Genomic DNA, 72,089 nt, shown 5'->3' on the forward strand with positions numbered 1-72,089 from the left:
GATGAATGTTTACTACACGGGACAGCTGGGAAACTCCTGCAGTAAGTAATGGTTAGGGTCAGGTACACAAGGCTGAGTGACTTTATTGTGCAGCCTCCTGGCATCACCTCTATCTTTGTTTCTCTCTGTGGATCTACTTTTCCCTTTTCCTTCTTTCTATCTGTCTCTTCCTCCTTCCCTTTCCATCTGTCTTTATATCATTCTGTTTGCTTCTCACTCTCTGCAGCTCTACTTCTGCCTACTTCTTTCTCTCGGTTTCTATTTGACTTCTCGAACTCTTCTTTGAATCTGTTTCTGTATTTCATTCCATCTCTCTCAGTATCTGTTTAAATATTTGTATTTCTCCTCCTCTCTCCTGTTTTCTATTTTCTCCCTGCTTTCTGTATCTCTTTTTCTCTTTCTCTTTGTCGTTTTATGTCTGACACTCTCCTGCTTTGACTCTCTCTCAGTCTCTAGTTATTTTGAATTGATTTCATCTGTCTGTTTACCTCTCCTCTCCTCTCACTTTGTAATTATTTGGCAGTGTCTCTCTCTCTCATTATGTGTGTAAATATATATAGAAATATATATATCGATATGATTTCTTTCTCTCTTTATTGTTCTCTCTTGTCTTAATAACTTACTCCTTATTTCTCTCCGTCTCTGAGTAAATCTGTCTCTGCCCCTCTATTTCTGCAGTTTTCTCAGTGGTACATTTATTTTGTCCTTGGGTTCTCTCTCTGTCTGTCCCTCTCTCTGTCTCTCGTCTCTCTCCCTCTGCCTCTCTTTCTGTCTCTTTCTCTCCCTCTCTCTGCCCTCTCTGTCTCTCCCTCTCTCTGTGTCTTCCTCCTGGTCTCTCTCTCTCTCTCTCTCGGCCTCTCTCTGTGCCATTCTCTTTGTCTCTCTCTCTCTCTGTTTCTCTCTTTCCCTCGCTTCTCTCTCTCTATATCTCCCTCTCTGTCTCTCTGCCTCTCCTTCTTTCTCTCCCTCTCTCTCTCCCACTCTCTCTCCCTCTCTCTTCACCTTGTCTCTCTTTCTCTGTCTCTCTCTCCCTGTCTCTCTCCAACTCTCTCTTTGTCTCTGCCTCTCCCTCTCTCATTCTCTCTGTCTCCCTCTCTATGTCTCTGTCTCTCTCTAATTGCCTCGCCCTTTCTCTCGCTCTTTCTCGCTCCCCCACTCCCTCTTTCTCACTCTCTCTCTCTCTCCCGTTCTCCCCCTCCCCTCTCTCTCTCTGTCCCTCTCTCTGTCTCCCCTCTCTCTCTCCCATCCTCTCTCCCTCTCTCCCACCAGTTATGTGAAGTACACACATCCTGATCAGGTCCACAGAAGTGACTTTGATTTCCAGCTTTGCCCATTTTGCCTTGCGGTCAGTTAATTAAAGTCCAGCTGAGCTGTTTAGCGCCGCTATTTTGAGCAACAATTCACGGAACATCTGCAAAGCAAATCCCGCCACAATAGGTCAGATTATCAATAAAATATAATCTCAGAATCAGATTTAAGATCATTTCAGGGCTCTGTGCTGCTAATATAAAATGTACTTTCCATCCCCCGGGAAGTGTAGGGATGGAGTATGAAATGGGATTCAGTTCTAGTGCTTGAAACCCTTCTGTTCTTTCTATGATTTCACTAATTTAACAATTAGATTGAGTGGGTATTTCACCGCGTTCTTCAGCTCCTCTCTGAATTTCGTCTGGGTCAGGACATAAATACACGTGTTTGTGCAGGAACTGAGAAGCTGCAGCATGGTCCCTGCGTGTTGAGTGATATAACGAGGGTCAGAGGAGGAGTAATAAGTCCAAATGTCTGCAATTCGGAGATAAATGGAAAAGACAACCCGTGTCAGCCACAACAGTATAAAACTGCCCGAAATACTGAAGAGTAAAATGATGGATTTCTTTCGGTTCTCCATCTCTGGATCACTCCGATTCTCTCCATTACTGCGGCCCCGGAGTCCCCTGCGGACTCGACTGGACATTAAAATACGCCTGACTGTCAGAACATTGAGCAGCAAAATCAGACAGATCGGGACACAAGGGGTTAAAATGTTGTGAAAGATGTCAAATGCGGACCATGCGGGGGAAGTACGGAAGATCGGTTTAATTTCACAAAACCAGGGAACATCATTAACTATAATGTAAGGATCATATAAAATGTTCCAGTGGACATTCACCGAACAGCCCAGCACACTCACTGTTCCCAGAACCACAGCCGCCGTTCTCTCGGTGCAATATTTAGTTTTCAGCTTCTCACAACAAATGGCCACAAATCGATCAAAGGTGAAAGCGACTGTGAGCCAGACAGAAACATCCGTGGCTGCACCACTCAAGAATATAATAAAACTACACACGGGAGTAATGAGCAGGAATGAAACTCCGAAATATATCCAATTTATCGCCGTCAATATCACCTCAGTGATAATGAGCATGAGATCGGTCACTGCCATTCCCAGCAGGTAGACACTGATACATCTGGAGAGACCGCACTTTCCTCGGGACACGATCACAATCGTCACCAAGTTAGCTGCAAGAGAGAGAAAAGGAATCAGAGAAATTACTGATCAGACCTGGAGCCAAAGCAGCAGATTGAGAGGATCTGGGGTGAAATTTCCAGCTTTGTTGCTGCATCGAAGGGTGGAAAGTGATTGATTGACCTGGGCAGCGCTTTCGGGCAGAGAGATGTTTTTAAACACAATGATCAATAATGAATTGGGAGATGGATACAGAAAGTGAATAAAGTGAGCACCGTATCCACTGGAAGGGCTGAGTGAGAGCTCAGTTCCGGTGGGGAAGGGAGAAGGGGTTTTACACACCGGGAGCCCAGTGGATTAAAGACGGATTTGGGCTCCAGATGGACGGGAGAGGGAAGGGTCAGGAAGGTGAGGAGACGGGGAGGTGCAGCTTGTGTGTTGCTCTGGGTTAAGAGAGTCGACAGTGATTGAGAATTGGAGGGAGTCAAGGAAAAGAGTAGTGGACATGAACGTGTCGGAGCTTGAGAGGAGTCAGGAGTAGATGGTTTGGGAGAACGGACAAACTGAAGGAACCGACGAGACAGAGGATTCATTGTAGTGTGAGCAGAGGCTGGGATTCACAGGGAGAGACTGTACACAATCCAACTATTACATTTAACAGTTCATTTCTGTAGTTATTGGTGTCAGGGAACCTGTGTTTGGTACAAAATGTGTTTAATAAATTTAATTTGCAAATTCAATGAAACTTAAAATGAAAAGTATTAATAAAATTAATCATGTTGTTATTGAACTGATCCGAGCTTGAAAAATACAGTTTCCGAATAATTGATTACAATCAAGAAATTTCTGATTCTATTCTTGAAGTAAATTTTAATTATGTTTACTGTTAAGTTGGAAAACAAGGAACATTCACAAAAACAGACTGAGGACCTGACAGGGATATAAACATGAGGAGCGAGTCCCACAATAAAAACTCACCCAATCTGACCACATCATAATAACACCTTCAAATCACATTTTCTATGTTTAATTGTACTGGAAGTTTCAGCAGTTCATTCTGATGAATTATTCACACCACAGCCTCTCGCTTTCCCTCTCAGTCGCCCTCTCTATCACTCACTCTACTCTCTTTCTCAAGTCCATTTTCATATCCGATTAAATCCTATCATCCTGTGCCTGCATTCTGTTCACCAGCCCCGTGTTTCACCGATCCTATTCTCAGTGTTAGTTTGTCAAATAGTGAAGCCTCTGTGGAATAGTTTAATGTTTCTACAGATCACCCAATCCTCCACCTGTTCACCAACACTGTTCACTTCATCTACAAATCATGGAATGAACAGAATCGAATCCCTCTCCCAGGCAGATCTCACAATAATTGAGATTCCTTCTCCAGTAATTATAGGGTACAGGGATAGATGGCGGGACTGTTCAATTATCAAAACGCCAACATCATACTTATAACCTACAGGTACATAGAAGGGCTGCTGATTCCAACAGGGACAGTGCAAATTGAGACCACAAAACATTAAAACATTTCATTTAACAGTGAAGTCCAGTGACAGTCAGTGAATTCATCCACAGTGAAGCAGAGAAGGAGATGTGAAAGAATCAGCAGCAAACCCAGTTCAGTAACCAGACATCTGAAGCGGCGTCACATACACACATAATGAAATAATATTTCATAACAGTGATCACCAATAAATACATTGAAATCCCAGTTAAACTGAAGCATGTTATTGAGGAGGGAGGACATTCCACTGCCTCCTTGTGACACTGAGACCGTGAGCTGTCTCATTATCAATCACTGAAAACACATTGATGAAAACATATTCCAGGACAGGTTATTTCCACAACAAGAAACTGTTATCATCTCCTGATGGTCTGATACCAACTCTTAGCCCAATACATTCAGTACAGAGAATAATCCAGTAACAATGCCAGGGTTGGATAGACAAATTCATGACAGATATAATGCAGCGCCTCAATACCGAAAGAGCAGAGACTTAACACATTCCATCATTCAACCAATAGAACAGAACAAGTGACTGTGTAAAATATGGAGGGACAAAAAACAATTTGCCAAGTACAGCAGCAGAGTTAACACCGATTTACACCATTAACAGATGAGATAACGGCTTACCTGGAACTCCAATGGCTGCAAGAACTGGATAATAAATGTCTTCTACCTGATGGATTACTGGATATCCCATTTCTGTGAGAAGCACTGACTTCTGTTACCCTGGAAACCACAGCTCCAGCAGACACTCTGAGCTGATCCATTCCAACAAGCCCTGATTTATACAGGGGATAAGTCTCCACTGACACGGTTATACTCCTGATCATAGCTATTAGTTACAGTCAGTTTAACAAACACATTATATCAGCAGCTTTGACTCCGCTGTAAATAATGTGGTGAATAAAACACAAACATCTCAAAGTCCAGGTTATTACTTAATCAGACCTCTCTCAGGAATAAAGTTTAAACCTGATCTCATACAGGACTGATCCAACAATAATAAACGGCTTCATTTACAGCTTTTATAGAACTATATTGACCATGTTCACTCCTGGTGTTTCATTTATAATTTGAACAGATGTCTCCGCAGTGTGCACTGAATCCAGGGACACGAGCAGACCCGTTTCACTCTGTTCCTGCAGTTTCCCAGTTAAAATATGAATTGTGAGTCTCTGACACGAGGACAGTTAAAGGGCAGGTTGAGGATTGCAGCCTAGAAATGACTGTGGGTGATATTAGGGGACGGACACTGAACGTGTCCCATTGTCATTCCTCTCTCCGCTATTTTACTGCAGATGTTTACCCGTTTATTCTACATTGGTTCACGGTTCCAGTAAAATTGGTCCCGTGTAACACCGAGCTGAGCTCATGACCCTTTTTCACCTCCATCACAAAGGCCCGGTGATTCCCTCACCCGCCTCCATTCCTTCCTCAGCCCATTGCCATTCAAACCCTCATCAATGTCTCTGTCCCCTCCAGACTCCATTCCTCCAATGCACTCCTGACCGGCCACACAACCTCCACCTTCTATAAACGTGAGCTCGTCCAAAACTCTTGTCCGTGTCCAACCAGCACCAGGTCCTGCTCGGACTCACTGACCCTCACTGGCTCCCAGTAACATATCCATTAAATTTAAAATTCTCATCCTTGGGTTTAAAACACTCCCCATTTCCAGACCTGCAGACAACCCACCCGTCAGCATCTCATTCATCGGACACTGGCCTCTTTTGCTGGGAGTCCCCTCACTTGGTTCCACTCACCTATCTGATCAGAGCCAGGAGAAGCTTCTCTTCCCACCCTATCACCGTTATCTCTGATGTTTCTAAAGATTCAATCCTTGGCTCCCTCCTCTTCCTCATCCACATGCTGCCCTTTGGTGACACAGTCCACAGACATGGACCAGCTTTCAGATGGACGCTGACAAAACCACCGCCTCTCTTGACCCTTCCAATATCTTTGTGTTGTCAGGTCCACATTCTGTTTTAGATGAGCCACCAGTTCCTCCAGTTAAAAATTGGGAAGTCATGATCTTTGGCCCCAAAATCTCCACATCCTGGCCAGGGATTCCATCCTCACCACTGGTTTTTTGATTGGTGAGTCACTCACCAATCACTCAAGCTCTGACTGACTTGTGTTTATAATATAGATATATTACCTGTATATTTATGATGTATTTGTATATTTGGAAGTGTATTTGCACAGGGGCAGCACGGCAGCAGGTACGGCAGCCGGGCTTGGACCGAATGGAGGCCAGCGGGGAGTCCGTCCCGGACAAAATGGAGGCGAGCGCGACCAACATTTTTTTAAAAGTCGCCGCTCACGCGGCTCCCATGCCGGACAAAATGAGGCCCGCGTCGCCACCACCTTGGACAAAATGGAGGCCAGCTTGGCTTCCTCATTGGACAAAATGGAGGACAGACAGGCCAACATTATGGAAAAATGGCGGCTGCGCCAGCCGCCATCTTGGTCAGATGGCGGCAAGTAGCCAACCGAGTGTCCCCAGTGATCCCGCAGTCAACCCAGAATGATGCCAGGGTGCAGCCAGGGTTCCCAGCTTGCACCCAGTCAGCCCAGAGTGATGCCAGAGTGGCGGTCTTGATGTTCAGACCACCACCACAACAATAAGAACTACCACAACAATGTCCCAGTGACCACCCCCCCAGTGTCCCCTGAATGTCCCAGTGACCCCCCCAGTGTCCCCTGAATATCCCAGTGATCCCCCCCCCAGTGTCCCCTGAATATCCCAGTGATTCCAGTGTGCACCCAGTGACCCCAGAGTAACCCAGACATTACTCACGTGCTCCCCATCGGGTCCAGGCTGTGGTGAAGGTCTCAGTCAGTCCGTCCCCAGCGGAGAGAACGATGCTTGGCCCAGGATTTCTCCCACTCCTCCTCCTCCTCACAAAATGTCTCTTTCTGGATCATCTCCTTGCAGCATTTCATCAAAAAGATTCCTGAGGGGAGAGAGAGGGAATTGATTAAAATACAAAAGCAAGGGATTAAAAAGGCACAGCAAGAGGCAAGAACTCCCTCCCTCCCACTCCCTCTCTCACTCTCTCTCACTCTCCCTCCCTCCCACTCTCCCTCCCCCTCTCTCTCTCCCTCTCCCTCTCTCTACCCCTCTCCCTCTCCCTCTCTCACACTCCCCCAGTTGCACAGAATCTCTCCCTAATCCAAGTCTGCAGCTTGTTTCTCCCCTGCCTTTCCTCTGAATGCCTCTAACCGGTGCCGCACTGCCTGTCTGAGCTGCTCAGTGTTTGCTGCAGGGTCCAACACTCCCCCTGGGTGTGTTTTCTCTTCTGTCCCTGGGCCCCTCCCACACCTGCTCTGGACATTGTTGCAACTTTAATTCTGTCAGTTGCTGTCAGCGAAAGGTCAACAGCTTTTCCCTCAACTGTTATCTCCTGTTTGAATTAGAAACTCGCCCCTCCCTGTTCAATCTCTACCTTGTATTGTCCAGAATGTAATATAAGATATGGACTGAGTCCACCTCACCTTGTAATATACAGAATGTAATGTAAGATATTTACTGGGTCCACCCAACCTTGTAATGTGCAGAATGTAATATAAGATATGGAGTGAGTCCAACCCATCTTTTATTGTACAGACTGTAATATAAGATAGGGACTGAGTCCAACCCACTGTGTATTGTACAGAATGTAATATAAGATATGGACTGAGTCCACCCCACTGTGTATTGTACAGAATGTAATATAAGATATGGGCTGAGTCCACCCCACTGTGTATTGTACAGAATGCAATATAAGATATGGGCTGAGTCCACCCCACTGTGTATTGTACAGAATGTAATATATGATATGGACTGAGTCCAACCCACTGTGTATTGTACAGAATGTAATATAAGATATGGGCTGAGTCCACCCCACTGTGTATTGTACAGAATGTAATGTAAGATATGGACTGAGTCCAACCCACTGTGTATTGTACAGAATATGACATAAGATATGGACTGAGTCCAACCCACTGTGCATTGTACAGAATATGACATAAGATATGTGCTGAGTCCACCCCACTGTGTAATGTGCAGAATGTTATATAAGATATGGACTGAGTCCAACCCACTGTGTATTGCACAGAATGTAATATAAGATATGGACTGAGTCCAACCCACTGTGTAATGTGCAGAATGCAATATAAGATATGGACTGAGTCCAACCCACTGTGTAATGTACAGAATGCAATATAAGATATGGACTGAGTCCAACCCACTGTGTAATGTACAGAATGTAATATAAGATATGGACTGAGTCCAACCCACTGTGTATTGTACAGAATGTAATATAAGATATGGACTAAGTCCAACCCACTGTGTATTGTACAGAATGTAATATAAGATATGGACTGAGTCCAACCCACTGTGTAATGTGCAGAATGCAATATAAGATATGGACTGAGTCCAACCCACTGTGTAATGTACAGAATGCAATATAAGATATGGACTGAGTCCAACCCACTGTGTATTGTACAGAATGTAATATAAGATATGGACTGAGTCCAACCCACTGTGTAATGTACAGAATGTAATATAAGATATGGACTGAGTCCAACCCACTGTGTATTGTACAGAATGTAATATAAGATATGGACTGAGTCCAACCCACTGTGTGTTGTACAGAATGTAATATAAGATATGGACTGAGTACAACCCATGGTGTATTGTACAGAATGTAATATAACATATGGGCTGAGTCCAACCCACTGTGTAATGCACAGAATGTAATATAAGATATGGACTGAGTCCAACCCAATGTGTAATGTGCAGAATGCAATATAAGATATGGACTGAGACCAACCCACTGTGTAATGTACAGAATGTAATATAAGATATGGACTGAGTCCAACCCACTGTGTATTGTACAGAATGTAATATAAGATTTGGGCTGAGTCCAACCCATTGTGTATTGTACCAACTGCAATATAAGATATGGACTGGGTCCACCCCACTGTGTATTGTACAGAATGTAATATTAGATATGGACTGAGTCCAACCCACTGTGTAATGTGCAGAATGTAATATAAGATATGGACTGAGTACAACCCATTGCGTATTGTACAGAATGTAATATAAGATATGGACTGAGTCCAACCCACTCTGTATTGTCCAGAATGTAATATCAGATATGGACTGAGTCCACCCCACTGTGTATTGTACAGAATGTAATATAAGATATGTACTGGGTCCACCCAAGCTTGTAATGTGCAGAATGTAATTTAAGATATGGAGTGAGTCCAACCCATCTTGTATTGTACATATTGTAATGTAAGATATGGACTGAGTCCAACCCACTGTGTATTGTACAGAATGTAATATAAGATATGGACTGAGTCCAACCCACTGTGTATTGCACAGAATGTAATATATGATATGGGCTGAGTCCACCCCACTGTGTGATGTGCAGAATGTAATATAAGATATGGACTGAGTCCAACCCACTGTGTATTGTGCAGAATATGACATAAGATATGGACTGAGTCCAACCCACTGTGCATTGTACAGAATATGACATAAGATATGGGCTGAGTCCACCCCACTGTGTAATGTGCAGAATGTAATATAAGATATGGACTGAGTCCAACCCACTGTGTATTGTACAGAATGTAATATAAGATATGGACTAAGTCCAACCCACTGTGTATTGTACAGAATGTAATATAAGATATGGACTGAGTCCAACCCACTGTGTAATGTGCAGAATGCAATATAAGATATGGACTGAGTCCAACCCACTGTGTAATGTACAGAATGCAATATAAGATATGGACTGAGTCCAACCCACTGTGTATTGTACAGAATGTAATATAAGATATGGACTGAGTCCAACCCACTGTGTATTGTACAGAATGTAATATAAGATATGGACTGAGTCCAACCCACTGTGTGTTGCACAGAATGTAATATAAGATATGGACTGAGTACAACCCATGGTGTATTGTACAGAATGTAATACAACATATGGGCTGAGTCCAACCCACTGTGTAATGCACAGAATGTAATATAAGATATGGACTGAGTCCAACCCACTGTGTAATGTACAGAATATGACATAAGATATGGACTGAGTCCAACCCCCTGTGTATTGTACAGAATGTAATATAAGATATGGACTGAGTCCAACCCACTGTGTATTGTACAGAATGTAATAGAAGATATGGACTGAGTCCCCCCACTGTGTAATGCACAGAATGTAATATAAGATATGTACTGGGTCCACCCAACCTTGTAATGTGCAGAATGTAATATAAGATATGGACTGAGTCCAACCCATCTTGTATTGTACAGACTGTAATATAAGATAGGGACTGAGTCCAACCCACTGTGTATTGTACAGAATGTAATATAAGATATGGACTGAGTCCACCCCACTGTGTATTGTACAGAATGTAATATAAGATATGGGCTGAGTCCACCCCACTGTGTATTGCACAGAATGCAATGTAAGATATGGGCTGAGTCCACCCCACTGTGTATTGTACAGAATGTAATATATGATATGGACTGAGTCCAACCCACTGTGTATTGTACAGAATGTAATATAAGATATGGACTGAGTCCAACCCACTGTGTATTGTACAGAATATGACATAAGATATGGACTGAGTCCAACCCACTGTGCATTGTACAGAATATGACATAAGATATGGACTGAGTCCAACCCACTGTATATTGTACAGAATGTAATATAAGATATGGGCTGAGTCCACCCCACTGTGTAATGTGCAGAATGTAATATAAGATATGGACTGAGTCCAACCCACTGTGTAATGTACAGAATGTAATATAAGATACGGACTAAGTCCAACCCACTGTGTATTGTACAGAATGTAATATAAGATATGGACTGAGTCCAACCCACTGTGTAATGTGCAGAATGCAATATAAGATATGGATTGAGTCCAACCCACTGTGTAATGTACAGAATGCAATATAAGATATGGACTGAGTCCAACCCACTGTGTATTGTACAGAATGTAATATCAGATATGGACTGAGTCCAACCCACTGTGTAATGTACAGAATGTAACATAAGATATGGACTGAGTCCAACCCACTGTGTATTGTACAGAATGTAATATAAGATATGGACTGAGTCCAACCCACTGTGTGTTGTACAGAATGTAATATAAGATATGGACTGAGTACAACCCATGGTGTATTGTACAGAATATAATATAACATATGGGCTGAGTCCAACCCACTGTGTAATGCACAGAATGTAATATAAGATATGGACTGAGTCCAACCCACTGTGTAATGTGCAGAATGCAATATAAGATATGGACTGAGTCCAACCCACTGTGTGATGTACAGAATGTAATATAAGATATGGACTGAGTCCAACCCACTGTGTATTGTACAGAATGTAATATAAGATTTGGGCTGAGTCCATCCCATTTCTGTATTGTACCAACTGCAATATAAGATATGGACTGAGTCCAACCCACTGTGTAATGTACAGAATGCAATGTAAGATATGGGCTGAGTCCACCCCACTGTGCATTGTACAGAATATAATATATGATAGGGACTGAGTCCAACCCACTGTGTATTGTACAGAATGTAATATAAGATATGGGCTGAGTCCACCCCACTGTGTATTGTACAGAATGTAATATAAGATATGGACTGAGTCCAACCCACTGTGTATTGTACAGAATATGACATAAGATATGGACTGAGTCCAACCCACTGTGCATTGTACAGAATATGACATAAGATATGGACTGAGTCCAACCCACTGTATATTGTACAGAATGTAATATAAGATATGGGCTGAGTCCACCCCACTGTGTAATGTGCAGAATGTAATATAAGATATGGACTGAGTCCAACCCACTGTGTATTGCACAGAATGTAATATAAGATATGGAATGAGTCCAACCCACTGTGTAATGTGCAGAATGCAATATAAGATATGGACTGAGTCCAACCCACTGTGTAATGTACAAAATGCAACATAAGATATGGACTGAGTCCAACCCACTGTGTAATGTACAGAATGTAATATAAGATATGGACTGAGTCCAACCCACTGTGTATTGTACAGAATGTAATATAAGATATGGACTAAGTCCAACCCACTGTGTATTGTACAGAATGTAATATAAGATATGGACTGAGTCCAACCCACTGTGTAATGTACAGAATGCAATATAAGATATGGACTGAGTCCAACCCACTGTGTATTGTACAGAATGTAATATAAGATATGGACTGAGTCCAACCCACTGTGTAATGTACAGAATGTAATATAAGATATGGACTGAGTCCAACCCACTGTGTATTGTACAGAATGTAATATAAGATATGGACTGAGTCCAACCCACTGTGTGTTGTACAGAATGTAATATAAGATATGGACTGAGTACAACCCATGGTGTATTGTACAGAATGTAATATAACATATGGGCTGAGTCCAACCCACTGTGTAATGCACAGAATGTAATATAAGATATGGACTGAGTCCAACCCACTGTGTAATGTGCAGAATGCAATATAAGATATGGACTGAGTCCAACCCACTGTGTAATGTACAGAATGTAATATAAGATATGGACTGAGTCCAACCCACTGTGTATTGTACAGAATGTAATATAAGATATGGACTGAGTCCAACCCATTGTGTATTGTACCAACTGCAATATAAGAAATGGACTGAGTCCAACCCACTGTGAAATGTACAGAATGTAATATAAGATATGGACTGAGTCCAACCCACTCTGTATTGTCCAGAATGTAATATCAGATATGGACTGAGTCCACCCCACTGTGTATTGTACAGAATGCAATATAAGATATGGACTGAGTCCAACCCACTGTGTAATGTACAGAATGTAATATAAGATACGGACTAAGTCCAACCCACTGTGTATTGTACAGAATGTAATATAAGATATGGACTGAGTCCAACCCACTGTGTAATGTGCAGAATGCAATATAAGATATGGATTGAGTCCAACCCACTGTGTAATGTACAGAATGCAATATAAGATATGGACTGAGTCCAACCCACTGTGTATTGTACAGAATGTAATATCAGATATGGACTGAGTCCAACCCACTGTGTAATGTACAGAATGGAATATAAGATATGGACTGAGTCCAACCCACTGTGTATTGTACAGAATGTAATATAAGATATGGACTGAGTCCAACCCACTGTGTGTTGTACAGAATGTAATATAAGATATGGACTGAGTACAACCCATGGTGTATTGTACAGAATATAATATAACATATGGGCTGAGTCCAACCCACTGTGTAATGCACAGAATGTAATATAAGATATGGACTGAGTCCAACCCACTGTGTAATGTGCAGAATGCAATATAAGATATGGACTGAGTCCAACCCACTGTGTGATGTACAGAATGTAATATAAGATATGGACTGAGTCCAACCCACTGTGTATTGTACAGAATGTAATATAAGATTTGGTCTGAGTCCATCCCATTTCTGTATTGTACCAACTGCAATATAAGATATGGACTGAGTCCAACCCACTGTGTAATGTACAGAATGCAATGTAAGATATGGGCTGAGTCCACCCCACTGTGTATTGTACAGAATGTAATATATGATAGGGACTGAGTCCAACCCACTGTGTATTGTACAGAATGTAATATAAGATATGGGCTGAGTCCACCCCACTGTGTATTGTACAGAATGTAATATAAGATATGGACTGAGTCCAACCCACTGTGTATTGTACAGAATATGACATAAGATATGGACTGAGTCCAACCCACTGTGTATTGCACAGAATGTAATATAAGATATGGAATGAGTCCAACCCACTGTGCAATGTGCAGAATGCAATATCAGATATGGACTGAGTCCAACCCACTGTGTAATGTACAAAATGCAACATAAGATATGGACTGAGTCCAACCCACTGTGTAATGTACAGAATGTAATATAAGATATGGACTGAGTCCAACCCACTGTGTATTGTACAGAATGTAATATAAGATATGGACTAAGTCCAACCGACTGTGTATTGTACAGAATGTAATATAAGATATGGACTGAGTCCAACCCACTGTGTAATGTACAGAATGCAATATAAGATATGGACTGAGTCCAACCCACTGTGTATTGTACAGAATGTAATATAAGATATGGACTGAGTCCAACCCACTGTGTAATGTACAGAATGTAATATAAGATATGGACTGAGTCCAACCCACTGTGTATTGTACAGAATGTAATATAAGATATGGACTGAGTCCAACCCACTGTGAAATGTACAGAATGTAATATAAGATATGGACTGAGTCCAACCCACTCTGTATTGTCCAGAATGTAATATCAGATATGGACTGAGTCCACCCCACTGTGTATTGTACAGAATGCAATATAAGATATGGACTGAGTCCAACCCACTGTGTAATGTACAGAATGTAATATAAGATACGGACTAAGTCCAACCCACTGTGTATTGTACAGAATGTAATATAAGATATGGACTGAGTCCAACCCACTGTGTAATGTGCAGAATGCAATATAAGATATGGATTGAGTCCAACCCACTGTGTAATGTACAGAATGCAATATAAGATATGGACTGAGTCCAACCCACTGTGTATTGTACAGAATGTAATATCAGATATGGACTGAGTCCAACCCACTGTGTAATGTACAGAATGGAATATAAGATATGGACTGAGTCCACCCCACTGTGTATTGTACAGAATGTAATATATGATATGGACTGAGTCCAACCCACTGTGTGTTGTACAGAATGTAATATAAGATATGGACTGAGTACAACCCATGGTGTATTGTACAGAATATAATATAACATATGGGCTGAGTCCAACCCACTGTGTAATGCACAGAATGTAATATAAGATATGGACTGAGTCCAACCCACTGTGTAATGTGCAGAATGCAATATAAGATATGGACTGAGTCCAACCCACTGTGTGATGTACAGAATGTAATATAAGATATGGACTGAGTCCAACCCACTGTGTATTGTACAGAATGTAATATAAGATTTGGGCTGAGTCCATCCCATTTCTGTATTGTACCAACTGCAATATAAGATATGGACTGAGTCCAACCCACTGTGTAATGTACAGAATGCAATGTAAGATATGGGCTGAGTCCACCCCACTGTGTATTGTACAGAATGTAATATATGATAGGGACTGAGTCCAACCCACTGTGTATTGTACAGAATGTAATATAAGATATGGGCTGAGTCCACCCCACTGTGTATTGTACAGAATGTAATATAAGATATGGACTGAGTCCAACCCACTGTGTATTGTACAGAATATGACATAAGATATGGACTGAGTCCAACCCACTGTGTATTGCACAGAATGTAATATAAGATATGGAATGAGTCCAACCCACTGTGCAATGTGCAGAATGCAATATAAGATATGGACTGAGTCCAACCCACTGTGTAATGTACAAAATGCAACATAAGATATGGACTGAGTCCAACCCACTGTGTAATGTACAGAATGTAATATAAGATATGGACTGAGTCCAACCCACTGTGTATTGTACAGAATGTAATATAAGATATGGACTAAGTCCAACCCACTGTGTATTGTACATAATGTAATATAAGATATGGACTGAGTCCAACCCACTGTGTAATGTACAGAATGCAATATAAGATATGGACTGAGTCCAACCCACTGTGTATTGTACAGAATGTAATATAAGATATGGACTGAGTCCAACCCACTGTGTAATGTACAGAATGTAATATAAGATATGGACTGAGTCCAACCCACTGTGTATTGTACAGAATGTAATATAAGATATGGACTGAGTCCAACCCACTGTGTGTTGTACAGAATGTAATATAAGATATGGACTGAGTACAACCCATGGTGTATTGTACAGAATGTAATATAACATATGGGCTGAGTCCAACCCACTGTGTAATGCACAGAATGTAATATAAGATATGGACTGAGTCCAACCCACTGTGTAATGTGCAGAATGCAATATAAGATATGGACTGAGTCCAACCCACTGTGTAATGTACAGAATGTAATATAAGATATGGACTGAGTCCAACCCACTGTGTATTGTACAGAATGTAATATAAGATTTGGGCTGAGTCCAACCCATTGTGTATTGTACCAACTGCAATATAAGATATGGACTGAGTCCAACCCACTGTGAAATGTACAGAATGTAATATAAGATATGGACTGAGTCCAACCCACTCTGTATTGTCCAGAATGTAATATCAGATATGGACTGAGTCCACCCCACTGTGTATTGTACAGAATGTAATATAAGATATGTACTGGGTCCACCCAGCTTGTAATGTGCAGAATGTAATATAAGATATGGAGTGAGTCCAACCCATCTTGTATTGTACATACTGTAATGTAAGATATGGACTGAGTCCAACCCACTGTATATTGTACAGAATGTAATGTAAGATATGGACTGAGTCCACCCCACTGTGTATTGTGCAGAATGTAATATAAGATATGGGCTGAGTCCACCCCACTGTGTATTGTACAGAATGTAATGTAAGAGATGGACTGAGTCCAACCCACTGTGTAATGTACAGAATATGACATGAGATATGGACTGAGTCCAACCAACTGTGTATTGTACAGAATGTAATATAAGATATGGACTGAGTCAAAACCACTGTGTATTGCACAGAATGTAATATATGATATGGACTGAGTCCAACCCACTGTGTATTGCACAGAATGTAATATAAGATATGGAATGAGTCCAACCCACTGTGCAATGTGCAGAATGCAATATAAGATATGGACTGAGTCCAACCCACTGTGTAATGTACAAAATGCAACATAAGATATGGACTGAGTCCAACCCACTGTGTAATGTACAGAATGTAATATAAGATATGGACTGAGTCCAACCCACTGTGTATTGTACAGAATGTAATATAAGATATGGACTAAGTCCAACCCACTGTGTATTGTACATAATGTAATATAAGATATGGACTGAGTCCAACCCACTGTGTAATGTACAGAATGCAATATAAGATATGGACTGAGTCCAACCCACTGTGTATTGTACAGAATGTAATATAAGATATGGACTGAGTCCAACCCACTGTGTAATGTACAGAATGTAATATAAGATATGGACTGAGTCCAACCCACTGTGTATTGTACAGAATGTAATATAAGATATGGACTGAGTCCAACCCACTGTGTGTTGTACAGAATGTAATATAAGATATGGACTGAGTACAACCCATGGTGTATTGTACAGAATGTAATATAACATATGGGCTGAGTCCAACCCACTGTGTAATGCACAGAATGTAATATAAGATATGGACTGAGTCCAACCCACTGTGTAATGTGCAGAATGCAATATAAGATATGGACTGAGTCCAACCCACTGTGTAATGTACAGAATGTAATATAAGATATGGACTGAGTCCAACCCACTGTGTATTGTACAGAATGTAATATAAGATTTGGGCTGAGTCCAACCCATTGTGTATTGTACCAACTGCAATATAAGATATGGACTGAGTCCAACCCACTGTGAAATGTACAGAATGTAATATAAGATATGGACTGAGTCCAACCCACTCTGTATTGTCCAGAATGTAATATCAGATATGGACTGAGTCCACCCCACTGTGTATTGTACAGAATGTAATATAAGATATGTACTGGGTCCACCCAGCTTGTAATGTGCAGAATGTAATATAAGATATGGAGTGAGTCCAACCCATCTTGTATTGTACATACTGTAATGTAAGATATGGACTGAGTCCAACCCACTGTATATTGTACAGAATGTAATGTAAGATATGGACTGAGTCCACCCCACTGTGTATTGTGCAGAATGTAATATAAGATATGGGCTGAGTCCACCCCACTGTGTATTGTACAGAATGTAATGTAAGAGATGGACTGAGTCCAACCCACTGTGTAATGTACAGAATATGACATGAGATATGGACTGAGTCCAACCAACTGTGTATTGTACAGAATGTAATATAAGATATGGACTGAGTCAAAACCACTGTGTATTGCACAGAATGTAATATATGATATGGGCTGAGTCCACCCCACTGTGTGATGTGCAGAATGTAATATAAGATATGGACTGAGTCCAACCCACTGTGTAATGTACAGAATGTAATATAAGATATGGACTGAGTCCAACCCACTCTGTATTGTCCAGAGTGGTGTGTTGTACAGAATGTAATATAAGATATTACATTCTGTACAACAGAATGTAATATAAGATATGGACTGAGTACAACTCATGGTGTATTGTACAGAATGTAATACAACATATGGGCTGAGTCCAACCCACTGTGTAATGCACAGAATGTAATATAAGATATGGACTGAGTCCAACCCAATGTGTAATGTGCAGAATGCAATATAAGATATGGACTGAGTCCAACCCACTGTGTAATGTACAGAATGTAATATAAGATATGGACTGAGTCCAACCCACTGTGTATTGTACAGAATGTAATATAAGATTTGGGCTGAGTCCAACCCATTGTGTATTGTACCAACTGCAATATAAGATATGGACTGGGTCCACCCCACTGTGTATTGTACAGAATGTAATATTAGATATGGACTGAGTCCAACCCACTGTGTAATGTGCAGAATGTAATATAAGATATGGACTGAGTACAACCCATTGTGTATTGTACAGAATGTAATATAAGATATGGACTGAGTCCAACCCACTCTGTATTGTCCAGAATGTAATATCAGATATGGACTGAGTCCACCCCACTGTGTATTGTACAGAATGTAATATAAGATATGTACTGGGTCCACCCAAGCTTGTAATGTGCAGAATGTAATATAAGATATGGAGTGAGTCCAACCCATCTTGTATTGTACATATTGTAATGTAAGATATGGACTGAGTCCAACCCACTGTATATTGTACAGAATGTAATGTAAGATATGGACTGAGTCCACCCCACTGTGTATTGTACAGAATGTAATATAAGATACGGGCTGAGTCCACCCCACTGTGTATTGTACAGAATGTAATATAAGATATGGACTGAGTCCAACCCACTGTGTAATGTCCAGAATATGACATAAGATATGGACTGAGTCCAACCCACTGTGTATTGCACAGAATGTAATATATGATATGGGCTGAGTCCACCCCACTGTGTGATGTGCAGAATGTAATATAAGATATGGACTGAGTCCAACCCACTGTGTATTGTACAGAATATAACATAAGATATGGACTGAGTCCAACCCACTGTATATTGTACAGAATGTAATATAAGATATGGACTGAGTCCAACCCACTGTGTATTGTACAGAATGTAATATAAGATATGGACTGAGTCCAACCCACTGTGTGTTGTACAGAATGTAATATAAGATATGGACTGAGTACAACCCATGGTGTATTGTACAGAATGTAATATAACATATGGGCTGAGTCCAACCCACTGTGTAATGCACAGAATGTAATATAAGATATGGACTGAGTCCAACCCACTGTGTAATGTGCAGAATGCAATATAAGATATGGACTGAGTCCAACCCACTGTGTAATGTACAGAATGTAATATAAGATATGGACTGAGTCCAACCCACTGTGTATTGTACAGAATGTAATGTAAGATTTGGGCTGAGTCCAACCCATTGTGTATTGTACCAACTGCAATATAAGATATGGACTGAGTCCAACCCACTGTGAAATGTACAGAATGTAATATAAGATATGGACTGAGTCCAACCCACTCTGTAATGTCCAGAATGTAATATCAGATATGGACTGAGTCCACCCCACTGTGTATTGTACAGAATGTAATATAAGATATGTACTGGGTCCACCCAGCTTGTAATGTGCAGAATGTAATATAAGATATGGAGTGAGTCCAACCCATCTTGTATTGTACATACTGTAATGTAAGATATGGACTGAGTCCAACCCACTGTATATTGTAGAGAATGTAATGTAAGATATGGACTGACTCCACCCCACTGTGTATTGTACAGAATGTAATATAGGATATGGGCTGAGTCCACCCCACTGTGTATTGTACAGAATGTAATATAAGAGATGGACTGAGTCCAACCCACTGTGTAATGTACAGAATATGACATAAGATATGGACTGAGTCCAACCAACTGTGTATTGTACAGAATGTAATATAAGATATGGACTGAGTCAAAACCACTGTGTATTGCACAGAATGTAATATATGATATGGGCTGAGTCCACCCCACTGTGTGATGTGCAGAATGTAATATCAGATATGGACTGAGTCCAACCCACTGTGTATTGTACAGAATATGACATAAGATATGGACTGAGTCCAACCCACTGTATATTGTACAGAATATGACATAAGATATGGACTGAGTCCAACCCACTGTGTAATGTACAGAATGTGATATAAGATATGGACTGAGTCCAACCCACTGTGTAATGTACAGAATGTAATATAAGATATGGACTGAGTCCAACCCACTCTGTATTGTCCAGAGTGGTGTGTTGTACAGAATGTAATATAAGATATTACATTCTGTACAACAGAATGTAATATAAGATATGGACTGAGTACAACCCATGGTGTATTGTACAGAATGTAATACAACATATGGGCTGAGTCCAACCCACTGTGTAATGCACAGAATGTAATATAAGATATGGACTGAGTCCAACCCAATGTGTAATGTGCAGAATGCAATATAAGATATGGACTGAGTCCAACCCACTGTGTAATGTACAGAATGTAATATAAGATATGGACTGAGTCCAACCCACTGTGTATTGTACAGAATGTAATATAAGATTTGGGCTGAGTCCAACCCATTGTGTATTGTACCAACTGCAATATAAGATATGGACTGGGTCCACCCCACTGTGTATTGTACAGAATGTAATATTAGATATGGACTGAGTCCAACCCACTGTGTAATGTGCAGAATGTAATATAAGATATGGACTGAGTACAACCCATTGTGTATTGTACAGAATGTAATATAAGATATGGACTGAGTCCAACCCACTCTGTATTGTCCAGAATGTAATATCAGATATGGACTGAGTCCACCCCACTGTGTATTGTACAGAATGTAATATAAGATATGTACTGGGTCCACCCAAGCTTGTAATGTGCAGAATGTAATATAAGATATGGAATGAGTCCAACCCATCTTGTATTGTACATATTGTAATGTAAGATATGGACTGAGTCCAACCCACTGTATATTGTACAGAATGTAATGTAAGATATGGACTGAGTCCACCCCACTGTGTATTGTACAGAATGTAATATAAGATATGGGCTGAGTCCACCCCACTGTGTATTGTACAGAATGTAATATAAGATATGGACTGAGTCCAACCCACTGTGTAATGTACAGAATATGACATAAGATATGGACTGAGTCCAACCCACTGTGTATTGTACAGAATGTAATATAAGATATGGACTGAGTCCAACCCACTGTGTATTGCACAGAATGTAATATATGATATGGGCTGAGTCCACCCCACTGTGTGATGTGCAGAATGTAATATAAGATATGGACTGAGTCCAACCCACTGTGTATTGTACAGAATATGACATAAGATATGGACTGAGTCCAACCCACTGTGTATTGTACAGAATGTAATATAAGATATGGACTGAGTCCACCCCACTGTGTATTGTACAGAATGTAATATAAGATATGGACTGAGTCCAACCCACTGTGTAATGTACAGAATATGACATAAGATATGGACTGAGTCCAACCCACTGTGTATTGTACAGAATGTAATATAAGATATGGACTGAGTCCAACCCACTGTGTATTGTACAGAATGTAATATAAGATATGGGCTGAGTCCACCCCACTGTGTTTTGTACAGAATGCAATGTAAGATATGGGCTGAGTCCACCCCACTGTGTATTGTACAGAATGTAATATATGATATGGACTGAGTCCACCCCACTGTGTATTGTACAGAATGTAATATAAGATATGGACTGAGTCCAACCCACTGTGTATTGTACCGAATATGACATAAGATATGGACTGAGTCCAACCCACTGTGCATTGTACAGAATATGACATAAGATATGGACTGAGTCCAACCCACTGTGTATTGTACAGAATGTAATATAAGATATGGGCTGAGTCCACCCCACTGTGTAATGTGCAGAATGTAATATAAGATATGGACTGAGTCCAACCCACTGTGTAATGTGCAGAATGCAATATAAGATATGGACTGAGTCCAACCCACTGTGTAATGTACAGAATGTAATATAAGATATGGAATGAGTCCAAAACACTGTGTATTGTACAGAATGTAATATAAGATTTGGGCTGAGTCCAACCCATTGTGTATTGTACCAACTGCAATATAAGATATGGACTGAGTCCAACCCACTGTGTAATGTACAGAATGTAATATAAGTTATGGACTGAGTCCAACCCACTCTGTATTGTCCAGAATGTAATATCAGATATGGGCTGAGTCCACCCCACTGTGTATTGTACAGAATGTAATATAAGAGATGGACTGAGTCCAACCCACTGTGTAATGTACAGAATATGACATAAGATATGGACTGAGTCCAACCCACTGTGTATTGTACAGAATGTAATATAAGATATGGACTGAGTCCAAACCACTGTGTATTGCACAGAATGTAATATATGATATGGGCTGAGTCCACCCCACTGTGTGATGTGCAGAATGTAATATAAGATATGGACTGAGTCCAACCCACTGTGTATTGTACAGAATATGACATAAGATATGGACTGAGTCCAACCCACTGTATATTGTACAGAATATGACATAAGATATGGACTGAGTCCAACCCACTGTGTATTGTACAGAATGTAATATAAGATATGGACTGAGTCCACCCCACTGTGTATTGTAAAGAATGTAATATAAGATATGTACGGGATCAAACAACCTTGTAATGTGCACAATGTAATATAAGATATGGAGTGAGTCCAACCCATCTTGTATTGTACAGACTGTAATATAAGATATGGACTGTGTCCAACCCACTGTATATTGTACAGAATGCAATATAAGATATGGACTGAGTCCACCCCACTGTGTATTGTACAGAATGTAATATAAGATATGGGCTGAGTCCACCCCAACGTGTATTGCACAGAATGTAATATAAGATATGGACTGAGTCCAACCCACTGTGCATTGTACAGAATGTAATATAACATGTGGACTGAGTCCAACCCACTGTGAATTGTACAGAATATGACATAAGATATGGACTGAGTCCAACCCACCATGTAATGTGCAGAATGTAATATAAGATATGGACTGAGTCCAACCCAATGTGTATTGTACAGAATGTAATATAAGATTTGGGCTGCATCCAACCCATTGTGTATTGTACAGAATGTAATATAACATGTGGACTGAGTCCAACCCACTGTGTAATGTACAGAATGTAATATAAGATATGGACTGAGTCCACCCCACTGTGTATTGTACAGAATGTAATATAAGATATTTACTGGGTCCACCCAACCTTGTAATGTGCAGAATGTATGATAAGATATGGAGTGAGTCCAACCCAGCTTGTATTGTACATAATGTAATATAAGATATGGACTGAGTCCAACCCACTGTGCATTGTACAGAATATGACATAAGATATGGACTGAGTCCAACCCACTGTGTATTGTACAGAATGTAATATAAGATATGGGCTGAGTCCACCCCACTGTGTGATGTGCAGAATGTAATATAAGATATGGACTCAGTCCAACCAACCGTATAATGTACAGAATGTAATATAAGATATGGACTGAGTCCACCCAAGCTTGTAATGTGCAGAATGTAATATAAGATATGGAGTGATTCCAACCCATCTTGTATTGTACAGACTGTAATATAAGATATGGACTGAGTCCAACCCACTGTATATTGTACAGAATGTAATATATGATATGGACTGAGTCCACCCCACTGTGTATTGTACAGAATGTAATATAAGATATGGGCTGAGTCCACCCCACTGTGTATTGTACAGAATGTAATATAAGATATGGACTGAGTCCACCCCACTGTGTATTGTACAGAATGTAATATAAGATATGGGCTGAGTCCACCCCACTGTGTATTGTACAGAATGTAATATAAGATATGGACTGAGTCCAACCCACTGTGCATTGTACAGAATATGACATAAGATATGGACTGAGTCCAACCCACCATGTAATGTGCAGAATGTAATATATGATATGGACTGAGTCCAACCAACCTTGGAATGTGCAGAATGTAATTTCAGATATGGACTGAGTCCACCCCACTGTGTATTGTACGGAATGTAATATAAGATATGGACTGAGTCCACCCCACCGTGTATTGTACAGAATGTAATGTAAGATATGGACTGAGTCCACCCCACTGTGTATTGTCCAGAATGTAATATAAGATATGTAATGAGAACACCAGATATTTAATGAGTAGCCAACAGAGTGTCACCAGTGATCCCGCAGTCAACCCGGAATGATGCCAGGGTGCAGCCAGGGTTCCAAGCTTGCACCCAGTCATGCCAGAGTGGTGGTCTTGATGTTCAGACCACCACCACAACAATAAGAACGACCACAACAATGTCCCAGTGACCCCCCCAGTGTCCCCTGAATGTCCCAGTGACCCCCCCCCCCACAGTGTCCCCTGAATATCCCAGTGATGCCAGTGTGCACCCAGTGACCCCAGAGTAACCCAGACATTACTCACGTGCTCCCCATCGGGTCCAGGCTGTGGTGAAGGTCTCAGTCAGTCCGTCCCCAGCGGAGAGAACGATGCTTGGCCCAGGATTTCTCCCACTCCTCCTCCTCCTCACAAAATGTCTCTTTCTGGATCATCTCCTTGCAGCATTTCATCAAAAAGATTCCTGAGGGGAGAGAGAGGGAATTGATTAAAATACAAAAGCAAGGGATTAAAAAGGCACAGCAAGAGCCCAGAACTCCCTTCCTCTCACACTCTCTCTTTTTCCCTCCCTCACTCTCTCTTTTTCCCTCCCTCAATCTCCCTCACTCTCTCTCACTCTCCCTCCCTCCCACTCTCCCTCTCTCTCTCCCTCCCTCTCCCTCTCATTCTCTCTCTCTCTCCCTCTCTCTACCCCTCTCTCTCTCCCTCTCTCACACTCCCCCAGTTGCACAGAATCTCTCCCTAATCCAAGTCTGCAGCTTGTTTCTCCCCTGCCTTTCCTCTGAATGCCTCTAACCGGTGCCGCACTGCCTGTCTGAGCTGCTCAGTGTTTGCTGCAGGGTCCAACCCTCCCCCTGGGTATGTTTTCTCTTCTGTCCCTGGGCCTCGCCCACACCTGCTCTGGACATTGTTGCAACTTTAATTCTGGCAGTTGCTGTCAGCGAAAGGTCAACAGCTTTTCCCTCAACTGTTTTCTCCTGTTTGAATTAGAAACTCGCCCCTCCCTGTTCAATCTCGACCTCCACCTCACCTTGTATTGTCCAGAATGTAATGTAAGATATGGACTGAGTCCACCTCACCTTGTAATTGTAAACAATTTTACAACACCAAGTTGTAGTCCAGCAATTTTATTTTAAATTCACAAGCTTTCGGAGATTTTCTCCTTCCTCAGGCAAATGTTTCAAGATCTCCTTGAAGCCTACGCATTTATACATATTGAACAATAATACATGGTGTTTACAGACTGCCCCTGCAACTGCCCGTTGCCAAGGCAATCACCGTGTTCAGACAGAGAGGTGTTACCTGCAGAACCTCCGAATACACATTCAACAAAAAAACAAACAGGGAAAAAAAACAGAGAAAAAAAAAACACAGAGAGAGGCAGAAACATCCGGAAGGCAGAGAGAGCCAGCAAATGACACATTATATTAAAAACAGATAACATTTGTTCGCTGGTGGGGTAACGTGTAGCGTGACATGAACCCATTCGGAGGTTCTGCAGGTAACACCTCTCTGTCTGAACACGGTGATTGCCTTGGCAACGCGCAGTTGCAGGGGCAGTCTGTAAACACCATGTATTATTGTTCAATATGTATAAATGCGTAGGCTTCAAGGAGATCTTGAAACATTTGCCTGAGGAAGGAGAAAATCTCCGAAAGCTTGTGAATTTAAAATAAAATTGCTGGACTATAACTTGGTGTTGTAAAATTGTTTACAATTGTCAACCCCAGTCCATCACCGGCATCTCCACATCACCTTGTAATGTACAGAATGTAATGTAAGATATTTACTGGGTCCACCCAACCTTGTAATGTGCAGAATGTAATATAAGATATGGAGTGAGTACAACCCATCTTGTATTGTACAGACTGTAATATAAGATATGGACTGAGTCCAACCCACTGTGTATTGTCCAGAATGTAATATAAGATATGGGCTGAGTCCAACCCACTGTGTGTTGTACAGAATGTAATATAAGATCTGGACTGAGTCCAACCCACTGTGTATTGTCCAGAATGTAATATAAGATATGTACAGAGTCCAACCCAGTGTGTTGCACAGAATGTAATATAAGATATGGACTGAGTCCAACCCACCGTGTAATGTGCAGAATGTAATATAAGATATGGACTGAGTCCACCGCACTGTGTATTGTACAGAATGTGATATAAGATATGGACTGAGTCCAACCCACTGTGTATTGTACAGAATATGACATAAGATATGGACTGAGTCCACCCCACCGTGTAATGTACAGAATGTAATATAAGATATGTACAGAGTCCAACCCAGTGTGTATTGCACAGAATGTAATATAAGATATGGACTGAGTCCACCCCACTGTGTATTGCACAGAATGTAATATAAGATATGGACTGAGTCCAATCCACTGTGGATTGTACAGAATATAACATAAGATATGGACTGAGTCCAATCCACTGTGGATTGTACAGAACGTAATATAAGATATGGACTGAGTCCACCCCACCGTGTAATGTACAGAATATGACATAAGATATGGACTGAGTCCAACCCACTGTATATTGTACAGAATATGACATAAGATATGGACTGAGTCCAACCCACTTTGTATTGTACAGAATGTAACATAAGATATGGACTGAGTCCACCCCACTGTGTATTGTACAGAATGTAATATAAGATATGTCCGGGATCAAACAACCTTGTAATGTGCAGAATGTAATATAAGATATGGAGTGAGTCCAACCCATCTTGTATTGTACAGACTGTAATATAAGATATGGACTGTGTCCAACCCACTGTATATTGTACAGAATGCAATATAAGATATGGACTGAGTCCACCCCACTGTGTATTGTACAGAATGTAATATAAGATATGGGCTGAGTCCACCCCACTGTGTATTGCACAGAATGTAATATAAGATATGGACTGAGTCCAACCCACTGTGTATTGTACAGAATATGACATAAGATATGGACTGTGTCCAACCCACTGTATATTGTACAGAATATGACATAAGATATGGACTGAGTCCAACCCACTGTGTATTGTACAGAATGTAATGTAAGATATGGATTGAGTCCACCCCACTGTGTATTGTACAGAATGTAATATAAGATATGTACTGGGTCCACCCAACCTTGTAATGTGCAGAATGTAACATAAGATATGGGCTGAGTCCACCCCACTGTATATTGCACAGAATGTAATATAAGATATGGACTGAGTCCAACCCACTGTGAATTGTACAGAATATGACATAAGATATGGACTGAGTCCAACCCACCATGTAATGTGCAGAATGTAATATAAGATATGGACTGAGTCCAACCCACTGTGTATTGTACAGAATGTAATATAAGATTTGTGCTGAATCCAACCCATTGTGTATTGTACAGAATGTAATATAACATATGGACTGAGTCCAACCCACTGTGTAATGTACAGAATGTAATATAAGATATGGACTGAGTCCACCCCACTGTGTATTGTACAGAATGTAATATAAGATATGTACTGGATCCACCCAACCTTGTAATGTGCAGAATGTATTATAAGATATGGAGTGAGTCCAACCCATCTTGTATTGTACATACTGCAATATAAGATATGGACTGAGTCCAACCCACTGTGCATTGTACAGAATATGACATAAGATATGGACTGAGTCCAACCCACTGTGTATTGTACAGAATGTAATATAAGATATGGGCTGAGTCCACCCCACTGTGTGATGTGCAGAATGTAATATCAGATATGGACTTAGTCCAACCCACTGTGTATTGTATAGAATGTAACATAAGATATGGACTGAGTACAACCCATTGTGTATTGTACAGAATGTAATATAACATATGGGCTGAGTCCAACCCACTGTGTAACGTACAGAATGTAATATAAGATATGGACTCAGTCCAACCCACTGTGTAATGTACAGAATGTAATATAAGATATGGACTGAGTCCACCCCACTGTGTATTGTACAGAATGTAATATAAGATATGTACTGGGTCCACCCAAGCTTGTAATGTGCAGAATATAATATAAGATATGGAGTGAGTCCAACCCATCTTGTATTGTACAGACTGTAATATAAGATATGGACTGAGTCCAACCCACTGTGTATTGTCCAGAATGTAATATAAGATATGGACTGAGTCCACCCCACTGTGTATTGTACATAATGTAATATAAGATATGTACTGGGTCCACCAAGCTTGTAATGTGCAGAATGTAATATAAGATATGGAGTGAGTCCAACCCATCTTGTATTGTACAGACTGTAATATAAGATATGGACTGAGTCCAACCCACTGTATATTGTACAAAATGTAATATAAGATATGGACTGAGTCCACCCCACTGTCTATTGTACAGAATGTAATATAAGATATGGGCTGAGTCCACCCCACTGTGTATTGTACAGAATGTAATATAAGATATGGACTGAGTCCACCCCACTGTGTATTGTACAGAATGTAATATAAGATATGGACTGAGTCCACCCCACTGTGTATTGTACAGAATGTAATATTAGATATGGACTGAGTCCACCCCACTGTGTATTGTCCAGAATGTAATATACGATATGTAATGAGAACACCAGATATTTAATGAGTAGCCAACAGAGTGTCACCAGTGATCCCGCAGTCAACCCGGAATGATGCCAGGGTGCAGCCAGGGTTCCAAGCTTGCAACCATTCATGCCAGAGTGATGCCAGAGTGGCGGTCTTGATGTTCAGACCACCACCACAACAATAAGAACGACCACAACAATGTCCCAGTGACCCCCCCCCTGTGTCCCCTGAATGTCCCAGTGACCCCCCACAGTGTCCCCTGAATATCCCAGTGATCCCAGTGTGCACCCAGTGACCCCAGAGTAACCCAGACATTACTCACGTGCTCCCCATCGGGTCCAGGCTGTGGTGAAGGTCTCAGTCAGTCCGTCCCCAGCGGAGAGAACGATGCTTGGCCCAGGATTTCTCCCACTCCTCCTCCTCCTCACAAAATGTCTCTTTCTGGATCATCTCCTTGCAGCATTTCATCAAAAAGATTCCTGAGGGGAGAGAGAGGGAATTGATTAAAATACAAAAGCAAGGGATTAAAAAGGCACAGCAAGAGCCCAGAACTCCCTCCCTCTCACACTCTCTCTTTTTCCCTCCCTCACTCTCTCTTTTTCCCTCCCTCAATCTCCCTCACTCTCTCTCACTCTCCCTCCCTCCCACTCTCCCTCTCTCTCTCCCTCCCTCTCCCTCTCATTCTCTCTCTCTCTCCCTCTCTCTACCCCTCTCTCTCTCCCTCTCTCACACTCCCCCAGTTGCACAGAATCTCTCCCTAATCCAAGTCTGCAGCTTGTTTCTCCCCTGCCTTTCCTCTGAATGCCTCTAACCGGTGCCGCACTGCCTGTCTGAGCTGCTCAGTGTTTGCTGCAGCGTCCAAACCTCCCCCTGGGTGTGTTTTCTCTTCTGTCCCTGGGCCTCGCCCACACCTGCTCTGGACATTGTTGCAACTTTAATTCTGTCAGTTGCTGTCAGCGAAAGGTCAACAGCTTTTCCCTCAACTGTTTTCTCCTGTTTGAATTAGAAACTCGCCCCTCCCTGTTCAATCTCGACCTCTACCTCACCTTGTATTGTCCAGAATGTAATATAAGATATGGACTGAGTCCACCTCACCTTGTAATGTACAGAATGTAATGTAAGATATTTACTGGGTCCACCCAACCTTGTAATGTGCAGAATGTAATATAAGATATGGAGTGAGTACAACCCATCTTGTATTGTACAGACTGTAATATAAGATATGGACTGAGTCCAACCCACTGTGTATTGTCCAGAATGTAATATAAGATATGGGCTGAGTCCAACCCACTGTGTATTGTCCAGAATGTAATATAAGATATGTACAGAGTCCAACCCAGTGTGTTGCACAGAATGTAATATAAGATATGGACTGAGTCCAACCCACCGTGTAATGTGCAGAATGTAATATAAGATATGGACTGAGTCCACCGCACTGTGTATTGTACAGAATGTGATATAAGATATAGACTGAGTCCAACCCACTGTGTATTGTACAGAATATGACATAAGATATGGACTGAGTCCACCCCACCGTGTAATGTACAGAATGTAATATAAGATATGTACAGAGTCCAACCCAGTGTGTATTGCACAGAATGTAATATAAGATATGGACTGAGTCCACCCCACTGTGTATTGCACAGAATGTAATATAAGATATGGACTGAGTCCAATCCACTGTGGATTGTACAGAATGTAATATAAGATATGGACTGAGTCCACCCCAACGTGTAATGTACAGAATGTAACATAAGATATGGACTGAGTCCAACCCAGTGTGTATTGCACAGAATATAATATAAGATATGTCCTGACTCCAGCCCACTGTGTATTGTACAGAATGTCACATAAGATATGGACTGAGTCCAACCCACCTTGTAATGAGCAGAATGCAATACAAGATATGGACTGAGTCCAACCCACTGCGTAATGTACAGAATGTAATATAAGATATGGACTGAGTCCAAACCCACTGTGTATTGTACAGAATGTAATATAAGATATGGACTGAGTCCAACCAACTGTGTAATGTGCAGAATGTAATATAAGGTATGTACTGAGTCCAACCCACTGTGTATTGTACAGTGCCGCATTAAAGAGTAATTCATTATTGTAAATAATCGCCGCACGTTTCATCTCCAAAATTGCTGCTATCCTGTGACTGGATCGCGTTCAGTCCGGCTTCAGGTAACCAGGGGCTGATTTTCCAAGTTCCCCGGCAGAGTTCGATAATCAGACAGTGCGAATGTGTGAACCCTTTACTGAGCTGAACTGTGTGTTCGGTCTGAACAGCTGGTCCCGCCTTTGATCAGTTGAATAAAAGTGTACCGGACACCAAACGGTTCAGTGAGTAAAAAGAGCCAGTGTTACAGGAAAAATCCTTACGGAGTTTGAACGACCCAGGTTCAACTTCTGTTTACTGAACTACAAATTCTAAAATGGGGAGGATGGTAAATCCCCAGAGTTCATGTTCCTGCTTTCTCTCCCGTAACCGCTCTTTTCATGTTGTGTCTGTGGGGAGACTAGTGGAGATCAGGAGAGGGTCTCACAGCGACACAACACTGACTGACTTAGCCCCACACCCCACTGAACCCTTCCCACGACCACACCCCACTGACACAGTCCCACACCCACACCCTACTGACCCAATCCCACAACGAGCCACTGACTGAAATCCCCGGTGTAAAATGGCCCGCCTTCAGTCACTGTCCGAGCGAACACTTAGTGAATTGTTACACCCGTGAGGAATACAGAGCTCCCCAATCCGGTGAACATATCTGACCGTGGCAAATCGGCTTTAGAAACAAAGAGGAAGGGGTGAAAACGATAGCAAAATAACAAAATGAAGCTGAGAAGCTACATTAACTTACCTTGATCCCGCAAGGATTTTCTCTCTCTCAATGTCCGTGTCGATTTTGCAACTTATATCCTTATTATTTCATTACAACCAATCAGGTAGAAATTGCTTGCTTTATGTTAACAAATCACTAATTGTGAATTTGATCTGAACCTTGTGATGTGAGATTCTGAACTCCGCTCTCTGTGTGAAAGCTGTTGTCAAACTTCAGGATGGATTTCAACTCAAACATTCCTCGTTTGTTTCAGAACAGGGAGCGGCCTTTCTGGTGAAATCTTATCAAACCGGTTTGACAGTTCGCTGACACTTCAACTGTGAACACAGTTAGTTCTACATTTAACTTCATCTCTTGTTCCAGGGAAGCTCAGTGAAACAGATACTTGGTTATAAAGAAATCGTTACATTTCCATCTGGGACATTGTTTGCTGAAAGTTGCTGATGTTTTTGCCCTTTCAACCCGGGACCCAAGAGCCAGTGTGTGTCAGTGAGCTGAGGGGGAGGCTATGTCTGTAAGTGAGGACATTAACCATTTAATCGCCGAATTAAACAATCCCTGAGCATCAATCACCTCAGTTACTGGGGGAATGAGCACTGACTTTCCACAGTTACATTTATCATGGTAAATATTCAGCAGATACACCCGTTACATTGTTAAATCCAGAAGGGACTGTGCTGTGGCCGGTAAAAATATTGGATTATCCTCATTTTCAGGGAGGTTATCAGACAGTTATAAATATCCCTTTGCCCTGGCTCTGTACTTGCTCAAAAACTTTAACTCTTTAAACACCTTTCAGTTCCAATGAAATGTCTTCGACCTGAAGCGTTAACTGTGTTTCTTTCTCCACAGATGCTGCCTGACTTGCTGAGCTTCTCCAGCATATTCTGTTTTCATTTCAGATTTCCAGCATCCACAGTATTTTGATTTTGTATAAATATCCCTTCCCCGGGATCGAAGTGACCGCAGTGAGAAAGTGTTTGAGGACAGATTGTGGTGATAATTCCGAGGGACGGATTGTTGTGATCAATCCCAGGGACAAATTGCGATATTTTCCCTTTCTCTATCTCTAATTTCTCCTTTGTTTTTGACGAGGATTAAGGATTCTTTCGGGCCGGATGCACAGTCTGAAGCGACGGTACCAAAATCCCCCAATATTTGTCTTCATGTGAACTCTCCCTCCCCAGGCCTTCTCTTTCTTTCTTGTTTCAATCTACCGTTGTTTCAAGCGGAGAGTTATTCATTCTAACGAAAACAATCAAACGACCAAGACCATCTCTTTAAATTCACTATTACCTGAACAGTACGGCTATTTTGAGATTTGCATGCAGTCGAGGTGCATTGATTGATGTGTTTAGAATTATATAACGACTCGATTCAGTAAATACTGAAAAGTTATTTCCAATGATGGGAAAATCCAGAAGAAGGGGGCCAATCTTAAAATTAGAGCCAGGCCAATCATTAGTGAAATCAGGAAGCATTTTTTTTACACAGGGTAGTGGAAATGTGGAATTCTCTCCCCCAAAAGGCCGTGGATTCTGGTCACTTGGAGCTTTCAAGACTGATATCGACACATTTTTATCGGATAAGTGTATCAGTGGATATGGTTCAAAAGCAGGAATAAAATAGGGTTGAGGTACAGATCAGCCCTGATCAAATTAAATGGAGGAACAGGCTCGAGGGTTTGAATGGCCTACTCCTATCCCAATGTTCTTAAATTTAATCAGCACCCGAATAATGAATTCCGACATTTGGTAAATGTGAAGGCGAGTCAGAGTTTCAGGACATTGAATTCAGCTCTGGAGGGTTTGATCATTCCCTTTAAACGGATGTGTTTGGCTCTTTATTTTTAAGGCTGAGCTCCATCTTTTTTTTATTCGTTCATGGGATGTGGGTGTCGCTGGCGAGGCCGGCATTTATTGCCCATCGCTAGTTGCCCTTGAGAAGGTGGTGGTGAGCCGCATTCTTGAACCGCTGCAGTCCGTGTGGTGACGGTTCTCCCACAGTGCTGTAAGGAAGGGAGTTCCAGGATTTTGAACCAGCGACGATGAAGGAGCGGCGATATATTTCCAAGTCGGGATGGTGTGTGACTTGGAGGGGAACGTGCAGGTGGTGTTGTTCCCATGTGCCTGCTGATCTTGTGCTTCCAGGTGGTAGAGGTCACGGGTCTGGGAGGTGCTGTCGAAGAAGCCATGGCGAGTTGCAGCAGTGCATCCTGTGGATGGTACACACTGCAGCCACAGTGCGCCGGTGGTGAAGGGAGTGAATGTTTAGGGTGGTGGATGGGCTGCCAATCAAGCGGGCTGCTTTGTCCTGGTTGGTTTCGAGCTTCTTGAGTGTCGTTGGAGCTGCATTCATCCAGGCAAGTGGAGAGTATTCCATCACACTCCTGACTTGTGCCTTGCAAATAGTGGAAAGACTTTCGGGAGTCAGGAGGTGAGTCACTCGCCGCAGAATACCCAGCCTCTGACCTGCTCTTGTAGCCACAGTATTTATATGGCTGGTCCACTTCGGTTTCTGGTCAATGGTGACCCTCAGGATGTTGATGGTGGGGGATTCGGCGATGGTAATGCCGTTGAATGTCAAGGGGAGGTTGTTAGACTCTCTTTTCTTGGAGATGGTCATTGCCTGACAATTGTCTGGTGCGAATGTTATTTGCCACTCATGAGCCCAAGGCTGGATGTTGTCCAGGTCTTGCTGCATGCGGGCTCGGACTGCTTCATTATTTGAGGGGTTGCGAATGGAACTGAACACTGTGCAATCTTCAGCGAACATCCCCATTTCTGACTTTATGATGGAGGGAAGGTCATTGATGAAGTAGCTGAAGATGGTTGGGCCTAGTACAGTGCCGTAAGGAACTCCTGCTGCAATGCCCTGGGGCTGAGATGTTTGGCCTCCAACAAACATTCGGCTCCAGACCTCATTACAGCCCTGGTCCAAACATGGACAAAAGAGCAGAATTCCAGAGGTGAGGTGAGAGTTACTGCCCTTGACATCAAGTCAACATTTGACCGAGTGTGGCACCAAGGAGTCCAAGTAAAATTGAAGTCAATGGGAATCAGGGGGAAAACTCTCCAGTGGCTGGAGTCATACCTAGCACAAAGGAAGATGGTAGTGGTTGTTGGAGGCCAATCATCTCAGCCCCAGGACATTGCTGCAGGAGTTCCTCAGGGCAGTGTCCTGGGCCCAAACATCTTCAGCTGCTTCATCAATGACCTTCCCTGATCATAATCTCAGAAATGGGGATGCTCGCTGATTATTGCATAGTGTTCAGTTCTATTCGCAACCCCTCAAGTAATGAAGCAACCCGAACCCGCATGCAGCAAAGCCTGGGCAACATCCAGGCTTGGGCTCGTGAGTGGCAAGTAACATTCGGGCCAGACAAGTGCCAGGAAATGAACATCTCCAACAAGAGAGAGTCTAACCACCTTCCCTTGATATTCAACGGCATTACTATCGCTGAATCCACCACCATCAACATCCTGGGGGTCACCATTGACCAGAAACTTAACTGGACCAGACATATAAATACTGTGGCTACGAGAGCAGGTCAGAGGCTGGCTATTCTGCGGCGAGTGACTCACCTCCTGACTCCACAAATTCTTTCCAACATCTACAAGGCACAAGTCAGGAGTGTGATGGAATACTCTCCACTTGCCTGAATGAGTGCAGCTCCAACAACACTCACGAAGCTCGACACCATCCACGACAAAGTAGCCCGCTTGATTGGCAGCCCATCCACCACCCGAAACATTCACTCCCTTCACCACCGGCGCACTGTGGCTGCAGTGTGCACCATCCACAGGATGCACTGCAGCAACTCGACAATGCGTCTTCGACACCATTTCCATAACCTGCAACCTCTACCACCTAGAAGGACAAGGGCAGCAGGCACATGGGAACAACACCACCTGCACGTTCCCCTCCAAGTCACACACCATCCCGACTTGGAAATATATCATCGGTTCTTCATCGTCGCTGGGTCAAAATCCTGGAACTCCCTCCGTAACAGCACTGTTGGAGAACCTTCACCACACGGACTGCCGCGGTTCAAGAAGGAGACTCACTATCACCTTCTCAAGGGCAATTATGGATGAGCAAGAAATGATGGCCTTGCCAGCTACAGCCACATCCCATGAACGAATAAAAACAAAGTACAGAATCAGGCCATTCAGCCAAACAGGTCTATGCCAGGATTCATGCTCCTCGTGAGGCTTCTTCCACACGACTTCATCTCACACTATCAATATGTCCTTTCAATGCTTTCCCCCTCATTTATTTATCCACCTTCCTCTAAAATGCTTCTATGGTTTGCCCCTGAACCATTCCTTTTGTTGGTGAGTTCCATATTCTCATCACTCAGAGGAAATAATTTTCTCCTCAATTCCTCATTGGATTTATTCGTAACTATCTTCTATTCGTGGCCTCTAGTTTTGGACTGCCCTCGAGCGGAAACTTCCTCTCTACATCAATCCTAGCGAACCACTTCATAATATGAAAGACAGGTCACCTCTCAGTCTTCTCTTTAGCAGAGAAAAGAGCCTCAGCCTGTTCAGTCTTTCCTGATAATTATTGAATAAATAATGGATTGACGAAGGGACACCAGAAATGATAGGAAGGTAATGCCAAGAAGAACACCCAGGCCATAATATTCTCCCCCAGGATCGGATGAATGCCGATAATCTCGGCACAATCCAGAGCACGGTCGGAATGATTACAACTGCACAATAAAATGCCCGGAGCCGACAGGCCCTGTTTGCACATTGCTGCGCTTAAAGCAGATCAGTTGGTGGATTGCACTGTGAAACTCACATGTTAAAAAACAACGCCAGAGACAGTGCGATGTTCCGACCTGTGTCACAGTTTAAGTTTATCGAATGAAGGTTATTATTAAAACGTGGGTTACGGTGACGGAGGGCGGGGGGGTGGGGGTGAGGGTGGGGCGGGTGGGTGGTTGATGGTGAATTGCGATCCACAATCCTGGAAACATCAGGTTCGCAGCTGGCCAGATACAAAAACATCAATTTGAGGACCTTAACAATTAAAATCTGGATAGAGAACCTACTGGATAGAACTTTGAACCGTCTCCGAAATAAAATCACAGGTGAAGTTTCAGGGGGTCACTGTTTAATTCTGACACTGGGCGGAACAGTGGGTGTTTTTACTAAAGGATATTTAACAAAGTTTGTCCTCCATTCTCTCGCAACTATTATCTGATCTTTTCTCTCCTGGAATTCTGTGAAGTTCAGACCAGATGGAGCTCAGTCTTAAATAAAAAGAGCCAAACACGTCCGTTTAAAGGGATTGATCAAACCCCTCAGCGCTGAATTCAATGTCCTGAAACTCTGACTAACCTTCACATTTACCAAATGTCGGAATTCATTGTTCAGCTGGTTATTAAATATAGGAACATTGGGACAGGAGTAGGCCATTCAAACCCTCGAGCCTGTTCCTCCATTTAATTTGATCAGGGCTGATCTGTACCTCAACTCTATTTTATTCCTGCTTTTGATCCTTACCGCTTGATACACTTATCTCATAAAAATCTGTCGATATCAGTCTTGAAAGTTCCAAGTGACCCAAAATCCACAGCCTTTTGGGGGAGAGAATTCCACATTTCCACTACCCTGTGTGAAAAAATGCTTCCTGATTTCACTACTGAATGGCTTAGCTCTACTTTTAAGATTGCCCCCCTTGTTCTGGATTTTCGCATAAAAGGAAATAGTTTCTCTGCATCTACCGCATCGAGTCATTTTATAATTATAAACACATCAATTAATGCACCACGACTGCATGCAAAACCCCCAAAATAGCCGTTCTGCCCATTGAACATTGAATTTAAGGAGATGTTCTTGGTCCTTTGATTGTTTTTGTCAGAATGAATCACTCTCCGATTAAAACAACGGTAGATTGAAACAAGCAAGAAAGAGAAGGTCTGTGAAGGGAGAGTTTACACGAAGACAAATACTGGGGGATTTTTGGGACCGCCCTTCAGACTGTGCCTCTGGCCCGAATGAACCCTTAATCCTGGTCAAAAAACAAAGGGGAAATTAGAGAGAAAAGGGAAATATCGCAATCTGTCCCTGGGATTGATCACAACAATCCGTCCCTCGGAATTATCACCACAATCTGTCCCTGGGATTGATCACAACAACCCGTCCCTCGGAATTATCACCACAATCTGTCCCTGGGATTGATCACAACAATCCGTCCCTCGGAATTATCACCACAATCTGTCCCTGGGATTGATCACAACAATCCGTCCCTCGGAATTATCACCACAATCTGTCCCTGGAATTGATCACAACAATCCCTCCCTTGGAATTATCACCACAATCTGTCCCCGGGATTGATCACAACAATCCGTCCCTCGGAATTATCACCACAATCCGTCCTCAAACACTTTCTCACTGCGGACACTTCCATCCCAGGGAAGGGATATTTATTCAAAAGCAAAACACTGCGGATGCTGGAAATCTGAATTAAAAACAGAAAATGCTGGAGAAGCTCAGCAAGTCATAGAGTCATAGAGTCATAGAGTTATACAGCACGGATAGAGGCCCTTCGGCCCATCGTGTCCGCGCCGGCCATCAAGCCCTGTCAGTCCGTATCTGAGGAGAAAGAAACAGAGTTAACGCTTAAGGTCGAAGACATTTCTTTAGAACTGGAAGGTGTGCAATGAGTTAAAGTTTTGAGCAAGTACAGAGCCAGGGCAAAGGGATATTTATAACTGTCTGAGAAACCCCCTGAAAATGAGGATAATCCAATCTTTTTACCGGCCACATCACAGGAATAGTCCTTTCTGGATTTAACAATGTAACGGGTGTATCTGCTGAATATTTACCATGATAAATGTAATTGTGGAAAGTCAGTGCTCATTCCCCCAGTAACGGAGGTGATTGATGCTCAAGGATAGTTTAATTCGGCGGTTAAATGGTTAATGTCCTCACTTACAGAAACAGCCTCCCCCTCAGCTCACTGACAAGACACTGGCTCTTGGGTCCTGGGTTGAAAGCATAAAAACATCAGGGATTTTAGCAAACAATGTCCCAGATGGAAATGTAACAATTTCTTTCGAACCAAGTGTCTGTTTTACTGAACTTCCCTGAAACAAGAAGAGATAAATTTAAATGTACAACTGAATTTGTTCACAGTTGAAGTGGCAACGAACTGTCAAACCGGTTCGATTAGATTTCACCAGAAAGGCCGCTCCCTGTTCTCAAACAAACGAGGAATGTTTGAGTTGAAATCCATCCTGAGGTTTGACAGCAGCTTTCACACAGAGGGCGGAGTTCAGAATCTCACATCACAAGGTTCAGATCAAATTCACAATTCGTGATTTGCTAAAATAAAACAAGGAACTTCTACCTGATTAGTTGTAATGAAATAACAAGGATATAAGTTGCAAAATCTACACGGACATTGAGAGAGAGAAAATCCTTGCGGGATCAAGGTAAGTTAACGTAGCTTCTCAGAGTCATTTTGTGATTTTATTATCGTTTTCTCCCCTTCCTCTTTTTTTCTAAAGCCGATTTCCCGCTGTCAGATATGTTCCCCGGCGTGGGGAGCTCTGTATTCCTCGCGGGTGTAACAATTCACTAAGTTTTCGCTCGGACAGTGACTGAAGGCGGGTTATTTTACACCGGAGATTTCAGTCAGTGGCTCGTTGTGCGACTGGGTCAGTGGGGTGTGGGTGCGGGACTGTGTCAGTAGGGTGTGGGTGTGGGACTGTGTCAGTGGGGTGTGGGTGTGGGACTGTGTCAGTGGGGTGTCGGTGTGGGGCTGTGTCAGTGGGGTGTGGGTGTGGGACTGTGTCAGTGGGGTGTGGGTGTGGGACTGGGTCAGTGGGGTGTCGGTGTGAGACAGTGTCAGTGGGGTGTGGGACTGTGTCAGTGGGGTGTGGGTGTGGGACTGGGTCAGTGGGGTGTCGGTGTGGGACTGTGTCAGTGGGGTGTGGGTGTGGGACTGGGACAGTGGGGTGTCGGTGTGGGACTGTGTCAGTGGGGTGTGGGTGTGGGAAGGGTTCAGTGGGGTGTGGGACTGGGTCTGTTGGGTGCCGGTGTGGGGCAGAGTCAGTTGTGTTGTGTCGCTGTGGGACCCTCTTCTGGTCTCCACTAGTCTCCCCACAGACACAACATTATAAGAGCGGTTACAGGACAGAAAGTAGGAACGTGAACACTGGGGATTTACCATCCTGCCCATTTTAGAATTTGCAATTCAGTAAACAGAAGTTGAACCTGGGTCCGTCTAACTCCGGACGGATTTTTCCTGTAACACTGGCTCTTTTTACTCACTGGACCGTTTGGTGCCCGGTACACTTTCATTTAGCTGATCAAAGGCGGGACCAGCTGTTCAGACTGAACACACAGTTCAGCTCAGTGAAGGGTTCACACATTCGCACTGTCCGATTATTGATCTCTGCCCAGCACTTGGAAAATCAGCCTCTGGTTACATGAAGCCGGACTGAACGCGAACCAGTCACAGGATAGGAGCAATTTCGGAGATAAAACGTGCCGGCGATTAATTACAACAATGAATTACTGTTTAATGCGGCAGGTAGCAACGGACGCGCATTCGGTGGGAAAATGGAGCAGGGACTTTTGTTTTTGCTAAAATAAGTTCATGTTAATGAGGAAGTTATTTGCCAAACTGACTCAACTGAAAAAAACAAAGGCCGCTCCCTTTAGACAGAAATAAACTTCAGGAATGTTTTCAATCGAAACTGGTTCAGGGCTGAAACGATCTTTCAGACACATAGGAGGTTCCTGATCGTTAATCTTGGTAATTAGTGCAGTTACTTTTTATATCTACAGGTAGGAGGGTCCATCACTAATCTATATATAAAAAGTAACTCCACAAATTACCAACAGGGAGGAGAGTCCATCACTAATCATTATATAATAAGTAGCTCCTCAAATTACCAACAGCTCGGAGGGTCTATCACTAATCTATACATAAAAAGTAACGACACAAATTACCAACAGGTATTAGAGTCCAACAGATAGGAGGTTCCATCACTAAACTTTACATGAAAAGTAACGACACAAATTACCAACAGGTCGGAGGAAAAATCACTAATCTTTATATAAAAAGTAACTACACCAACTATGGACAGGTAGAATCGTCCATCACTAATCTTTATACAAAATGTAACGACATTAATCACCAACAGGAAAAAATCTTTCGATAAGATATAACTACTCTAATTACCAACAGGTTGGATGATGTCCGTGTGGCTGGGTCATTGGGCTATTGGTGTGGTACTGCCTCAGTGGGGTTTGGGCCTGGTCCAGTAGGGTGTCGGTGTGGGTCTGCATCGGTGGGTGTTGGTGTAGGTCTGGGTCAGTGGTGTGTGGGTGTGGGACTGGGTCAGTGGGGTGTCTGTTTGGGACTGGGACAGTGGGGTTTGGTGTGGGACTGGGTCAGTGGGGTGTGGGTGTGGGACTGGGTCAGTCTGGTGTCGGTGTGGAACTTGGTCATTGGACTATTGGTGTGGTACTGCCTCAGTGGGAATTGGGACTTGGTCAGTGGGGTGTCGGTGTGGGTCTGCATCGGTGGGTGTTGGTGTGGGTCTGGGTCAGTGGGGTGTGGGTGTGGGACTGGGTCAGTGGGGTGAGGGTGTGGGACTGGGTCAGTGGAGTGTGGGTGTGGGACTGGGTCAGTGTGGTGTGGGTATGGGACTGGGTCAGTGGGGTGTGGGTATGGGACTGGGTCAGTGGAGTGTGGGTGTGGGACTGGGTCAATGGGGTGTGGGTGTGGGACTGGGTCAGTGGGATGTGGGTGTAGGACTGGGTCAATGAGGTGTCGGTGTGGGACTGGGTCAGTGTGGTGTCGGTGTGGGACTGGGTCAGTGGGATTTCGGTGTAAGACTGGGTCAGTGGGGTGCCTGTCCAGTCGTAGCCGGAGAACCTCCTTACATGGCTTCTCTGCTTCCGTACTGTGAACTCTGGGAGACCCCATGGATCTCACCTCACCCCTTCCTATTTCTCATCCACATGCTGCCCCTTGGAGACATTATATGAAGACAAGGGTTCAGCTTTCACATGTGCACTGGCAACACTCTGCTCGACATCTCCACCATCTCTCGGCCGATCCACTGCCTCTGCTTTTTCGCGCTGCTCGTCCAACATCCAGTCTTGGACGAGGGACACATTTCTCCAATTAAACATTGGGAAAAACGAAGACACCATCTTCAGACCCCGCCATGAATTCTGTTACTTCGCAAAACACACATACTAGTGGAGAATTCTGTTGTCGAACAGCAGTCATGCCGACCACTGAAATTCATGGTTTTATCGGAGATTCTAAAATCCCCAATGAGATTCCAAACATAAATTTTGTGAATTAGCTCACGGTTTAAAGTTATCGATTGATAACATTATAGCTTAGAGTTAATATTAGAACAGTGCTAAATTTCCTCACCTCCGAGAGTGCTCATTAGTGTTCATATTAGAACAGTGGTGAATCTCCTGACCTCCTACAGTGCTCATTAGTGTTAATATTAGAACAGTGGTAAATCTCCTGACCTCCTACAGTGCTCATTAGTGTTAGTATTAGAACAGGGGTAAATCACCAAAACTCCGACAGTGCTCATTAATGTTAATATTAGAACAGTGGTAAATCTCCTCACATTCTACATTGCTCATTGTGTTAATATTGGAGCAGAAGTAAATCTCCTCACCTCCTACGGTGCTCATTAGTGTTAATATTCGAACAGTGATAAATCTCCTCACATTCTACATTGCTCATTGTGTTAATATTGGAGCAGAAGTAAATCTCCTCACCTCCTACAGTGCTCATTCGTGTTAATATTAGAACAGTGTTAAATCTCCTCCCCTCGTACAGTGCTCATTGGTGTTAATATTAGAACAATGGTAAATCACCTCACCTCAGACATTGTTCATTTCTGTTAATATTAGAACAATGGTAAATCTCCTCACCTCCGACATTGTTCATTTGTGTTAATATTGGAACAATGGTAAATCACCTCACCTCAGACATTGTTCATTTCTGTTAATATTAGAACAATGGTAAATCTCCTCACCTCCGACATTGTTCATTTGTGTTAATATTAGAACAGTGGAAAATCTCCTAACCTCCTACAGAGGTCATTAGTGTTAATATCAGAACAGTGGTAAAACTCCGCACATTCTGCAGTACTCATTAGTGTTCATATTAGAACAGTGGTGAATCTCCTCACCTCCTATCGTGGTCATTAGTGTTAATATTGGAACAATGGTAAATCTCCTCACCTGCTACAGTGCTCATTAGTGTTAATATTTGAACAGTGGTAAATCCCCTCACCTCCTACAGTGCTAATTAGTGTTAATTTTACAACAGTAGTAAATCTCCTCACCTCCGACATTGTTGATTTGTGTTAATATTCGAAAAATGGTAAATCTCCTCACCTCCGACATTGTTCATTTGTGTTACTATTAGAACAGTGGTAAATCTCCTCACCTCCTACAGTGCTCATTAGTGTTAATAATGGAACAGTGGTAAATCTCCTCACCTCCTACTGTGCACATTAGTGTTAATATTGGAACAGTGGTAAATCTCCTCACCTCCTACAAATGTCATTAGTGTTAATATTGGAACAGTGGGAAATCTCCTCACCTCCTACAGTGCTCATTAGTGTTAATATTAGAACAGTGGTAAATCTCCTCACCTCCTACAGAGCTCATTAGTGTTAATATTAGAACATTGGTAAAACTCCGCACATTCTGCAGTGCTCATTGGTGTTCATCTTAGAACAGTGGTAAATCTCCTCACCTCCTACAGTGCTCATTAGTGTTAATATTAGAACAGTGGTAAATCTCCTCACCTCCTACAGTGTTCATTAGTGTTAATATTAGAACAGTGGTAAATATCCTCACCTCCAACAGTATTCGTTAGTGTCAATATTGGAACAATGGTAAATCTCCTCACCAGCTCCAGTGCTCATTAGTGTTAATGTTAGAACACTGGTAAATCTCCTCACCTCCTACAGTGCTCTTTCTTGTTAATATTTGAACAGTGGTAAATCTCCTCACCTGCTCCAGTACTTATTTGCGTTAATATTAGAACAGTGGTAAATCTCCTCACCTCCTACAGTGCTCGTTCGTGTTAATATTGGAACAGTGGTAAATCTGCTCATCTCCTGCAGTGCTCATTAGAGTTAACATTGGAACAATGATAAATCTCCTCACCTCCTACAGTGCTCATTAGCGTTAATATTTTTATTTTTTTATTTTTTTTATTCGTTCACGGGATGTGGGCGTCGCTGGCGAGGCCGGCATTTATTGCCCATCCCTAATTGCCCTCGAGAAGGTGGTGGTGAGCCGCCTTCTTGAACCGCTGCAGTCCGTGTGGTGACGGTTCTCCAACAGTGCTGTTAGGAAGGGAGTTCCAGGATTTTGACCCAGCGACAATGAAGGAACGGCGATATATTTCCAAGTCGGGATGGTGTGTGACTTGGAGGGGAACGTGCAGGTGGTGTTGTTCCCATGCGCCTGCTGCCCTTGTCCTTCTCGGTGGTAGAGGTCGCGGGTTTGGGAGGTGCTGTCGAAGAAGCCTTGGCGAGTTGCTGCAGTGCATCCTGTGGATGGTACACACTGCAGCCACAGTGCGCCGGTGGTGAAGGGAGTGAATGTTTAGGGTTTTGGATGGGGTGCCAATCAAGTGGGCTGCTTTATCTTGGATGGTGTCGAGCTTCTTGAGTGTTGTTGGAGCTGCACTCATCCAGGCAAGTGGAGAGTATTCCATCACACTCCTGACTTGTGCCTTGTAGATGGTGAACAGTGGTAAATCTCCTCACCTCCCACAGTGCTCATTAGTGTTAATATTAGAACAGTGGTAAATCTCCTCACCTCCCACAGTGCTCATTAATGTTAATATTAGAACAGTGGTACATCTCCTCACCTCCCACAGTGCTCATTAGTGTTAATATTCGAACAGTGGTAAATCTCCTCACCTCCTACAGAGCTCATTAGTGTTAATATTAGAACAGTGGTAAATCTCCTCACCTCCTACAGTCTCATTAGTGTTAATATTAGAACAGTGGTAAATCTCCTCACCTCCTACATGCTCATTTGTCAGGTACTGACTCCATGAGAAATATGTTTAATATATATATCCAATAGACGCACCAACCAGGACCCATCTCCATGAATTCACGGAGACTGTCACTGCCTATAGACACCAGAGGAATCACACCCAGCTGTATTTTGTGTATGTCGATAGATATCATATTCATCAAGTACCAGGATTTAATATCAAAACACAACCAGTCAAAAATATAAAACACTTCTGTGAATAAAATAATAAAACAGCGCCAGAAGTTAAAACCGAGTGAAGGGTCATTTAAATCATCAATGATCACCCCGCTCCATATTTCCCTCCAGAATATTCACTGCCTCAGGAATAAAGCTTTTCTGGCCTGCACTATGATTAAACCTAACGAATGGGCGCTCCGAGTGCAGAGTCTCTGCCGATGGGAGCCAGTCTGGAACTTGGATATTGTGATCAACGGGACTCACTGGATTTCACTGGGCAGCTGTCTGTGTCACACCTGATGTGGAGTGTTGTTCATCACACTCGGGAAATGCTCCATCCCAGAGCTAAAAGCTGTTGAACTGATGGCGGAGGAGAGACTTGGTATCATGTTTAACAAGGGAACGTTCTCCTGCTCATTTTAATATTGCTGCCTAACCTCCTATTAATATTGTATTGATTACAGTTCATCAGAACCTGGGAACGTCTGTCACAGCCTTGGCTGAAGCTTCAAACAGGGGAGAAAATCCAACACCCTCAACAAGAATGACAATGGACACAGGTAGGTTCACAGAATTCTTTAAAATTTCAATTGTGTCCTGACAAAAGCTCCAGATCACAAACAAGAAACTGCAGCTCACACAGGAAGAGGTAACAGCACAGATACTGTGTCGATAGCGGGAAGTGAGTGACCATCTAGAAGGACAGTGCAGTCACAGGTGGAGGGATCTCCTGAGTATTGTAACTGTCCAATAGATACCTGGTGTTGGGGACTGTAAGGTGGAGAGAGACAGTGAATCAGAGAATGGGCTTTCCGAGTAACAGTGTGAGACCGGGGAGCAGGGGGACACCCCGAGAAGGGCAGGTGGTTAGAGGCAAGTACGACACAGGAATAGGAGAACGATAATAGTGGAAGATTCTATTGTCACGGAACAGACAGACTCTTCTGCAGCCCTGAGCACGGCCCCAAATGGTAAGTTACCTCCCTGGTGTCAGAGGGAAGAACATCCTGGAACAGGTGGGACCATCTCTGGGAAGTAATGGAGAGCAGAAAATCGCCATGGTCGGAAACAATAACACGGATAGAAATACGTTTATCGAGGGAATATTGAGACTTAGCACTCGACTAAAAAACAAGGCTTAGAGTTGGCGATCTCTGGATTGTTTTCACTGGGCCGCTTAAAGGGGGAAATATGAGGCCGGTCAATGTGTGGCTGCAGGGCTGGAGCAGGAGGGAAGGGTTCACGGTCTTGGGGACTAGCGTGAGTTCAGGGAGAAGGGAAGGGACGGTCACGGTCTGAACCGACCAACAATGGTTTTACCGACTGGGTGAATGGAGCAGGAGGGCAGGGTTCACGGTCATGAGGACTGGAATGAGTTCAGGGAGAAGGGAAGGGACGGTCACGGTCTGAACCGACCAACAATGGTTTTACAGACTGGGTGAATGGAGCAGTGGGAGGGTTTCAGCTCATATGACTGGAGGGTGGGAAATCTCAGGTTCTGAGATTAGAGATTGGAATTAATAAAACTGTTGGACCAGTACAGAAGATTTATAAAATAGTGAAAAGTTATTAGCAGGAAAAAAGCAAGGTGGTGTTGAGAGATAAAGTCACTTGGTATTTTAAAAAAGCAAAGAAACGGAAACGGGTCAACATTCCAAAAAATCGGAGTTAGGTTTGTGTGTTATGTCTGTGAATATACAGATCATTCCAAAAACATTCGGAAAATCAGAAGCATCAGAGATGTGATCGAGTATCTGTAAGACAGGGCCTGAGGTTTCACAGGGTTCAGAGCGAAATGTTTCTGATTAAAACATTTTGAGGGGAGAGAAAAATAGTTCTGGACGCCAGTATTAATAAAAGTTTATAAGACAGAGTTAGAACAATAAAAAAACTTGCATTTATAGCGCCTTTAATATTGAAAGACGATACAGGTTGCGTCAAGGTGCGATTATCAAACAAAATTTGACACCGAGACAAATAAGGAGATTTTCGGACGAATGACCAAAAGCTTGGGTAAAGTTGTCGGTTTTAAGGAGCGTCTTAAAGGAGAAGAGAGAGAAGGAGAGGTTTCGAAAATAAGGATGTTCCAGTGAACAATATTAAGATAGAATCCATATGAATGCAGTTAAGCAATAGGAAGGGAAATAGCACAATACTCGGTCGGTTTTGCAGGCCAGCAAGAAGTTGAGCTGAGATAGAGGGAGAACTGGGAGAAATTAGTTGTGGATGAAGGTTTGGGGAGATCAAAAAATATTTCCTTCAGTTTCTAAAAATGATGGTGGAATTGAAAATGTTGGTGTACGAGAGGACGATGTGGGACCATAGTTAGAGATAACTGTAGAGTAGGATTTGGATCTGAGAAACATCGCCGAGGTGGATAAATCACTGGGCCCAGAGATAACACACCCGAGGCTAATAAAGGAAGTCAGAGCGGAGATAGGATGGACTCTGATCACAATTTCTCAATCCTCGTTTGTTATCAAAAATATCCAGGTGGAATGAAGGAGCCCAAGTAATGTCTCTTTTAAAATAGGGAGAGAGGGCCAACGGGTAACTGGAGACCAACTAGTTTCCGTCAGTCGTCGGCAAACTCCTTAAATCTGTAATTCCAGGTCGAATTACTGAACATTTAGAGACACAGGGAATGATCAGGGGAGGCTGGAACGGATTCGCTGCAGACAAGTCGTATTTGACAAATCTGATACAGCTTTGTTGAGAGGTGACCATATAGATCGATGGAATGCAGCACATGCGGTGTATATGAGGGGCATAGATAAGGTCGATAGTCAAAATCTTTTCCCAAAGGTAGGGGAGTCTATAACGAGGGGGCACAGATTTAAGGTGAGAGGGGAGAGATACAAAAGGATCCAGAGGGGCAATTTTTTCACTCAAAGGGTGGTGAGTGTCTGGAACGAGCTGCCAGAGGCAGTAGTAGAGGCGGGTACAATTTTGTCTTTTAAAAAGCATTTGGACAGTTACATGGGGAAGATTGGTATCGAGGGATATGGGCCAAGTGCAGGCAATTGGGACTAGCTTAGTGGTATAAACTGGGCGACATGGACATGTTGGGCCGAAGGGCCTGTTTCCATGTTGTAACTTCTATGATTCTATGATTCTATGATTCTATATGGGTTTTCAGAAGGTGTTTGATAATGTGGCTCACAGGAGGCTTCAGCCATTTGGTATAAGAGGAAATGTAGCCGCCCGGAGAGAAAGTCGATAATGTGTTTAGTTTTCTCCATTTTTTTTCACAGATCCGAACACTGCAATCACTGAGTTCCTGACAAATTGCGACGATTACCAGCTGTTCCAGTTGACGAAATTCTACCGGGACAGACTGGAACAGGCGATTGAAGAAGTGGTGGACGGAGTCAGCTCGTTGTTAACGTACGAGAGGCATTTCAGTGGACAGGAACATCGGGTAAGTGGGAGGGACACAGAATGAGTTTGGATTGTTTCAACATCACAGAACGAAAAGGATATCAGATCTTAGAATCATAGAATGTGACAGAACAGAAACAGGCCAAATAGGAAAGAAATTGATCAAACTGAAAATACAGTGAATCTGAAGCAATGATACGAAGACGTGAAAATACCCAGTGGATCGGTCAGTGTCTGTGCAAAGGATAGGGGAACGGTTCGGGTGTAACTCTTGTGTGGACTGAAAACAAAAGGGAATCAGTTTTACTGGGACTGGGAAAAGGAGAGACCAATATATTCATTGTTATTCTTTACAGAAAGTCATTGATCTCGTGGAGAAGGGAAACAGGGCGGACAGTTCCAAACTTGTCCTAAATCTGGTGATGGAGAAAGGCTCTCGGGCCCGAAGGGTGATGTGGGAATCCTTTGTGAAAATGCACCATGTGGTACCAAAGTTGGACAAAATACTGAAAGAGATGCAGGAACTTGGTACAGTAAAATCAGACACTGAATTCAATTTCAGATTGAAACACTGCAGAATTTACGATAACATTACACAGATCTGATTTCATGAAAGCTCAATGATTTAAACAGGTCCTGATCCATTTGATTATATGAACATCGGACGAGGTTTATCTGAAATACCCAGTCACCTGAAAGGTAAGTGATGAAATGGAAATTTTAAACCGTTTATTTCACTTCTGAGAATCAGAATGTTTGACTGTAGACTTTTGTTTAGAGATTGTCGGAATCTGGGAATCCGAAATTGAAAGGCTGGAGGGAATAGAAATGAACCTCGTTTGAACTTGTCATCAACACCCAACTTTTCAAGTTCTAATTCATGCGGTTTCTGACATATTTTCTAAATATACAGAAGTTCCACTGTTGCACTTAATCCAGATGCTGATCACTATCACTTCTTAATTCTTATACTCAACTGACATTGTCCTGATACACTGTGAAATCCCATGGACACCTGGCAGGATCCTGATACACTGTGAATCCCCATACACATCTGGCAGGATCCCGATACACTGTGAATCCCCATACACACCTGGCAGCGACCCGGTACACTGTGAATCCCCATACACACCTGGCAGGATCCCGATACACTGTGACTCCCCATGCACACCTGGTAGCGACCCGATACACTGTGAAACCCCAAACACACCTGACCGGATCCTGATACACTGCAAAACCCCAAACACACCTGGCAGGATCCTGATACACTCTGAAACTACATATACATCTGGCAGGATCCTGATACACTGTGAATCCCCATACACATCTGGCAGAATCCTGATACCCTGTCAAACCCCATACACACCTGTAAGGATCCCAACACTGTGAAACCCAATACACACCTGGCAGGATCTTGATACACCGTGGATCCCCATACACACCTGTCAGGATCCTGATACAATGTGAATCCCAATGCACACCTGTCAGGATCCTGATACACTGTGAATCCCAATGCACACCTGTCAGGATCCTGATACACTGTGAATCCCAATACGCACCTCCTTCGTGCTGCCCAGACATTCTGGTTTTCATAATTGAAGAGCAGTGCCTTGAGCCAGATGTTACTGCCCCCCCCCCCTTGGAATCTCCCCACCACCAACTGGAAGGAAAGAGGTGGAGAAAAGCGAAACTTTAAAATGTTATCATTTCACAGCACAGAGCGAGACGCCAAAATGTTCGATCTGATCTGAGAAGTTCACACTTCCGAGATGTTCACACAAGGAAGTTATGGGCTGGCTCCCTAATGGCAGTGGAAGAGAGAACCTTATTTTACTCAAAGAATAGCCCTTTAACTCAGGGTCTTTTAAGACCTAATGTAATGACTAATGGAAACAGATTTAATTTCCCAAACCTTCATTGGAGGAATATCAGACCAAAATGAAACAACGGAGTATAATTACTGGGGAACAGTTGAAATGAACTGTGAATGTTTTCTGCTCTAACATTACACTGAGTGAAGTGAGCAACAGTTGTATTATTAATAATAATCGGTGATATGACAGGACTGTTATAAAAACACATTCAATTAATATACATAATAATTGCTGAAAAAGTGTTCACTATTTCTGAAACACAATACAACAGGAGAATGATTAGAGACAGGAAAAGACCATTTGGCCCAAATAAGCCTGTCCCTGTTAGAGAGATGACCCCACTTTTGCTTCCTCTCAGTGAATCCACAGAAACACGTTCAATTATCACTTCACCCCACTTACACTGTCCCTTTAGTGTCCTTCCCCGGTATCTGGTGCCTGCTTTCCAAAGCTTTGGGTGATTTCCCTTCGTATTTCTGACTTTCAATTTTCTCTGTTATTAATTATTTTGTTGATTGTGAGCCTGTTTCCTGCACTCATGTTCTGAATTCCATTAAAACATTTCAGAACCGAAGTTTCTCAGCCAAACAAAATACATTAATGCGCCACCCTTCCCTCAACGCAAACTCCGATATCTTAAATCATCTTTCTGATTCCCCACTGTACATTAAGAATGGCATCAAGATTTACTTGCTATCACGTGATATAGAACAACAGGTAATACCCCAGATAACTTATCCGAGTCCCGTTTCTGAAAGCTTCCCCTCCATCGAGGTTAAACAGTGGAACTTCTGTCCATTCACAGTCTGTCCCTCTCCCAGTGCCCACAATATCCCAGATAACCTGCCTGAGGTCTGATACAATAACAGTGGAACTTCTGTCCATTCATCGTCTGTCTCTGTCCCACTGATACGCAAAACCCTATTTACCATTTCCGCAGAAGGACAGCACCACTGACAGTTTCATAGATTGATCAAATGGAACCTCCACTGTCGTATAACCAGGATCATGTTAAGGTTTCTATCAGATGTCTCCAGTGCAGTTCAGGGCTGATAGGATTAATTATCAGAGCGAAAATATCACCTTCATCGAAATCTCCATGTTCAGTAAATATTAGAATCAAGTGAGGATTTGAAACTTTTCACAGCCCTTGTTCACTTTCAAGCGAGGTTTTCAGCAACTGAGTTTAATTTCCTGCTCGCACCTCAATTGAAGCTATGAATTCAATCTCGGAACATTTCACTGAATAGTAAAGTGATATTGAGAATTTGTTTTTATATCAATACAACTAACATTGAGAACCACTTTCTGTCTGTTCTCATTGAAGATGTTCAACAGAAACACAAGGAAACACTCCGGGTCCAAACTGAAACACTGAGAGTGAACACGATCCTAACAAAGGAGAAGGTTAAGATTTTCCAGCTGGTCACTCTATACACTGAACTAACGGTCATTTCCACTGTTCGTGATCGGACACTTGTAGAACATGAACTGCTGGCAAGAGGCCGAGACCATGAAGAGTGGAGAAAGAAACATCTCCGGAGAGAACTGGAAAAAATCCGAACTGATCAACTGTTCCAGAGCAGTTTTTCCCGGAGAAAATCCAAATCTGGGAGTTCAGCAGCAGTGAGCGGAGTCGCGGGGATTGGAAAAACAACAATGGTACAAAAGATTGTTCATGACTGGGCCACTGGGAAAGTATACCCACACTTTCAATTTGTTTTCAGCTTTAGGTTCCGGGATTTGAATGCTATTATCTGTAGAATAAACCTGAGGAATCTGATACTGGATCTGTATCCTTACTTTGGAAATATTCTGGGAGAACTCTGGAAGAACCCAGAGGGATTACTGTTTACATTCGATGGTTTAGATGAATTCAAGGACAGTATCAATTTTGCTGACAATCGGAGAAATACAGAACCTCAGTACATGTGCACAGATCCTGAAGACTGGTGTGAAGTGTCTGACATTGTGTACAGTTTATTACAGCACAAGCTGCTCCCAGGATGTTCAGTGCTAGTGACCAGCCGCCCCACTGCATTACATTTATTGGAAAAGGCTGAGATCAGTGTCTGGGCTGAAATCCTTGGATTTGTTGGTGAGGAACGGAAGGAATATTTCAACAAGTTTTTTGAAGATCAGTCGGTGGCAGCAGCTGTTTTCAATCATGTGGAGGAGAACGAGATCCTGTACACCATGTGTTACAACCCTTCCTACTGCTGGATCCTCGGTCTGTCACTGGGTCCCTTCTTCACACAAAGGGAAAGGAAACAGCAGCGTGTTCCCAAGACCATCACCCAACTATATTCCTACTATATTTACAACATTCTGAAAAACCATGGCCGAGAGATTGAATCCCCCCGTGATGTGTTACTGAAGATCGGTGAGATGGCTTTCACTGGGGTCTCCAAGAAGAAGATTGTGTTCAGAAATGGAGATTTGATCAAGTACAATCTGCAACCTTCCCAGTTCCTGTCTGGGTTCATGATGGAACTTTTGGAGAGAGATGATTCTGCCCAGAGTGTGGTTTACACATTCCCCCACCTCACCATCCAAGAGTTTGTAGCCGCACTCGCACAATTCCTGTCTCCATATCCAGGGAACATCCGGAAACTCCTCAGTGAAGCCCACAACAAGGAAGATGGGAGATTTGAGATATTTCTCCGTTTTGTTGTTGGTCTCTCCTCCTCACAGTCAGCTCGGCCCCTGGAGGAGTTTCTGGGTCCATTTCTTCATCAAACGATCTGCGGAGTGATTGACTGGGTGAAGGAGAAGGTTGAAGGACAGATTGGAAAGACAGAGCGTGAAACTGGGAAAAGGAACCTCCTGAACACATTCCACTACCTGTTTGAGTCTCAGAATAAAACACTGGCTCGGGTCACAGTGGGATCTGTGGAAACACTTACATTTCATGGATTGGGACTGACCCCGATTGACTGTGCGGTGCTGTCTCATGTCATTGGACTCTGTGATACAATAAAACACCTCAATCTGGGGGGCTGCTCCATTCGGTGTGAAGGACTCCAGCGGCTGAGATCCGCACTGCACAAATGCCAGGTGTTGAGGTGAATGATTATTTGTCTCTAACTGTCAGGCCAATTGTAGAACAGTCACGGATTGTATTGCTGATCCGAAATGAAGGGAAACAAACAGTTCAGTTAAACCAGAGAGAAACAGATTCAACACAAATATGACAAATGATAAGAGGATCGGTTAGTAATTCCCTCAGGACTGGAGAATCTAAAATGGATCCTTGTGAACAATTCGGGATTTCACAATTTTTATCCGATCAGTAAATACAGGTCACTGAAAGAGTCTGATAATTTAATTGTAATAAATGATATTTATTGTTGTTTTTCTCACTGACTGAGATGCGTCCATTGAAGAGGCTCCTTCTCACTGTTACTTACAAGTAGATCGACACTAATTGCAGCAGTCTGTGTGTCGGAGCATCCCACCCTCTTACCGAGGTGTGGGGGCAAGTGACAGTCACCGGACTGTCAACGTGTGTTGGAGAGGGAAGCAGAAACACCAAACATTCAGTAACAAACAGCAAAACACAGCTTTCGGGCAGTCAACCGTCAGTGGGCGAGCTGAGCTTTCCCCGCAGGACGACGGTCCGTTATCTTAACTCATCAATGACACAGCCCTTCACACTCTCCAATACATCCATCATCTCTTCACCCAGCTGGCAGCACTCGTGCCTCTGAGTCAGAAGGTCGTGGATTCAGGCCCCTCGCTCATTAATCCAGGCCGACACTTCAGTGAGATTTGGGAACTAAAATCTGCCTTTGAAAAGGTTCCAATCTAACAGGTTGTGGGGTATTAGCCCAGGAGTACAGACACACACCGGCCAGCGGTGGGGCCTCACACACAGCGGGAGGCTCCTGGGTTAACCAGGGGGCAGTGAACCCGGGAATTTCCCATAATCTGCCCCCTGTGTGTGAGGCCCCGCTCGGGGAGGGAACTTCAGAAAAATCCCCATAAACTGTCGGGAACGTTGCGCCTGAAATAAATGTGGAGAGAATTTAATGGGAATAAAGTGAGAGACTCCCCTCCCCGATAAACTAGAAGTACAGGGACATTTAAAACTAGTAACAGGACAGAATAAACTCTCCTTGTTACATAAAATCCTGGGGGATGGATTTTACAGCAGCCTTTAGTGCCGTTTCACAATATAACTCACCCCGAGGTATGAAACAGATTAATATAATACTGCATAAAGTACAGGTAATCACCACTTTATTATTTAATTCAGGAAAATTGCCCCATTCCCATAAAATCTGGGATTTAAGAATCAGCAGAAATGAGACAATTTCCCCAAACATGACGGGACCTCCAGGAGGGTGATTCTGATCATCAGGGAATGAGACCGGACTGAGGGACATTTGAAGGCTTCACACAGACAGCACTTTATTTAATAAATACATTTACTGACAGTCCCTGAATATATGGGGCGTTGGACAGAGTAAGATTCATTGTCAGCGACAGGGAAATCTAGTTATTAATTTCCTGAAGATACTACAGGAAACACTGAAAAATCAGAGAGAAATTGTGTCAGATCGGGGATTGGATTCAGTTTGTTTCTCACTCTCTGTATGTTTGTGTTTAGACTGGCAGGAAATCAACTGGAAGATTCAGGAGTGAAACTATTGTCTGCGGCTCTGAGGAACCCGGACTGTAAAATACAGACACTGGAGTAAGTATCAGACTGTGTGAGATTGTGTTTGTAATAACTGGATGTCTAACACTGTACATTAATGTCAGTATAAGGAACAGTAATACAAATAAATACTGGGAATTTACTCTGATTCCTGTTATCTCTGCTCGTCTCTCTCCTCACTCTGATCTCTGGGTTATGGTACAACGGTCTCACAGCTTCTTGTGCCAATGATCTCTCCTCCGCTCTCAGTACAAACCGGTCACTGACGGTTCTGAACCTGGGTAATAATAAACTGGGAGATTCAGGAATGAAACTACTGTTTACGGCTCTGAGGAACCCGGACTGTAAAATACAGGAACTGCGGTAAGTATCAGATTGTGTGAGATGGTGTTTATAATAACTGGCTGTCTAACATTAAACATTATTATTAGTAAAATTAATAGTGTTACTAATAATGTACATTATTATTATTATTATCAGTAACAGTGTTATTAATAAACACTGGGGAATTACCCTGATTGCTGTTAATTCTCTCTCTCTGATCCCCAGTCTGGATGATGTCGGTCTCACAGATTCTTGTACCGAGGATCTCGTCTCCGCTCTCAGTACAAACCGGTCACTGACGGATCTGAACCTGGGATCAAACTCCTTCACAGACCGATCTGTCCCCGCTCTCCGCTCCCTCATACTGACCCGCAGGAGTCTGGAGCGGATCTGCTGAGTGTTTGTGTTAATGTTTAATGTAATAAATAAAATATCAGTGGGATTCAGTCCCTTTTATGGGTAATATTTCTCTGTAATTATTATTGAAATATTAACCCCAGTCTCCCCGTTATTTCCACTGTTGTTCAATCTGTTTATTTCCTGTTTAATCTTTAATCTGTTTCAGTCTGAGGGAGAATCAGTTCAGTCCAAACGGAAAGAGACACCTGGAGTCACTGCGGGAATCCAGACCCGGAATGAGAGTGGAAATGTGAACATTTCAATTGAAACCATTCCTGGTCTCATTATATGAACATTTCAATTGAAACCATTCCTGGTCTCATTATATGAACATTTCAATTTATAACCATTCCTGGTCTCATTATATGAACATTTTTGGCCGATTCTCTGTCCCTCCCCTTTAACCGGCCGCGCTCCAGGTTGAAATCCGAACGGCCCTTTAACGGTTTCCAGCTCGAGCTGAGCGAGCGTCGTCTCCCATTGTGACGTCAGAGGCCCAGCGACAGGGTCACGAGACTCAGTCACCCGGTCCCCCAGCGCTGATTCTGCCGGATATCCGGGGCTGGATGGTCCCCAATGGGGCACTGGGTCAATGTACAGACAGGAAGGGCCCAGGGTGGGGCTCAGTCTGGGCTGCAGTGGGCCACTGGGTCAATGGACAGATAGGAAGGGCCCAGGGTGGGGCTCAGTCTGGGCTGCAGTGGGAAACTGGGTCAATGTACAGAGAGGAAGGGCCCAGGGTGGGGCTCAGTCTGGGCTGCAGTGGGACACTGGGTCAATGTACAGACAGGAAGGGCCCAGGGTGGGGCTCAGTCTGGGCTGCAGTGGGACACTGGGTCAATGTACAGACAGGAAGGGCCCAGGGTGGGGCTCAGTCTGGGCTGCAGTGGGAAACTGGGTCAATGTACAGACAGGAAGGGCCCAGGGTGGGGCTCAGTCTGGGCTGCAGTGGGACACTGGGTCAATGTACAGACAGGAAGGGCCCAGGGTGGGGCTCAGTCTGGGCTGCAGTGGGACACTGGGTCAATGTACAGACAGGAAGGGCCCAGGGTGGGGCTCAGTCTGGGCTGCAGTGGGACACTGGGTCAATGTACAGACAGGAAGGGCCCAGGGTGGGGCTCAGTCTGGGCTGCAGTGGGACACTGGGTCAATGTACAGACAGGAAGGGCCCAGGGTGGGGCTTAGTCTGGGCTGCAGTGGGACACTGGGTCAATGTACAGAGAGGAAGGGCCCAGGGTGGGGATCAGTCTGGGCTGCAGTGGGACACTGGGTCAATGTACAGACAGGAAGGGCCCAGAGTGGGACTCAGTCTGGGCTGCAGTGGGACACTGGGTCAATGTACAGACAGGAAGGGCCCAGGGTGGGGCTCAGTCTGGGCTGCAGTGGGGCACTGGGTCAATGTACAGACAGGAAGGGCCCAGAGTGGGACTCAGTCTGGGCTGCAGTGGGACACTGGGTCAATGTACAGACAGGAAGGGCCCAGGGTGGGGCTCAGTCTGGGCTGCAGTGGGACACTGGGTCAATGTACAGACAGGAAGTGTGCAGGGTAAGATGTGTCCTTATGTGCAGTATGTGTCCCTCCCAGTGAGGAGTCAGACTCTGTAACAAGTGTCCCTTCAACCCTGCAAAATCTCTGCCCTCCTCCAATTCCGGTCGCTTGCACATCCCCCACTGTCATTGCTCCACCATTGGGGGCCGTGCCTTCAGCTGTCTGGGCCCTAAGCTCTGGAATTCCCTCCCCATACCTCTCCGCCTCTCTCTCCTCCTTTTAAAACTCTTCTGAAAACCTACCTTTTTGCCCAAGTTTTTGATCACTTATCCTAATACCTCATTGTGTGGCTCGGTGTCACATGAATATCTCCTGTGAAGCGCCCTGTGTCGTTTTATTACTATAAAGGTGCAATATAAATGTAAGTTGTTGTCTGTGTGCTGTGTTAATAAAACTCCACCGTTTACTTCACCTCAGGCCTGGTCCCTTTATTTGATGGTGTTCGTGTTCTAAAATATTGAATAAAGGATCCTGGAAATTCCATCCCTCTTCCTCCAAGCGGCATCGCAGACCTGACTGTTTGGTCCAGTGAACAGTGTGTGTGTGTGTGTGTGTGTGTGTCGGGGGGAGGGCTCTTACTCGGGAGGCTGGATGTGCAGTTTACACAAAACGGTGAGACGGACTGTGAGCAAAAGAGCTCAGCTGGGACCCCACAATCTGGCCTCCCGACATGCAACGCAAAATGGCCGCCGTGAACCCGCTGCAAAATCACAGAATGGTCCATCACAAAAGGAAGCCATTCAGCCCATCGTGCCGGTGTCGGCTCTTTTAAAAAGCTAACCAGATAGTCCCATTACCCTGATCTTTCCCCGTGGCCAAAACATTTTTCCTTTTCTAGTAATTATCTAATTCCCTTTTGAAAGTTACTATTGAATCTGCTTCCACCTCCCTTTCAGGCAGTGAATTGCAGATCATTGCATCTCGCTGCATAAAATATAATCCTTCCTCATGTCACCTCTGTATCTTTTGACAATTATTTTGAATCTGTGTCCTCTGGTTACTGACCCCCTGCCACTGGAAACAGTTTCTCCTTATTTACTCCATCAAAACCCCTCAAATGACCGCTTTGTCCCCTCAGAGTTGTCCCATCTCTCCGAAACACAAGCATCTTTTTGAAATTATAACAAACCCTATCAGCCTGTCCAGTTGTTCACGTTTCCGACGTTAATCTCCTCTCGGCCCCTGTTTGTCTCACACTGGGTTAACGTGTTTCTGTAACATTGCAGGCCGGGCTACTTTAACCCCAGGCTTTAACCTGATTAAATCACAACGGTCACAATCGAACAGGAACATGTTAAACCGAGGCCCCAAAAACCAGGGCCCAGAGAGGAAATTAAACCCCAGGGCAATAAACAGACCGAACTCTCGTGGGCCCTGTTTGGGTGCAGCCTGTTGAGGAGGCCACGGTCGGTCTCCACTGGGGGAGGCCTCCATAAGTCCCCTTTCGGGAAGAAGGTCTCGGTCGGTCTCCTCTGGGGGAGGCACAGGTCTCCCTAGAGGGATCCCAAACTGGCAGTCTTTATATTTAGACCACCATCACAACAACTACCACTACTTCTACAACAACAACTTGCATTCGTCGGATAGCTACCTTGGATAAAATAGCGGCAAGTACCGCGCAGAGTGTCCCCAGTGATATCGCAGTGAACCCAGAGTGCACCCAGTGATCCCAGAGTGCACCCAGTCACCCCAGAGTGAACCTAGGGTGCACTCAGGGATTCCAGAATGCACCCAGTCAACCCAGAGTGATCCCAGAGTGCTGCCAGGGATTCCTGATTGCACCCAGGGACCCCAGATTGCACCCAGTGATCCCAGAGTGCACCCAGTCACCCCAGAGTGAACCTAGGGTGCACTCAGGGATTCCAGAATGCACCCAGTCAACCCAGAGTGATCCCAGAGTGCTGCCAGGGATTCCTGAGTGCACCCAGGGACCCCAGATTGCACCCAGTGATCCCAGAGTGCACCCAGTCACCCCAGAGTGAACCTAGGGTGCACTCAGGGATTCCAGAATGCACCCAGTCAACCCAGAGTGATCCCAGAGTGCTGCCAGGGATTCCTGAGTGCACCCAGGGACCCCAGATTGCACCCAGTGATCCCAGAGTGCACCCAGTCACCCCAGAGTGAACCTAGGGTGCACTCAGGGATTCCAGAATGCACCCAGTCAACCCAGAGTGATCCCAGAGTGCTGCCAGGGATTCCTGAGTGCACCCAGGGACCCCAGATTGCACCCAGTGATCCCAGAGTGCGCCCAGTCACACCAGAGTGATCCCAGAGTGGCAGTCTTTATATTTAGACCACCACGACAATAATTACTACTACAACAAAAACTTGTATTTTTGATATATATATATATATATATATCATATATCTGTATATATGACATATGTATATGTATTTACACACGGTCAGCATGGCGGCAAGTCCGGTCGCCATCTTGGACAAATTGGCCACAAGTTTGGCGGCCATCTTGGACAAAACGGCGGCAAGCATGGTGACTAACTTGGACAAAATGGCCTCACATACGACGGCATTCTTGAACAAAATGTGGGCAAGTTAGCAGCAGAGAGTCCCAAGTGATCCCACAGTGACACCAGAATGTCCCAGTGACCCCCTCAGTACACCAGAATGCACCCAGTCACCTCAGAGTCATCGCTATTTTCACACAGGGATACCGGAGTGCACCCAATCACCCCATAGTGATCCCAGATTGCACGCAGGGAGCCCAGAGTGCAACCAGTCACTCCTGAGTGATCCTAGAACGCACGCAGGCAGCCCAGCGTGCACCCAGTCACCCCAGATTGATCCCAGAGTGATCCCAGAGTTCTCCCAGGCATCTTAGAGTGCACCCAGTCACCCCAGATTTATTCCAGAGTGGTCCCAGTGATCCCAGAATTCAGCCTATTACCATGGAGTCATCCCAAAGTTCGCCCAGGGATTCCAGAGTGCATCCAATCAATCCAGAGTGATCCCAGAATGCACCCAGTCACCGCAAAGTAATCCTAGAGTGCTCCCAGTGATCCCAGCTTACACCCAGTCAACTCAGACTCCACCCAGTCAGCCCAGAGTGATCCCAGAATGAACCCAGTAACTGCAAAGTAATCCGAGAGTGCTCCCAGTGATCCCAGCTTACACCCAGTCAACTCAGACTCCACCCAGTCAGCCCAGAGTGATCCCAGAATGAACCCAGTAACTGCAAAGTAATCCGAGAGTGCTCCCAGTGATCCCAGCTTACACCCAGTCAACTCAGACTCCACCCAGTCAGCCCAGAGTGATCCCAGAATGAACCCAGTAACTGCAAAGTAATCCGAGAGTGCTCCCAGTGATCCCAGCTTACACCCAGTCAACTCAGACTCCACCCAGTCAGCCCAGAGTGATCCCAGAATGAACCCAGTAACTGCAAAGTAATCCGAGAGTGCTCCCAGTGATCCCAGCTTACACCCAGTCAACTCAGACTCCACCCAGTCAGCCCAGAGTGATCCCAGAATGAACCCAGTAACTGCAAAGTAATCCGAGAGTGCTCCCAGTGATCCCAGCTTACACCCAGTCAACTCAGACTCCACCCAGTCAGCCCAGAGTGATCCCAGAATGAACCCAGTAACCTCAGAGTCTATCGAAAGTGCACCCAGGGATCTCGAATTAAACCAAGTCACCCCAGAGTGATCCCAGAGTTGAACCAAGGATCCCAGAATGAACCCATGGATCCCAGAATGCACCCAGTCACCCCCGAGTGATGCCGGAGTGGACACAGGGATCCCAGATTGCGTGCAATGACCCCAGAGTGATCCCAGAGTACACCCAGGGATCACAGACCATCCAAGGATCCGAGAGTGGGAGGCTTCATATTTAGACCACCAACACAACAACTACTATTAATACAACAACTTGTATTTGTAATATATATATCATATATATATGCATCTATTCACACATGGCAGCATGTATGGTAGCCTTCATGGACGAAATGGCGGCAAGTACGGGGGCAATCTTGGACAAAATGGCAGCAAGTTGTGTGGGCATTTTGGATAAAATGGCGGCAGGTTCGGTGGCCACCTTGGACAAAATTGCGGCAGAGTGTCCGCGGTGATACCACTTTGACCCCAGAATGTCCCAGTGACTCTTGACTGAACCCACAGTGCACCCAGTCATCCCAAAGTGAACCCAGGGATCGCAGAGTGCACCCAGATCCCCAGAGTGCTCCCAGGGTGGCAGTCTTAATGTTTAGACCACCACCACAACAACTAATACAACAACAACAATTTGTATTCAAGTACGGCGGCAATCTTGGAAAAAATGGCGGCGATTACGGCAGCCATCTTGGACGAAAAAGCGGCAAGTACCTCAAGGCTGTTCGACAGGAACAGGAGAAGGCCATTCAGCCCCTCGAGTTTGTTACACAGTTACAAGAGCAGGTCATTCAGCCCCTGAAGGCAGTTACACAGGAACAGGAGGAGGCCATTCAGCCCCTCGAGCCCGTTACACTGTTACTAGAGGCCGATCAGTCCCTCAAACCTGTTACATTGAAAAAGCTGGAGGCTATTCAGCCGTTCAAGACTGTTCTGTAGGAACTGGAGGCCAATCAACTTCTCAAACTTGTCAGATAGCAACAGGAGGAGGCAATTCATGCCCTCGAGCATGTTATATGGGAACTGAAGACCATTCAGCACGTCGAGCGTATTACCCTGGAAAAGGACGAGGCCATTAAACCCCTCGAGCCTGTTGCACTGGCAGAGGAGGAGGCTATTCAGCCCTTCGAGACTGTTATACAGGATCTGGACGCCATTCAGCCTCTCGCGCATATTACATTGGAAGAAGAGGAGTTCATTCAGCCACACGAGCCTGTTACATAGGAACAGGAGGAGACAATTCAGCACATCAACCTGTTCCGCCATTCAATTAGATCATGGCTGATCTGTATCTTAACTCCATCTCCCCACCTTGGTTCCAGAATCCTTCATACCCTTGACTAACAAAAGTCTATCAATCTCCGTTTTGAAATTTCGGATTGACCCCCCGCCTCAACAGACTTTTGTGGGAGAGAGTTCCAGATTCCCACTACGCTTTTGTGAAGAATTGCGTCCTGACATCACCCCTGGACGGCCGAGTTCTCATTTTAAGGTTATGCCGCCTTGTTCGGGATTCCCCCAACAGAGGAAGTAGTTTCTCTCTATCTACCCTTCAACTCCTTTCATCATCTTAAACACCTCAATTCAATCACGCCTTAATCTTCTATATTCAGGGGAATACAAGGCTAGTCTATTCAACCTGTCCTCATAATTTAACCCTTTTAGCCCCGATATCATTCTGGTGAATCTGCGCTGCAGCCCTTCCAAGGCCAATATATCCTTCCTGAGGGTCAGTGCCCAGAACTGAATGCAGCCCTCCAGTTGGGCTCCAACCAGAGCTCTGTACAGCTGGAACATAACTTCCACCCCTTTATATTCCAGCCCTCGAGAAATAAAGGCCGACATTCTATTAGCCTTTTTAATTATTTTTTTAACTGTCCACTAGCTTTTAATGATTTCTGTACTTGGACCCCTAAATCTCTCTGCTCCTCCACAGTTCCGAGCTCCTCACCATTTAGAAAACTCTCTGATCTATCTTTCTTCGATCCGAATTGGATGACCTCACTTTTCCCCACATTGAACTCCATTTGCTACAGTTTTGCCCACTCACATAATCTCTCAATGTCCTGGGAATGCTTGGTGCTTTTGTTTGGTTGGAGAATGCTTCATGTCAGATCGTTATTTCAAAAAGATTAGAATTGATTGTTATTTTGTACAGTTTGAACAAGATCATTATTCTCCGATCAGTAAAATATCTGTGTTTTTCAGATAGTGGCGACAGTTCAGAGATAGTTGCCTTTTTGTCCACTTTAATGAAGTGAAATTTTGCTGATTTAAAATCAGCTGTATTTCTCAGCTTGAAAAAGCAGCTCCTCTGTTAGGTGAGGCTTCACTCCCAATGTCTCAGTGTTTCCACTTGTCCTGATATCAATGTAACATTTGAAGGGCTCCAGGTAATGAACAGTGAAACCCCTTCAGATTATCTCAGCCCACTCGTTCTATCCAGTGCTTTCCAGAGGGTGACAGAGTCACAATGCACTAGATCTTGTTTTAGACTTTAACTGCCAAACAAATTGATGAAACAATAAGAGAACAAACAGAATAGTAGCAGTAAGACAACAGTTTTACTGTAAAGCTCAACCAGATCGTTATTGGAAAAGAAAATAATCAATAATTCACAAATACTGTACGAAACTGTGACCGAACTTTCGAACATCCTGGTTCTTTGTTGTCTTTTTCTCACAAACTATGGAAACTGTCGACTTGATTAACATTCTCAGAGATTCCAAACAGACTCACCAGTTTGAAAAAGACCAGCTGATAAATGCCTTCAAAACAGTGACTGGGAGCCAGTCATTTAAAGCAATGGTCTGTTTAATTCAAAAGAAGCTGCCAATCAAAACTGTACGAGATGAAATGACCCCGGAGGTTTGGATCTGAATCAAATGTTTGACTCGTCCGCCTGGCAACTGCCCGGAAACAAGCTGGTAATTGGTGCAGTGCGTGTATTAAATTGACCTGGGACATTATTTCTGTGTGAAGCTAGTTTGTAATCCCTTATGTACCATGTGCTCCTTATCTACTCCTTTGAACGAACTATCAAGTAAGTCCCTTAAAGAAGCCAATACCATGTTCAAAATTTAACACCCTTTCTTCATTTTATCAGACCGGATTACATTGCTGGAGCACCATCACTGATAAACCTGAGTCCACAGTACAGGAGATGCTGATCACCATCAATGATAAACCTGAGTCCACAGTACTGGAGGTGCTGAGCACCATCACTGATAACCCTGAGCCCACAGTCCAGGAGGTGCTGAGCACCATCACTGATAACCCAGAGTCCACAGTACAGGAGGTGCTGAATATCATCACTGATAACCCTGAGTCCACAGTACAGGAGGTGCTGAGCACCATCACTGATACCCTGAGTCCACAGTACAGGACGTGCTGAGCACCATCACTGATAACCCTGAGTCCACAGTACTGGAGGAGCTGAGCACCATCACTGATAACCCGGAGTCCACAGTACTGGAGGTGCTGAGCACCATCACTGATAACCCGGAGTCCACAGTACTGGAGGTGCTGAGCACCATCACTGATAACCCGGAGTCCACAGTACTGGAGGTGCTGAGCACCATCACTGATAACCCTGAGTCCACAGTCCAGGAGGTGCTGAGCACCATCACTGATAACCCAGAGTCCACAGTACAGGAGGTGCTGAATATCATCACTGATAACCCTGAGTCCACAGTACAGGAGGTGCTGAGCATCATCACTGATAACCCTGAGTCTACAGTACAGGAGGTGCTGAGCACCATCACTGATAACCCTGAGTCCACAGGACAGGAGGTGCTGAGCACCATCACTGATAACCCTGAGTCCACAGTACAGGAGGTGCTGAGCACCATCACTGATAACCCTGAGTCCACAGTACAGGAGGTGCTGAGCACCATCACTGATAACCCTGAGTCCACAATACAGGGGGTGCTGAGCACCATCACTGATAACCCTGAGTCCACAGTACAGGAGGTGCTGAGCACCATCACTGATAACCCTGAGTCCACAGTACAGGATGTGCTGAGCACCATCACTGATAATCCTGAGTCCACAGTCCAAGTGCTGGAAAGTCAGATTAAGCTGGATCGCTCTTTTGGCTGGCACGGAGACGATGGGCCGAATTGACTCCTGATGTGTCGTAACTTTCTATAATTCTATGATTAGCTGAAGTACTTTATTCACCACATTGGTGACCCCAACGTGATCGACGAGATTTTAGATCTGTACCCTACTGGAGATTCACTCAGCTGAGACATAATTTTTTGCTTTTGTTTTACGACTTTTACTTTAGATTACCTTTTAGTCCAGCTTGAGTCATTTCGACTTTTTCATCTTGGCATCGGAAGCAGAGACTTCCCCCATTCAACAGACTCCTGCGGCAGCAGTCAGCTTTAAACTGGCGCCCTTTTGGTCGAACAGCCCAAGAATTTGGTTCGCCCAGGTGGAGGTGCAGTTCATGACCAGAGGTTTAACAGCTCAGGCAACCAAGTATGCCCACGTCATCGCCTCGCTGCAAATTGAGATCACTTAGGAGGTTCGAGATCTACTAATCGACCTGCGGACGGGACGTCCTTATGAGGTATTGAAGGAACAACTGGTGAATCGGACTTCAGCTTCGGAGCAATAACGTCTTCTCCAACTACTGGCCTCGGAGGACCTTGGGGATCTAACGCCTTCACAGCCCCTGCAGCGCCTGAAGCAGCTGTAAGGCTCATCTTACAAAGATTGCCCTCCAACTTCCAGCTCATCCTGGCGTCAACCACCGTCAGTGTCAAGATTGAACAACTTGCCAACATCGCTGTTAAAATCTTGGAAGTCGCTGTACCGCCATCCTCCATCGTTCCAGTGATCACTCCAGCATCTCTAGTGGGAGCATCTTCAGCTGGAAGTGAGGTGAACCGACTCAGCCCACAAGTTGACAGACTCACAGATCAAGTGCAAGCCTTGACCTGCCAGCTGTAAGAAGGTCATCGGAGACATGGTCACGACTGAAACAGTTCGAAAGAACATAAAATATGGTCTTCACTTCGCCCAAGTGCTCGACAGCAGACCGGCTGAGCACACTGATACCATTGGTGTTTTGGGCGAGATGCCCACGAGTGTACCCCTGCTTGCACTTATATCGACCAGACGAGACAGAGTCAGGGAAACGACCAGGCCAGCAGCTGAAGGCGACGAGTGCAGCTGGTCAGGGCAATGAAAGTCGCCTATTTTACCTCACAGACAAGTACTCTGGCAACCGTTTTTTGAAAGACACGGGTGAGGAGGTTAATGTTCTTCCTCCAACTCCAGAACAATGCCGGCACCCTACTTCGACCGTTTATTCACTACAGGTGGCTAACAAGTCGTCTATTGCCACGTTTGGAGAGAGGTCAGTAACTCTGAATATTGGTTTGCGCCGAGTTTGCCATTGGGTTTTGATATCCAGACACCCATCATCACAGCTGATTTCCTGAGACATTTCGGTCTGTTAGTGGATATCAAACATCGAAAGCTCATTGACTGATTCCACGACCAGTCTGACGGTCCAAGTTATCGCTTTCCGTGTTCCATCCATCAGCCCAATGTTTGTTAAGCCTGATAAAGCCGCAGGTTTTGACAGCCTCCTTCAATGATATCCAGAGATAACTCGACCGATATACAGTGAAACGTCAATCAAGCTCCACACTACACATCACAATGACACTCGTGGACCACCCGTCACAGCTCGACCATGGCGTCATGCACCGGATCATTACAAGGTTGCCAAAGATTGGTATAATACAACCTTCAAGCATGAACTATTCCTCACCTAGGCACATGGTTCCAAAGAAGACACCTGGAGACTGGTGGTTGTGTGGTGGCGACCACGCATTGAACCGGGATACAGTACCGGGTCATAACAAAATAAGAAATAGGAGCAGGAGTGGACCATACGGCCCCTCGAGCCTGCTCCACCAGTCAATCAGATCATGGCTGATCTTCACCTCAACTCCACTTTCCTGCCCGATCCCCATATCGCTTGATTCTCCGAGAGTCCAAAAATCTCTATATTTGATTGAGTGAATATTACCATTATCTTCAGTTGTTATCCACTACACAGATGGTCTGCTCATTCATTCACACATTGACGCTGTTTGTGGGATCTTGCTGTGCGCCTTTCCCTCCATTAAAACAGTGACTACACTTGGAAAAGTGCATGGTTGGCTGTAAAGTGCTATGTGAGGGACGTGGTGAGGTGGTGAAAGAAAGGTCCTTTCTGAATGCAAGTCCTTTCTTTGAATTGATAAGAGATAGGTAGCTATATTTAGTCAAGAACTCCATTATTGACTGTTGTATGATGGGACTCACTCCGTCCTTCCCAGGGATGGTAGAAGGAGGACTAGATGGACCTTGTTCTTTTCATCGTCCGTCTGTCCTTCCCTCCCGCCCTCCCTCAATTCCGACATTCCCAAACGGCCAAGCGCCAAATGGTCGCCGATACGTTGCCAAGCCGAGTGGAGCCGAGCCGAGCCACGCTTCACCCTGTCCCAGGAAGGACAAAGTGCGTGTCTGTCTGTCTGTCAGTCACTTGTTGCCTGTGTTTAAGGAAGCTGAATGATTTCAAGAGACTGCATGCTTTGTTCCAAGGCATAAAAAGTATTATTAGGAATCTAATCCAGATGTTCAAATACACATACAAGAGTAGAATGATAACAGACCAAATACAAAGAGGCAAAACTTAAAGAGCGAGCGAGCGACACATTTGGTGAGGGAGGGAGGGTGCAGCCTGCCCGACACAACACGAGACGACACCAGACGCCATTGAGTGATGATTTGCATGTTAAAGCTGGGTAATGGATGAACCTGAGAGAGGTGAGATGTGTTCTGGGTTAACACAATGATTGATTGAAAGGAAGCCTGTTATTTCTATTTCACAACAACTACTTCTTGAATATATAATATAATATAATTATATATTTATATATATATTTTACATCGAATGTACAGTACAGCACAGTACAGCACAGAGGCCATTCGGCCCAAATGCTATTTGTATTTTACAACATATATATATATATATATATGTATATATATATATATATATACTACATCGAATGACATAGAATATACAGCTTGCAAACAGGGGCCATTCAGCCCAACTGTGTAATGAAGTATCCCACGGTGTTTACACAGTTTCCCATTGATCCCACAATGCATCCAATGATCCTACAGTGATCCTACAGTGCACCCAATGATCCACAGTGCACCCAGTGAACCCACAGTGATCGTAGAGTGTCCCAATAATCCACAGTGCAGCCAGTGATAGTGACCCAGTCATCCGAAGGGCACCCAATGAACCGACAATGATCCCAAGATGTCCCAACGATACACAGTGCAACCAAAGATCCTACATTGATCCCGGAGGGTCCCAGTGATGCCACAGTGTTCCAGTGATCCCACAGTGTCGCAGTGATCCCACGGCGCCCACAGTGACCCAGTGATCCAACAGTGTCGGAGAGATTCCAGTGATCCCACAGTGTCGGACAGTGTCCAGTGATTCCACAGCGTCCTAGTGAGTGCATGGCATTCCAGTGATCCCACAGTGACCCAGTGATCCTACACTGTCCCGCTGTGTCTCAGTGATGCCACTGTGTTACAGTGATCACACGGTGTCTGAATGATGCCATAATATCGCACAGTGTCCCAGTGATCCCACAATGTCCCAGTGATCCCACAGTCTCCCACAATATCCCAATAACCCAATAGTCCCCAGTGAATTCACAATGGCCAAGTGATCTCACAATGACCAAGTGATCCCACAATGACCCATTGATCATACAGTGATCCAGTGATCCCAGTGATCCCACATTGATACAAAGTGGTCGCAATGTGTCCCACATTGATCCCACATTGACCCCGTGATCCCACAGTGACCAATGATCCCACAGCGATCCCATAGTGTACCCACTGATCCCACAGTGCACCCAGTGATTCCATAGTGCATCCAGTGATCCCAGTGTCCAAAGTGAAACTGTGTAAAAGATTGAGAGACAATCTTTATATACAATAACTTGTTTATATAAAATGAGTATATAATATACTATGTTTTGTAGAATGGGTAAAGAAGTTTCTCCTGTAACACCATGTACCTGAAACAAAATGGCGGCTATCATAAACATAAGAGCCGCCAGTGCCCTACAGTGTCCCAGTGATCCCACAGTGTTCCACGGTACTCCAGCGATCCTACGGTGTCGCCGTGATCCCACAGTGTCCAACAGTGAGCCAGTAATGCCACAGTGTCCCAGTGAGCCCACAGAGTCCCAGTGATTTCACAGTGACCCAGTAAAACTGCAGTGCTCCCATTCATCCCACAGTGACCCAGTGAACCTGCAGTGCTCCCATTCATCCCACAATGACCCAGTCATCCCACAGTGTCCCAGTGAGCCCACAGTGTCCCAGTGAGCCCATAGTGTCCCAGTGATTTCACAGGGACCCAGTGAACCTGCAGAGCTCCCATTCATCCCACAGTGACCCAGTCATCCCACAGTGTCCCAGTGAGCCCACAGTGTCCCAGTGATTTCACAGTGACCCAGTAAAACTGCAGTGCTACCAGTCATCCCACAGTGACCCAGTGAACCTGCAGTGCTCCCATTCATCCCACAATGACCCAGTCATCCCACAGTGTCCCAGTGAGCCCACAGTGTCCCAGTGAGCCCATAGTGTCCCAGTGATTTCACAGGGACCCAGTGAACCTGCAGAGCTCCCATTCATCCCACAGTGACCCAGTCATCCCACAGTGTCCCAGTGAGCCCACAGTGTCCCAGTGATTTCACAGTGACCCAGTAAAACTGCAGTGCTACTAGTCATCCCACAGTGACCCAATCATTCCAAAGTGACCCGGTCATCCCACAGTGCTCCCAGTGATCCCACAGTGACCCAGACACAATTCACCTGAGTCCCATTGGGTGAAGCCTGTCCTGAAGGCCTCGGTAAGTCCGCTCTGGAGAGAAACCTTCTTTTCCAAGGATTCCTCCTCCTCTCAAAATTTCTCTTTCCACATCTTCATGTTACGGCATTTCCACAAAAATAATCCACTGGAGAGAGGGAGAGAAATAAGGAATTGATTAAAAACAAAGCAAGGGATTGAAAAGGTTCAGCAAGAGCACACTCATTCCGTTCCACAGGCAATCTCTCAGCAAACACCATTGATAAAATCCCCAGTTACAAAGCAGAGAATCTAAAGAGAAGAGAGGAAAGTTGGGAGAGAGAGAAAGACACTCGGGCCAGACTGAAGAGCGCATGTTGCTTCTCTCTCTCTCATACAAATTTTCAAGGTTTTCTCTCCTGCTTCGACACTCACTCACCTCCCTTATAAGGTGCCAGTCTGTCTGCTTGTATTTGCTGCAGGGCTCAAACTGTTACTGTGTTTGTTTCCACTTCTGTTCTTGAAGCAGGGGACAAAAAGCTTGCACTATTTCTTGCTACTTCATCCCTATTTATTGCAGTTTGCAAAGGTGAACAAAATGTACCTTTGCTCTTTTCTCTTGTTTTAATCAGCAGTGACGAAAAGCCTGTAGTTTGTGGTCAACTTCCAGTTTGTGGCTTTTCCCAATTAGACAACGAAATAAAACAAATTCATGACATTTAAAGGAGCCAAAACAAAGAAGTATTTTTGAAAAACAAATGCACAGCATGATTCCTCACTCAGTTGCAGGGACAATCTCTCAGCAACATTCATTTACACAGAAACAAAGCCCAGTTTATAAATGAGATAAATCTAAAGGTTGAGAGACAATCTTTATAGACATAACAACTTGTATTTCTATATTACAGCAACTACAACAACAACAAGTACATATATATATATAAATACATATACATACATGTATATATGTACTTGTTATATAATTACATATTGCAACAACTATTACAAAGCCCAGATAATGGCAGTGGGGAAAGAGCCGAGGGGGAAATGGGACTAATTCGATCGCCCTTTCAAAGAGCCAGCACAGGCAGGGTGGGCCGAATTGCCTCCTTAAGTGTTGCACCCATTATGATACTATGCACAAAAACTTCAATGCCTGGAACAGGAAACAAAATCAACTCATCTACCGCCGCCATCTTACTGGGGGGCAAGCTGGATATCTTATCGGAGGGCAAGGCGGCCATCTTACTGGAGGGCAAGGTGAGCATGTTAAACAAAATGGCCACCATGTAGCTTAAACAAAATTGAGAGCCCTGCTCCTCAAACACAATGGCCACTAGTAAGGCAGCCATCTTGCTGAGGGGTGGGGCGTGCACCTTAAACAAAATGGCGGATGTGAATTTTAATCAAAATGGCTGCACTGAACCTGAAGCAAAATGACCAACAGTAATGCTGCCATCTTACTGAGGGGCGAGGTGAAGCTTGTTAAGGTGACAGAATCAGGGAGGGTTCGTTTTCTGCTCCTGTTAAATCACAGTTGCACTAACGTTATAGATACAAACTGTGTGAGAAAGGCACCAGCTGGTGTTTAACACAAAGACAGCGGTGCGGTGAGGGAATTAAACACCAAAATGTGAGCTTCAGCAAAAAAATGGATTAACATTTGGTTATTTCTACAAAATGTTCAAGGAGAAGGAGAGACCAGACATTCGGAGGAAAGGTCCAATTAGCCATTTTGTGTAGAGAATGTAATTCCAGCTTCTATTATTTAAATCAGAGTAAAATTGGACTCAATCTGAATGAAGTTCTGATCTCGGATTCAATTCATTTCTCCATTATTCATAATTTTATTTACCTGAAACAATACAGTATTTGTAAAAATGACAGAGCAGGAGAGTGCTGCGGGATCCTGTCCAGTTTAGTAACACAGCAGAAGGGGTAAGAGTACATTATGATTTATTACAGAATCCAGCAGCTCACTGGGAAAGTGACACATGGTCCAGATGGAGGAGCAAAAAGGTGCAAAGTGATTTTACACTTGAATTTGGGGCAATGCCTTTTTATCTCCACGAGGTTTAAATTTACATTTAACTTAATGGGCTCTTTTTAGTAAAGAAACTTCAGGCACAAACCATAGCGTTATAAAGAAAATAATCATTTTTATTAATACACTCGAAAGATTGACATTAGATTATAAATAATATCTCCGGATTATGCCCGATTTAGAATTGATTTTACAAAAATAAAACAACACATTCTGAATGCCCAAAATGTATAACCGTTTGGAATTCCAATGTCTATCTTAGACAAAGCCCATAACGAAAATTGT

At 44.0% G+C, this 72,089-nt stretch overlaps 1 protein-coding gene across 1 annotated transcript; it reads left to right on the plus strand.

Moving 5' to 3' along the window:
- Nucleotides 1-6,336: 6,336 nt before the first annotated feature.
- On the plus strand, nt 6,337-56,735 carry LOC137314532 (NACHT, LRR and PYD domains-containing protein 12-like). Its single transcript, XM_067979839.1, has 10 exons — nt 6,337-6,439; nt 38,962-39,120; nt 45,525-45,620; nt 48,315-48,481; nt 48,798-48,969; nt 49,075-49,140; nt 51,643-53,380; nt 54,928-55,014; nt 55,194-55,341; nt 55,528-56,735. Exons 1-9 carry the CDS (start codon nt 6,337-6,339, stop codon nt 55,207-55,209), a joined length of 2,604 nt encoding a protein of 867 aa, XP_067835940.1. The 3' UTR covers nt 55,210-55,341; nt 55,528-56,735.
- Nucleotides 56,736-72,089: the final 15,354 nt, after the last annotated feature.

Source organism: Heptranchias perlo, unplaced genomic scaffold (assembly GCF_035084215.1).
Source record: "Heptranchias perlo isolate sHepPer1 unplaced genomic scaffold, sHepPer1.hap1 HAP1_SCAFFOLD_52, whole genome shotgun sequence".
NCBI classification, from domain to species: domain Eukaryota; kingdom Metazoa; phylum Chordata; class Chondrichthyes; order Hexanchiformes; family Hexanchidae; genus Heptranchias; species Heptranchias perlo.

What these genes read in the sequence shown, in the direction of transcription:
- LOC137314532 (XM_067979839.1), top strand. Translation starts at nt 6,337, where the DNA reads ATGGAGGCCAGCTTGGCTTCCTCATTGGACAAAATGGAGGACAGACAG. An exon ending in TCAGTGGACAGGAACATCGG is followed by an intron (nt 48,482 to 48,797) that starts GTAAGTGGGAGG and finishes TATTCTTTACAG; the next exon opens with AAAGTCATTGATCTCGTGGA. An exon ending in CACAAATGCCAGGTGTTGAG is followed by an intron (nt 53,381 to 54,927) that starts GTGAATGATTAT and finishes GTTTGTGTTTAG; the next exon opens with ACTGGCAGGAAATCAACTGG.